The sequence below is a fragment of the Nicotiana tabacum genome, chromosome 22, assembly GCF_000715075.1.
Source record: "Nicotiana tabacum cultivar K326 chromosome 22, ASM71507v2, whole genome shotgun sequence".
Classification (NCBI taxonomy): domain Eukaryota; kingdom Viridiplantae; phylum Streptophyta; class Magnoliopsida; order Solanales; family Solanaceae; genus Nicotiana; species Nicotiana tabacum.
In genome coordinates this window covers 25869853-25940375 of record NC_134101.1, presented here as the reverse complement: position 1 = coordinate 25940375, position 70523 = coordinate 25869853, and the positions used below count along the sequence as shown (strand labels likewise).

The window sequence follows — 70523 nt, the reverse complement described above, 5'->3', positions numbered from 1 at the left end:
TGTCGAATTTGCATTTTATATGATAATTTGGTGTTATTATCACTTGTATTTTTATGGGAATTCTGTGTGTTGTTGATTTGATAACTTTCTTGGAACTAAATTCATTATAGAAATTCTTATCTGCAAATAATTATTAAATAAGCCTAAAAAGAGGCGTTAATATATTTATCAAAATTTTGGATTAAAGAAGGTGTTGTCCTATGCTGAGTTACTTTTCCATCTCTGTTGTTGTTTTGAGGTTTTATATACGTTGTGCGGAGCCTTGGGCTATTTGTTGAGAAATTTATTGATTTTGCTATATCTTTGGAATTGGTTGTGGTTGTGGTCATTGGGCAAATTGTGATATGAATTGTTGTATTGTGTTATCGTTTAAACACTCTCCTTGATGTTATTTATGCTTCCTACCTTGCTTGTTAATGATATACATGTGCTTGGTAAGCAAGAGTGTAAAGCACGAAGGGTGATGTCGTACCATTGAGAGTGTAAAGCACAAAGGGTGATGTCGTACTATTGAGAGTGTAAAGCACGAAAGGTGATGTCGTGCCATTTCATTTATATTATCAGATGAGGATGAGAGTAAAAGCACAAAGGGTGATGCCGTGCCATTATTTTTATATTATCAAATATTCATGGCACGAAAGGTGTTTCCGTACAGGCGAGGACGAGAGACACACATTATATTGTGATATCTTTTTTTTGTGTAAATATTCATGCCTTTATCTTGAGATGTTATTGCGCACCTATGTTTTCTATGTGACTTGTAGTTGTTGTTGCTTCATGTGTGCCTCTCACTTTATTTCTTTTATTGTTATTGGCATTTTCCCCACCTAGTTGGTACTGTTATATGTAAGCACGGTGAGAAAGAGATAAATGCACGAAGGGTGTTGCCGTGCCAATTGATTTGATCTACATATATACATTAGGTGAGAATGAGACAAGTGCACGAAAGTATTGTCGTGCCATTTGATGTGATATATTGAATATATTTCTCACACCAGAAAAGTTAAATGAGGTGTCACATAGTGACTTTTATTTGAAAGAATTATATTTGAAAGATATTTATTTGAAGGAATTATATTTGAAAGAAATTTATTTAAAAGAATTATATTTGAAGATATTTATTTGAAGGAATTCTAGTTGAAAGTGATTAATTTGAATGAATTATATTTGAAAGATATTTATTTGAAGGGAGTATATTTAAAATATATTTATTGGAAAGTATTATATCTTGCGGATTATTATTTGAAAAGCATATAGGGGAAAGATTTATATTTGAAGGACTTGATTAATTTGTTGTACTTGTACTCATTATTTGTTGATCAATATTAATGGTGTTCTTGTTCCCTGCTGTGTATATCACTAGTTGATTAGTGTTGCCATCATTGTTATTTGTTTCCTATTATTTTTGTGTACTAAATTGCACAAGTTATTAGACTAGTGAGTGTCTTGACTGTACCTCGTCACTACTCCTCTGAGGTTAGTCTTGATACTTACTGGGTACCGACTGTGGTGTACTCATACTATACTTCTGCATATTTTTGTGCAGAGCCAGGTATTGGAGATCCTAGACTCGGACAAAGTTAGAGTGTGATCGCAAAGATTCAAGGTAGAGATGCTTGGTAGTCGCACTCCCTTGGAGTATTTCTATTTTATTATACTGTTAATTTCTTATTCGAATAGTACTGTATAATCGACCCTCGAGATAATTTCATGCATTTAGTTAGAGTTCGTGACTAAGTATTATCAGTCTTGGGAAGTTGTATTAAATTATATGTAAAAAAGACTTGAATTGTGAATATAATCGACTTACTTAGTCTTAGAGACTAAGTGCCATCACGATGCATGTGGTGGGATTTTGGGTCAGGACACTCGAGACGTGCTAAATTTGCCGATTTCAACAGTCGCATCAGAGAGCGCATTTAGCCAAGCAAGGCAGCAACTAGGAGAAACCCGTCATTTATTGGGCAGCAACGCTTTTGAAATTTTAGTGTGCATCAGTAGATTGGATAAGATCAGAACGGTGAAATCAAGGGCGCGAAGAGGTAGATGAAGCGGAGGACCAAAAAATTGGAGATATAATAGTTTATGGTTCCGATTCAAGCAATGCCGTAAATCAAGAACCTCATGTTGACATGGATGAACTTACAAAAATAATGCAAAGCATGTGATGTACTCTTTCTTATTTTTTATAATTGTTGTAACTTTTAATTTGCAAGTTCAAAAATAAAAAAATTAAAATAGAACTTGCAAATTAATTTGAAGTATTATTTATTATTCAATGAAAATATAAAACGAAAGCCTTCGCAGTTTGATCATTACATATTGCCTATTGGTCTTATTAAATAATTTTTTGTAGCCACTTACTTTCAAATTTCAATTTTAAAATTTTAAAATTCAAATTTCAAATTTAAAACTTTTAAATTTAAACTTCAAAGTTTAAAGTTTAATTCTAAGCCTTAAAAGTTTGCAAACACTTAAGTATCAATAACATTGAATAAGAAAAACAAAATATACTTTTAAAAAAAATTAGCCCGGCCCGGTCCGGACCCATTAAGCTCGAACCCGGACGGGCCCACCAAAACCCGAAAAATCCCAGCCCGAAACCCCAGCCCACTAACCAGCCCGAAACGATAACCGGACAGGCTATTTTTTTCGTGTCCAGCCTGGAACAGCCCGCCTGATTAATACCTATATGACATACTACTTACTTGATTCATATCCATTGTCATTTTATTGTTATTATATTGTCAAATATTTTACTATGTCTTTTATTATTTCTAGTAGGGCCTGACCTGACCTCGTCACTACTCTACCGAGGTTAGGCTTGACACTTATTGGGTACCGTTGTGGTGTACTCATACGACGCTTATGCACATATTTTTGTGTAGATCCAGGTACTTCCTACCAGCTCAGATATCAGTGAGTTACTTGTGTACAGAGATTTCGAGGTATATCTGCCAGAGTCCGCAGACTCCGGAGTCCCCTTCTATCCTTATTATGTTGCTTCTTTATTTTCTTTACACTCTGATATATAGAGACAATGAGGAAAAATTCTTAGAAGCTTGTGACTTATTCCCACCGGGTTTTATGAGTTGTAATTATGTGAAATTACAGATTTATTTATTTCAGATTTTTATTGTTATTCCGTATTGATAGGCTTACCCAGTCTTAGAGACTAGGTGCCATCACGACATCCTACGGAAGGAATTTGGGGCCGTGACAATATCTTTACACTATTTTTTAGATACAACAATAAAGAAACACCTTCGAACTCGTAATGTACACGAAATCAATTTTATAGTTCAGTTAAACACTTGGTATTGGAAATATATGGACAAAATAGGTAAAGAATATTGAAACATATATAATTTTAGGATATGGAAGAACTAGTAGTAAACATAAAAGACTATAAAACGAAATTTTGGAGCATGAAAATAAACCCTTTTTAATTTTATTTTAACGTCATTAGTTAAATGTGAGAGTTTTTTTCCCCTTCTAAATTTCGAAAAGAAAACAAGTGTTTTTTTTCTTAAACAAACATATCTATATATTAATACTAATTCAAGAATTAATATGGCTCGTGAAAGTTTTATTTTTTTTTAGCTATAAAGGAAAGGAGCACAATGATAGAGTAGTGATAGGAAGGTCATTAGACACAAGAACTATAACGACCCGGTCGGTCGTTTTGAGTATTATAACTCTGTTCCCCCATTTACTGCTCAAGGTATACTTTACAGTTATTTTATGACTTACCGGGTTAGTTGGTTCAGATCCGGAAGGATTTCAGAGTGAATTGAGATATTTAGTCTCATAATTTCCAACTTAAGTTGGAAAAGTTGACTAGGTATTGACTTACGTGAAAACGACCTCAGATTCGAATTCTGATGATTCAAATAGCTCTGTATGGTGATTTTTCACTTAGGAGCGTATCCGAAAAATTATTTGGAGGCCTGTAGTGGAATTAGGCTTGAAATGACGAAAGTCGAATTTTTGAGAAGTTTGACTGGGGGTTGACTTTTTGATATTGGGGTCGGAATCTGAAAAAGGGAATAGGTCGTGTGCAAAATTTGAGGTCAATCAGACTTAATTTGATAGGTTTCGACATTGAATATAGAAGTTGGAATTTCTTAGTTTCCTTAAGCTTGAATTGATGTATGATTCGTGGTTCTAGCATTGTTTGACGTGATTTGAAGTATCGACCAAGTTCGTATGATGTTTTAGGACTTGTTGGTATGATTTGACGGATCCCGAGGGGCTTGGATGTATTTTTAGATCATTGGTTGAGAGACTAGTAAAGTTAAAAAATTAGGGAGTTTGACCATGGTCAATATTGGGTCAAGACGATCTCTTTTCAGTGTTTTAAGTGCGCGAACAAGTCCGTAACATATTTTATGATTGAAATTCATATATGGTTTGTGTCCGGGAGGTTCCGGATGAGTTTCATGGTGGTTTCGGATCATTTCAGAGAAGTTTAAGTTTGCTGGTTTATGGTGAGGTATTGTTCATTCGCAATTGCGAACTATTTATCGCAATTGCGAAAACACTATTCATTCGCAACTGCGAACCATTTATCGAAATTGCGAAAATATTGTTCATTCGCAATTGCGAACAATTTGTCGCAATTGCGAACACTATTCATTGGAGGTACTGTTCATTCGCAAATGCAAAGTTTTTGTCAGCAAATGCGAACCTGGACAGAATGTTTACCGAACACTGTTCATTCCCATTTTACATTTTTACCAATTTGGAGCTCGGATAGAGGCAATTTTTGGGAGATTTTCAGAGAAAATAACGGGATAAGTGTTCTTAACTCAATATTGATTAAATTACCCGAATCCATGGTTGTTTTTAACATTTAATGAGTGAATTAAGTTGAAAAATTTAGAAAACCCTCTTGGTTTAATTTGAAGATTTGAGGGTTGAGTTGAGAAGGGATTTTGGTAAAATTGGTATGGTTAGACTCGTGGTTGAATGAATTTTCGGAATTTGTAACTTTTGTCGTGTTCCGAGACGTGAGCCCCATGGGCGATTTTTGAGTTAAATTTCAGATTTTATTGGAAAATTAGTATTTTCTTATGGAATTAATTCCAATAAATTGAATTGACTGAAATGAATTAATTGTGACAAGATACGGGGCTTTATGAGAGAAATTCTTGAGGCAAGGGCATAGCGGAGTGACAATTACACTGTTCAAGGTAAGTAACAGTTCTAAATTTGGTCCTGAGGGTGGAAACCACGGATTATGTGTTTTGTGATTGGTTTTGATGTGACGCGCATGCTAGGTGACAGGCGTGTGGGCGTGCACCGTAGGAATTGTGACTTGGTCAAATTTTATGGAATTGTGTAGTTGAATAATCTGTTGATACCTGTACATTCTCTATGTGCTAGAGAAAATTGAGCCGAGACTCGTATTAAAAATCATGCTTCGACATATGCTGTTAGTATTGGTACCCACTGGGGTCATTTCTGTGGTTGAATTATATGTTCAAATTGTAATTTCACACTCAGTCATGTTTATTTACTTCATATCATATTTCAGTCTCTGTTGCTATTTATTAATACATCATATTATCATTTTTAGCTGATTATCATGATTTCTGAGAGCCCGAGAGACTGGAGAGGTTGATGACCGAGTGAGGCCGATGGCCTAATTGTGAGGATATTTATGGGATCGGGTTGCACGTCGCAGCATATTTCATTGATTTATGCCATGATTGGCTTGATATAGCGCTTGAGCTGAAGGAGCCCCTCCGGAGTCTGTACACACCCCTAGTGAGCGCATGTACCTACTGAGTGCGAGTGTCGAGTGCCGAGTGATGAGTGACTGTGAGGAATGAGTGACTGTGAGGAAAGAGTGACTGTGAGGTTTGAGTGAATGGGAGGATTGAGTGACTGTTATTCTGAGAGGATGCATTGATTTCATTATTTTTTGCATTTCAGCTGTCATATATCACTTTTTTGGAAATTTTGGAAAAATATTATTTTCTGTTTCAATCAAATTTGATATGAAATTACTGTGAAATTTTAAATGTTGAACGTGAGAGCATGCCTACCCTTTTATGTGGGAAAGCACTGTATTTGGACTTAGCTGAGAAGCTCGTTACTACTTTCAGTTCCTTATTTATTATTGTTACTTACTGAGTTGGTTGTACTCATACTACACCCTGTACTTCGTGTGCAGATCCAGGTGACCCTGGACACAATGGGTGTTGATTCTTTCACACAGTTGATTTTTCGGAGATTCAGAGGTAGATGTTATGTTTCGCAGACCTTGTCTCTCCTTCCATATCCTTTTGTTTATTGTATTTGGTCTCTGATTATTATAGACCAGGTTTCCCAGACTTCTAATGTATAGATACTCATGTACTGAGTGACACCGGTTTTTGGGAGTGTATTTATATCCAGTATTTGGGGGATTTTCTCTTAAACTTAATTATTATATTTTTCGTATTTAAAACAAATTGCCGGTTATTGATGTTGTCGGCTTGCCTAGTATTGAGATAGTCGCCATCATGACGGGTGAGATTTTGGATTGTGACAAGTTGGTATCAGAGCCTAGGTTACATAGGTTTCAGGAGTCATGAGCAGGTTTAGTAGAGTCTTGCGGATCGGTACGGAGACGTCTGTACTTATCTTCGAGAGGCTGTCTAACCCTTAGGAAAATTTCACTTTCCTGTATTCTGTCGTGCGAATTGTTGATTTCGGAAACTAAATTTTTATTATTCTATTCTCTAAGAAATGGTGAGGACACGTACTACCGGATCGGACGGTCAGCCACCAGTGCCACCAGTTAGGGCCGCGAGAGATCGGGGCCGTGGTAGAGGCTGGGGCTGAGGTAGAGGTAGAGGTGTAACTCGTACAGCAGATGGAGAAGCACCCGTAGCACCACCAGTTACTCCAACTCAGGAGCAGATTCCAGATATATAGCTGGGCCGACAGGACCAGCTCAGGCACCAGTTGTGCCCATTGTGATTCCATGCCTTTAGGAGGCTTTGGCCCAGATATCGACAGTTTGTACTGGCCTTGCTCAAGTGGTTTCGGCTCATGCCGCACCTGCCACTTCTCAGGCCAGGGGAGGTACTCATACCCCTGTTGCCCGTACTTTAGATCAGGTAGTACATGGACTTCAGATACCAGGGGAACTACCAGTCCAGCCAATTGCAGCTGCTCAGGCCCCGGTAGCCTCCGTTATGGCAGATGATGAGCAAAGAAGACTTGAGAGATTTGGGAGGCTTCGACCTCCATCATTTTGCGATGCCGAGTCCGGGGATGCTCAGGGTTTTCTGGATAAGTGTCAGTGGATACTTCGGACATCGGGTATTTTGGAGACCAGTAGGGTCTCGTTCACTACTTTTCAGTTTTCTGGAGCTGCCTTCAGACGGTGGGAGGCTTATGAGAGGCGTAGGTCAGTTGGTGCAATACCACTTACATAGCAGGAGTTCTCCGTTCTCTTTTTGGAGAAGTTCGTGCCTCATTATCGCAGAGAGGAGCTGCACAGACAGTTTGAGTAGTTACGTCAGGATGGCATGTTTGTGATGCAGTATGAGATGAGATTTTCTAAGTTGGCTTGTCATGCAGTTTGGTTGGTTCCCGCTGATAGGGAGAGGATTAGGAGGTTCATTGATGGCCTCACATATCATCTATGGTTATTATTGACTCGGGAGAGAGTATCTGGTGCTACTTTTGATGAGGTAGTTGACATTGCTTGGTAGATAGAGATGGTCCGTAGTCAGGAACGTGGAGAGAGAGAGGCCAAGAGGCCTCGTGGTCCAGGTGATTTCAGTGGTGTTCCTTCAAGGGGGTTAGTTTAACTGCGGGAGGGGTCGTCCTTACAAACACGCTTAGACGGGTTGTCCAGTTCATCATGGTGCATCATCCGGCCATGGTTCATATAGTTCTCATCAGGGCCAGTCATCTCTCAGTGCCCTCCCAGCCCAGGGTTCGTCTCGTGCCCCTTTAGTATAGGGTTCATTTGCACCAGGTGCTTCCAGCAGTTATTCTGGTTCTCGGGGCCCGATTTAGTCTGCACCATCACAGTACCGGGGAGTTGCTTTGAGTGCGGGGAATTTGGGCATATATGGAGGCAGTGTCCTCATCGCTCGGGAGGTCCAGTGCAGCAGAGGAGTCACACTACGACTTCGGCACCAGTTACTTCACCACTCGTCCAACCAGCTCGGGGTGGGGGGTCAGTCAGCTAGGGGTCGCCCAAGACGGAGAGGCCGATCAGATGGAGGTCAGGCCCGATTCTATGCATTTCCTGCCATGCCAGATATCGTTGCCTCTGATGCAGTGATCACAGGTGTTGTCTCAGTGTGCCACCGGGAAGCTTTTATATTATTTGACCCTGGTTCTACTTATTCGTATGTATCATCGTACTTTACTCACTATTTGGATATGACCCGTGAGTCCTTAGTTTCACTTGTTCATGTATCTACGCCGGTGGGCGATACTATTACTGTTGACCGTGTGTATCGGTCTTGTGTGGTAACTATTGGGGGACTCGAGACTAAAGTTGATCTCTTATTACTCAGTATGGTTGATTTCGATGTAATCCTGGGTATGGATTGGTTGTCTCCATGTCATGCTATTCTGGACTGTCATGTAAAAACTGTGACGTTGGCGATACCGGGGTTGCTGAAGGTAGAATGGAGAGGTTCTCTAGATCATGTTCCCAACAGGGTAATTTCTTATTTGAAAGCCCAGCGTATGGTTGGGAATGGATGTTTGTCATATTTGGCTTTTATGAGAGATGTTGATGCAGATACTCCTACTATTGATTCAGTACCGGTAGTGAGAGACTTTTCGGATGTATTTCCTGCAGACCTACCGGGTATGCCGCCTGACAGATATATTGATTTTAGTATTGACTTGGTAGAGGGCACTCAACCCATTTATATTCCTCTGTATCGTATGGCACCAGCTGAGTTAAAAGAATTGAAAGAGCAACTTCAGGAACTTCTTGATAAGGGGTTTATTAGGCCTAGTGTGTTGCCTTGGGGTGCACCATTTCTGTTTGTGAAAAAGAAAGATGGTACTATGCGGATGTGCATCGATTACAGGCAACTGAACAAAGTTACAATCAAGAATAAATATCCTTTGTCGTGTATTGATGACTTATTTGACCAGCTTCAGGGAGCGAGGGTGTTCTCCAAAATTGATTTGAGATCTGAGTATCACCAGTTGAAAATTCGGGATTTGGATATTCTAAAGACGGTGTTCAGGACTCGTTATGACCACTATGAATTTCTTGTGATGTATTTTGGGCTAACCAATGCCCCAACAACATTTATGCACTTGATGAATAGTGTATTTCAGTCATATCTTGATTTATTTATCGTAGTATTTATTAATGATATCCTGGTGTACTCACGTAGCCAGGAGGAGCATGCACAACACTCGGGTATAGTATTACAGAGACTGAGAGATGAGAGGCTTTATGCCAAATTCTCTAAGTGTGAGTTCTGGCTTAGTTCGATGGCATTCTTCAGACATATAGTGTCCAGTGAAGGAATTAAGGTGGATCCGAAGAAAATAGAGGTAGTTTATAGTTGGCTCAGGCCATCTTCAACTACTGAGATTCAGAGTTTTCTCGGCTTGGCCGATTATTATCGTCGCTTTGTGGAGGATTTCTCATCTATTGCATCGCCTTTGACCAAATTGACCCAGAAAGGTGCTCCGTTTAGGTGGTCGAATGAGTTGAAGAGAGCTTTTGGAAGCTCAAGACATCTTTCACTACAACCCTAGTATTGGTGTTGCCTACAGATTCAGAGTCTTATACTGTGTATTATGACACATCGCGTATTGGTCTCGGTGCAGTGCTGATGCAAGACGGTAGGGTGATTGCCTATGCGTCCAGACAGTTAAAGGTACATGAGAAGAATTATCCAGTCCACGGCCTTGAGTTAGCAGCTATTGTTCATGCCTTGAAAATTTGGCGGCATTGCTTGTACGGTGTCCATTGTGAGGTGTATACCGATCACCAGAATCTACAACATCTGTTTAAACAGAATGATCTTAATTTGCGGTAGCAGAGGTGGTTAGAGTTGCTTAAGAATTATGATATCACCATTCTCTATCATCCCAGAAAGGCCAATATAGTGGCCGATGTCTTGATTCGTAAGGCGGAGAGTTTGGGCAGCTTAGAATACTTACCGATAGCAGAGAGGCCTTTAGCCTTGGATGTTCAGGACTTGGCTAATCAGTTTGTTAAATTGGATGTTTCAGAGCTGAATCGAGTTTTAGCTTATGTGGTTTATCGGTCTTCTTTATATGATCGCATCAGAGAGCGCGGGTATGATGATCCCCATCTGCTTGTCTTTAAGGACACGGTTCAGCACAGTGGTGCCAAGGAAGTCACTATTAGAGATGACGGTGTATTACGGATGCAGGGCAGGCTATGTGTACCTAATGTAGATGGTTTACGTGAGTTGATTCTCCAGGCTCATAGTTTGCGGTACTCCATTCATCCAGGTGCCGCGAAGATGTATCAGGATTTGAGGCAGCACTACTGGTGGAGGCGAATGAATAAAGATATAGTTGAGTTTGTAGCCCGGTGTTTAAATTGTCAACGGGTGAAGTACGAGCATCAGAGACTGGGCGGATTTCTTCAAAGACTTGAAATTCTTGAGTGGAAGTGGGAGCGTATTACCATGGACTTCGTTGTTGGGCTCCCACGGATTTTGAGGAAGTTTGATGTTGTTTGGGTGATTGTAGATCGGTTGACCAAGTCCACACATTTTATTCCAGTTGTCACTACTTATTCTTCGGAGCGGTTGGCTGAGATTTATATCCGCGAGATTATTCGCTTACACGGTGTGCCAGTGTCCATCATTTCAGATCGGGGCACGCAGTTTACATCACAGTTTTGGAGAGCAGTGCAGTAAGAATTGGGCACACAGGTTCAGTTGAGTACAACATTTCACCCTCAGATGGACGGACAGTCTGAGCACACTATTCAGATATTTGAGGATATGCCAAGTGCTTGTGTTATTGAATTTTGGGGGGTTCTTGGGATCAATTTCTGCCACTCGCGGAGTTTGCATACAATAATAGCTACCAATCGAGCATTCATATGGCTATGTATGAGGATTTATATTGGAGATGGTGTCGGTCTCCGGTGGGTTGGTTTGAGCCAGGTGAGGCTAGGCTATTGGGTACTGACTTGGTTCATGATGCTTTAGAGACGGTTAAATTGATTCATGAGCGGCTTCGTATGACGCAATATAGATAGAAGAGTTATGCTGACCGAAAATCCGTGATGTTGCTTACATGGTTGGGTAAAAGGTTCTACTCAAGATTTCACCCATGAAGGGTGTGTTGAGGTTTGGAAAGAAGGGCAAGTTGAGCCCTCGGTATATTGGGCCTTTTGAGATACTTAAGAAGGTTGGAGATGTCGCTTATGAACTTGCTTTGCCACCTAGTCTATCAGGTGTTCATCCACTGTTCCATGTATCTATGCTCCGAAAGTGTGTCGGGGATCTGTCTCATATTTTGGATTTCAGTACAGTATAACTGGACGGTAATTTGACTTATGATGTGGAGTCGGTGGCTATTTTACACCGACAGGTTCGAAAGATGAGGTCAAAAAACATAGCATAAGTGAAGGTACAGTGGAAGGGCCAGCCAGTCGGAGAAGCTACCTGGATATTAAGCGGGAGATGCGGAGCAAATATCCATACCTATTTGAGACTCCATGTATGATTCTAAACTCAATCGAGGACGAATGTTTGTTTAAGAGGGGGAGAATGTAACGATCCGGTCGGTCGTTTTGAGTATTATAACCCCGTTCCCCCATTTACTACTCAAGTTATGCTTTACAATTATTTTATGACTTACCGGGTTAGTTGGTTCGGGTCCGGAAGGATTTCGGAGTGAATTGAGACATTTAGTCTTATAATTGAAAACTTAAGATAAAAAAGTTGACCGGATATTGACTTATATGTAAACGACCTTGGATTCAAATTCTGATGATTTCAATAGCTCTGTGTGGTGATTTTGGACTTAGGAGTGTGTCCGAAAAATTATTTGGAGGTCCGTAGTGGAATTAGGCTTGAAATGACGAAAGTCGAATTTTTGGAAAGTTTGACCGGGGGCTTGACTTTTTGATATTGGGGTCGGAATCCGATTCTGGAAATTGGAATAGGTTCGTTATGTCATTTATGACTTGTGTGCGAAATTTGAGGTCAATCGGACTTGATTTGATAGGTTTCAGCATTGAATGTAGAAATTGGAATTTCTTAGTTTCCTTAAGCTTGAATTGATATATGATTCGTGTTTCTAGCGTTGTTTGACGTGATTTGAATTTTCGACTAAGTTCGCATGATATTTTAGGACTTGTTGGTATAATTTGACGGGTCCCGAGGGGCTTGGGTGTATTTTTGGATCATTGGTTGAGAGACTAGTAAAGTTAAGAAATTAGGGAGTATGACCATGGTCAATATCGGGTCAAGACAACATGTTTTTAGTATTTTAAGTGCGCGAGCAGGTCCGTAGCAAGTTTTATGATTGAAATTCATATATGGTTTGTGTCCGGGAGGTTACGGATGAGTTTCAGGGTGATTTTGGATCATTTCAAAGAAGTTTGAGTTTGCTGGTTTCTGGTGAGGTACTGTTCATTAGCAATTGCGAACCATTTATCGAAATTGCGAAAACATTGTTCATTCGCAATTGCGAATAATTTGTCGCAATTACGAACATTGTTCATGGGAGGTACTGTGCATTCGCAAATACGAGGTTTTTTCCGCAAATGCGAACCTGGACAGAATGTTTACCGAACATTGTTCATTCTCATTTTCCATTTTTACCGATTTGGAGCTCGGATAGAGGCGAATTTTGGGAGATTTTTAGAAAAAACAACGGGGTAAGTATTCTTAACTCAATATTGGTTAAATTACCCGAATCCATGATTGTTTTTAACATTTAATGGGTGAATTAAGTTGGAAAATTTAGAAAATCCACGTGGTTTAATTTGAAGATTTGATGGGCGAGTTGATGTCGGATTTTAGTAAAATTAGTATGGTTAGACTCGTGGTTAAATGGGTTTTCAGATTTTGTAACTTTTGTCGGGTTTTGAGATGTGGGCCCCACAGGCGATTTTTGAGTTAATTTTCAAATTTTATTGGAAAATTAGTATTTTCTTATGGAATTAATTCCAATAAATTGTATTGACTGAAATGAATTAATTGTGACTAGATACGAGGCTTTCTGAGAGAAATTCTTAAGGCAAGGGCATAACAGAGTGAGAATTACAATGTTCAAGGTAAGTAACAGTTCTAAATTTGGTCCTGAGGGTAGAAACCCCGGATTATGTGTTGTGTGATTGGTTTTGAGGTGACGCACATGCTAGGTGATGGGCGTGTGGGCGTGCACCATAGGAACTGTGACTTGGTCAAATTCCATGAAACTGTGTAGTTAAATAATCTGTTGATACCAGTACATTCTCTATGTGTTAGAGAAAATTGAGTCGAGACTCGTATTAAAAATCATGCTTAGACATATGCTGTTAGTATTGGTACCCATCGGGGTCATTTTTGTGGTTGAATTATATGTTCAAATTGTAATTTCATACTCGGTCATGTTTATTCACTTCATATCATATATCAGTCTCTGTTGCTATTTATTAATACATCATATTATTATATTTGAGCTGATTATCATGATTTCTGAGAGCCCGAGAGACTGGAGAGGTTGATGACTGAGTGAGGCCGAGGGCCTAATTGTGAGTATATTTATGGGATCGGGCTGCACGCCGCAGCATATTTCATTGATTTATGCCATGATTGACTTGATATAGCGCTTGGGCTGAAGGAGCCCCTCCGGAGTCTGTACACACCCCCCAGTGAACGCATGTACCTACTGAGTGCGAGTGCCGAGTGCTGAGTGACTGTGAGGAAAGAGTGACTGTGAGGTTTGAGTGAATGGGAGGATTGAGTGACTGTTATTCTGAGATGATGCATTGATTTCATTATTTGTTGTATTTCAGCTATCATATATCACTATTTTGGAAATTTTGAAAAAATATTATTTTCTGTTTCAATCAAATTTGATATGAAATTACTGTGAAATTTTAAATGTTGAACTTGAGAGCATGCCTACCCTTTTATGTGGGAAAGTACTGTATTTGGACTTAGCTGAGAAGCTCGTCACTACTTTCAGTTCCTTATTTATTATTGTTACTTACTGAGTTGGTTGTACTCATACTATACCCTGCACTTCGTGTGCAGATCCAGGTGATCCCGGACACAGTGAGTGTTTATTCTTTTACACAGTTGATTTTTTGGAGATTCAGAGGTTACTGCTATATTTCGCAGACCTTGTCTCTCCTTCCCTATCCTTTTGTTTATTGTATTTGGTCTCCGATTATTACAGACCAAGTTTCCCATACTTGTAATGTATAGATGCTCATATACTGAGTGACACTGGTTTTTGGGAGTGTATTTATATCCAGTATTTGTGGGATTTTCTCTTAAACTTACTTATTATGTTTTTCGTATTTAAAAGAAGTTGTGGGTTATTAATGTTGTCGGCTTGCCTAGTATTAAGATAGGCGTCATCATGACGGGTAAAATTTTGCGTTGTGACAAGAACACAACATTGTAGTGTAAGAAAAAGAAAAATATTTTATATACATTCAATGTTTACACGAAATCATTATTAAATCATATTTAGGTGATATATCAAAGTAGAAATATAATTAGTCAATACTTAGTCATGCTTAACATTATGGAGATTAAGAACATGTATGATGGGGCTAAGACTCGGGTTAGGACAGTATGAGGCGACTCTAAGCATTTTTCGGTTGTAATGGGTTACACTAAGGTTCTGTGCTCATTCCGTTCTTATTCGCCCTAGTGATGGACGCGTTAACACACCATATTCAAGGGGAGGTGCCATGGTGCATGCTATTCGCCGATGATATAGTTCTGATTGATGAGTCGCGAGCCGTTATTAACGAGAGGCTAGAGGTTTGGAGATATGCTCTTGAGTCTAAGGGTTTCAAGTTGAGCAGGACGAAGACGGAATACCTGGAGCATAAGTTCAGCGTTGAACCGGGAGAAGTAGGCGTGGATGTGAGGCTTAAATCACAGGTCGTCCCGAGTAGAGGCAACTTCAAGTACCTTGGTTCGGTTATTTAGGGGGAGGGGAGATCGACGAGGATGTCACACACCGTATTTGGGTAGGATGGATGAAGTGGAGGTTAGCATCTGGAGTCCTGTGTGACAAGAGAGTGCCACTGATACTCAAAGGTAAGTTATATAAAGCGGTGGTTAGACCGGCCATGATGTATGGGGCTGAGTGTTGGCCCGTTAAGAACTCACATATCCAGAAGATGAAAGTAGCAGAAATGAGGATGTTGAGGTGGATGTGCGGGCACACTAGGATAGATAATATTAGGAATGATGATATTCGGGAGAAGGTGCACGTGGCTCACATTGATGAGAAGATGCGAGAATCGAGGCTTAGATGGTTCGGACATGTTCAGAGGAGAAGCCCAGATTCTCCGGTACGGAGGTGTGAGCGGCTGGTTGTGGAGGGCACGAGAAGAGGTAGAGGGCGGCCTAAGAAGTATTGGGGAGAGGTGATCAGGTAGGATATGGCGAGGCTTCAGATTTCCGAGGACATGACACTTGATATGAAGATGTGGAGGTCGAGTATTAGGGTTGTAGGTTAGGAAGTAGTTGAGTCTTGCCTTACTTCGTACCATTGTGGGACTAGCCATATATGGTTTTTGTATAAGATAGCTAGTGGCAATGTTGTGTCTTACTATTTCGCTTTTCAGTGCAGGACCTATTTACTAGCTATCGCTTTTGCTTTGCATCTTCTTCTGGATGTCATGGTATTCCTATTTTCCTATGATTGATGTGGTGATACTAATAGTGTCTCCTTTTGTCCTTTTGTCTTTTTGTTTTTTTGAACTGAGGGTCTTTCGGAAACAACATCTCTACTCCTTCGGAGTAGGGGTAAGGTCTACGTACACACTACCCTCCTCAGACCCCATTAGTGAAATTTTACTGGGTTATTGTTGTTGTTAGTCATGCTTAATTATTACTATAGATGTACGTAAAAAACGGAAAGAAATGAAGGTGTTCCGTGTGTATCATTTTAAAAATTTATATCAAATTCGTGAATACATATGTATAATAAAAAGGGTCCTCGTGTAGTTGAAAAACCGATACTAAGTTAAAAGAATCCGTATGTATTATCCTATATTTTTACATGTTCAAATTGTAACTTTAGTTTGCCTAGCTGTCTTAATTAAAATTGTGACTTTGGTTTACCTTCTGGATATAAAATGAATCAAAAGACGAGGAAAAAAGAAGCAAATCAAACTTTAAAAAAAAGAATAATTTTTTAATTGTCAGCCTTTGATATAGCCAGGTAAGGCAGACTTATTGAGATGTCCCTATGATTACAGTAACCGCATATGTAAACTGTATCTCCCTATCCTTAAAGTAGGTGTTCTCTCTCTCTTATCAGACAATGACCTGGAATATAGATATTAATACTTCTGTCACATAGATAGAAGAAACTAAAATATATTGAAAAACCATCTCCCAACACACACACACACACACACACGAGCAAAAACCGTCCCCCCTCTCTATTTTTGAGTTGAAACGAAGTCATAATCTGAAGAAATAGAGCAACCCCTCTTCAAAGTTCACAACTTTTCACTTCCAAAATTCAAGAAAAACAAAATAAAACATTTTTAGAGCAGTTACATTTTCATAAATTGTTACGACAAGTTTCAGATTCTTGTTTGTTTTGCAAGTGTTTCACTTTCTTTCCCAAGATTCTCTCAGATCCCTTGGATTTAATGGACTTGTGATCTTTTTATGGCTGTTTAGGTAAGTTTATACTAGCATTCAGTAGCAAACTGCATTTGTTGTGCTTTGTATTTAAGTATATGATTATATATGTTGGTACATTATGAGCATCTTGTGGGGATTAGCATTTTGAAAATGGGTTCTGGGTTTTTGGGGTTTGGATTTGCAGCATTGAATCTTGAAATGAGAAAAAGATTGGATCTTTTTAACTGGGTTTTGAGATCTAGTAGAGTAGTGTGTCGGTCTGCTGATTTTGTCGTCTTCTGGTACTGTACTTGGATTTGGTTTTTGAGTTCTTTGTAATTTGGGATTGACTCATTGTTGATGAATAGTTTTGATTTTTAGGGTGCTTTTACCTTGTTTAATTCTCAGTTCAGTAGAAATGGTATTTGACTTGCTTACTGAGAGAGCCAGTAAAAAGAAAAGCCTGAGTTTTTTATTTGTGTGTTGTTAGTCTCTCTGAAGACCAAAGTGGTTGGAATAACACAAGGTATTCTTTGTAATATATGAGAGATTGTAGGGTTGTGAGACTTGAATTTTCAAAGTTGATTTTTTTTGTAGTTGTAGCATTGCTTTAGTAATCTTTTATATACAATTTGCTGTCTGCGGGATTGGTTGTATTATGGAGATGAGACTGTATGTCTTGAAAGCCTGCTATTGGGGGTTTAATTATACTTTAAAAACCTTTGATTTCTGCTTGTGTAATCTCCATTCACGAGGCATTTTCTGTTTGTGGTTTTGACTTGTAGAATTGTGGTTGCAAATTTGAAACATTATAGAGCATGATGGATGTTGTCAATAACATAGCTGTTTCTGGAAACGGGTTGGGCTTTGGAAATGGAGTTCACCAACTTCCTGAAGTTGTTGCTGGCATCCCAAACGGGATGCCTCATGCAAGTTCCAGTACTGAAGAACTAGAGAGGAGTTTCCAGAGTACAGCGGTATTGAATGATAGTGAAACAGTTGACTCTTCTGTCCAAGAGGTCAGTCGTGAAGCTATGACAACTGCAGAAAGCAATGCTGGTGTCAGTTCCGAGGTAAGGGGTTTGTTCCGTTCTTTTTAAACTTACTCAGGACATTTTGACACCACAGTTAGGTAATCACTTGTTTACTTACAGGAACATGAAGCAAAAGAATCTGATGAGGCGAAGAACAGTAAAGAGCGAAAGGCTCCAGGAAGGGCAAGGAACACTAAGAATTCAAGCCCTAAAAATGGCGCAGCCAAGAAAAGTAAAGATGGAAAAGATGCATCAAATGGTACCCTTGCTTCCAAATCGCGTCCGAAACAGCCATCTTCCACTGATGCAAAGAGTAAATCATTCAGTGACAAGAAAACTACTGAGTACTATTCAAAACCTACATTGGCTCATCTAAATGTTAATCGTGCTAAGGTAAACGTTTTAGGTCTAATTTATGGTCTACAGTTATAGACATACAGTCCAGAGTAACCACAATCTGAATTTCAATATTGCAGCTTCATCTGCTTCTGTTTATTGTTATCAATATCATATTCCTTTTTTGCTGTCTTCTAGCAGCAACCAGGCCATGCTGAAGTAGCATCAGCTTCTCCAAGTGCTGCCCACTCTGAAGGCCTTAAGTATGTCCTATTGCTCATTTGCTCTTGTAGTTCCGTACTTGTTGCATGGAGCCGAAACATTTTTGAAAGATGCCAAAGACGCTTGTTGCTTATTTATGGATAACTTTTTCCCCAGTAAGGTTGTGAACTATAATTTCGTTACTGCAGGGAAGCAACAAAACTGAAGCCTTTGAAGAAAGTGCCCCCTAATAAAGCTGATGGAAGTGCGGAATTATCTTCGTATCCTAAATGAGTTTATACTTTTTCTTTCTCTTTACTCCTTTGCTATGGAGTTCTTTTTATATTAGCGTCAAAGGATTGAAAAATCTTTCAGTTTATCCTTAATTACTTCATAGTAGTCCTACTGGTGCATCAGATGCCAAAACTCGCAAAGTAGGTAGTCTTCCAACCTACGATATCAATTTCAAGTGTGATGAAAGAGCTGAGAAAAGGAAAGAGGTTAGCTCTCTGCTTGCGTCGCTGAAGCTTATAATATATGCTTGATTGTCTTTCACCGTGAAGTCAACTAAAGAAAAATTAATTTGTGGCATTTGGACAGTTTTACTCCAAGCTTGAAGAAAAAATTCACGCAAAGGAAGTTGAGAAGAGTAATCTGCAAGCCAAGACTAAGGTGTTGTGACTTTTTCTGCTTCTGAATCTTGTAGGCGTATAACATTTCTTGTTATAGGGTTATCTTGTAGCATTTTCCATTTATTTTCTTTCGTTTCTCTAACAGGAAACTCAGGAAGCTGAGATCAAAATGTTAAGGAAGAGCTTAAAATTTAAAGCAACTCCCATGCCAAGCTTTTATCAAGAACCTGCTCCTCCAAAGGTGGAATTAAAGAAGGTAATTTTGTATTATGTTGTATGTCACGATGCCGAGAAATACTTATTCAATGATTTTATACATAGTATGTCGAATATCTAATGGTTCTTTAGCTCAAAATGATTTTGTTGCTGTTCCCTTTGAGCTCCATATAGTTGATATTTGGGTTCGTGTAATAATATTTTGATAAATTTCATTTGCTTTATCCTGAAAATGTGTTATGATACACATATTTTAAAAAGTAATATGTTTGGTATCAGGTAATGTGGAGCACTGCTTTTCTTGTGAAGCTCTAAAATTTAGTAAAAGAGCTAGGTTCAAGTTCACCTTTAGCTGATCTTTTGAAAATTTTCAACTTGACATTTAAACTGCATGCTCTTTCAAATTTGATGAATTACACAAAGGATATAGCTTGGCGGAGTTGAGAGTTCAGTTACTTGACTTTTAGACCACAAATGGCACATTTCTCTTGATACATTTATGTGATGATTGACTTTATTGGGATAGAGCCATTGGAACTTCATCACCATTTCTATTGATATCATAAGTGCTTAGTATGATCAAGAAAAAAGAAGTGGTTATTGATGCATGATATTTAGTGAACTGTGAAGAGCACACCCGTGGTTGTTGACATTACGTCTGATTCAGTAAATCTTAGACTAGATAAATTTTCTTTTTGCGGCCAATTACTTAATTTTTCTTGGAAAACACTCGCCTTTTGTGCTATAAACTCTACTACACGCATTCTTAATCACCAAAACAACCGTAAGTTGGAGTGCCTCCATCTATTTAACTTAAGATTAGGAAATTTCAAAGAAGAGTCAAATAGGCAAGCCTATGGTGAAAGCTAGCTTTCTTAAGTTGGTGGTATAAGAAGATTTAGGAGCTCCCTACACTATTCAGTTGGCAAAGAAATGGAGTTGGGCAACTAGATAGTACCACAGAAATGCTTCTATTGGGTGTCAAAGATTTTCTCTTTCTGCAATGTTAAGCAAAAGTTTTGTGGCATTTCTGCAATGTTAGCTGACCTAACTTGTTTGAAATTGAGTAGTTGTTGTCATTGTTCTGTTGTGATGTTAAGCAAAATTTATCTGTACTGAAGGGAAACTCAAGTATATGCATCTGACCCTATTAGTTGTGTGCATGTAAATTTTATATCTATACATATGTAAATATACCAAGTTCTGTTACATGCACTTGTTTAGGGTTATGTATCCAGTTGTGTTGTCAGTGCAGTTTTTTGCCAATACTAAGTGTATTTTGATAAACCGTATGAATACCCTTACAAATGTCAGTACGTCAAGATAAATGAAGGATTCATGACAAGGTTATGTATCCAGTTGTGTTGTCAGTGTATTTTTTTGCCAATACTAAGTGTATTTTGATAAACCGTATGAATACCCTTACAAATGTCAGTACGTCAAGTTAAATGAAGGATAATTATATGACATATTATTCCGGTTAGAATTGGCTGTAATGACATTTATCTGTTTCTTAGTCACTATGCTTTTTAGAAGCTCTATTAGTCTGGATATTCATAAAAGATCAGAAAATCCAACTCATCTTTTTTTATAAGGATTCAACTCCAGGGATCTTACTGTGAAGATACTAAAAGATCATTGTTACCTCTGATAGAAAAGAAAGAAGTTATTCGGTGTAGCTATCAGATTACCCGAGTTGACAAAACTAAAAGATGCAATATCCCAAGCAGGATTTTAGTTTGCACATCACGGAGATGTAGTGTGGCCGTGTGGGTATTCACAAGGTTGATTTGGACAACAGAGTGAATGCTAGGGCCTCATTGCTGTGATAATCTCAAGTACCATCAAGTCTTCTAGGCTTATCTAGCTTAACCCGAGTTTGCTGCCTTACTTTTGCTAGTCATGCTAGGATGATAGACTCCAGTCATTCTTTTTTTTTCTCTTTTGTTTGAAATATTAACTCTAAGACATGTCATGCTTTCAGCTAAAGAAATTTCCTAATATTTGCTTTATTCTTTTCTAACTAGTTTTGTATATGTACACTTGATGTTTCTCTAACACCTTCTGTCACTATCTTATGATGTTAGATTCCACCAACAAGAGCTAAATCCCCCAAACTTGGGAGGAGAAAGAGCTCTCCCACCAAAGAAGGAAACAACGAGAGTGTCATGCGCCCAAGTAGGTTAAGCTTGGACGAAAATGCATCTCAAAATGATCCCGTCAAAGGGCATTCTCCGCTCAATTTTAAGAAGCCTCAAAGGAAGTCACTTCCAAAGCTGCCATCTGAGAAAACCAACTTATTCAATGAAACAAGAAAGCCTTCTATTCGCAAATCTAGCTTATCCAAGAAATCAACTGAAGCTGCATCTCTGCCGAATGCTTTACCCAAAGAGATGAGTGAAGTTGCTTCTCAACCAGACAACCAACTCGAGCAAACTACTGAACGCGAAACAGATGTTCAAGAGTGTGAGGTTGTATCAACTGTTGAATCAAGCCAGCCAGAGACTGTAGTTGAAGCTCAAATAGAGCCTAATCAGATGGAGGAACACGTTTCAGTCGAGCACTAAAAGCAACAAGTTGAGTATATATATTGATGGAGCAATCTTCATTCCTTCTTTGCTTAAAGTATTGCAAAAGGTATGAATAAGATTTGGTTTATCTGAGAAATGAATGCACTGAATATTTTACTAGGCAACGTCGCCAGTTTGTCTATAGTCAGCAGCAAGGTCGAGTTTCTAGTGTTGTCTTCTTTCAAGATTGTGGTCATTAGAATTGCAGGTTGCTTGCAGCATTATAAGGTTACAGTTTGAGCAATTACTTTAAGCTAATTATCGTCAGATAAGCTTTTCTGTTACCTAATGTTGAGTAGCCAGAAATCCTTAAGAATTTTGTCTGTTCTAGTAGTCGATTATCCAAGTACTTTTCAGTTGTATAAACCTTGGCACAGTTTGGTCATGTATTGACTGTTGAAACTGCTCTCTTGAGCCAAATGGTTGTTGTTGTTTATTGATGCGTATTTATAAATTACATATACCTTACATGATGTTTTAGCTCTGTTTAGGTATTATGAAATTTTACTACATCTACCTTTTTTTTCTCCCTTGCAGTGTTGTTAAAGGCGCGCTTAGGCCTTAAAGCGAGTCTCAAAACATGTTGAGCGTTTTACATCGCTTAGTGGGCGCTTTAGCCTTGCCATCAAGGTTCTAAGGCATACTTTTCTTTGCTACTTAAAGTAATCTTGAAGAGTCAAACTTAAACAATTGATATTTCACTTTATTGTAAAACAAAACATTCAATTTCTTTATCCATATATTTGTTATTTGTACTTATAATTATTAGTCTTGGACTACACATATATTTGTATTTTTTCTCCATTTGCGTCTTTCTTCATTAAAGCCCACGCTTTATTTCCGCTTTGCGCTTAAAAGCCCCGATGTACCTTAGAGTTTTTTTACGCTTTTCGCTTTTGATAAACTGCCCTTGCTAAACTTGGTGGATAGAGTTATCGACTACCTGTGTTGATGGGAGGTAGCAGATATTTAGTAGAATAGTTGAGATATGCACAAGCCGGATATCTCGACTATTTAGTAGAATAGTTAGACACCATTTTTATTAAAAGGAAACATATTATTATTTCTTTCCATAGGAACCACAATTGTGGATCTCTTCCTCCTAGAGAATTGGTAAGCTGTCCCTTTTAATCTGTATGGCGGATGTTATCCAAAGAATATCGTTTAATGGGATTGGTTGACATAGATAAAGATGATTGGACTTTATTGAATAGCTCCAGCCTACAGCCTACAACAAGTTGCTTATTGTTGGAGCTATTACTAAATGGCCGGAAATTGGAGCTGTATGCTTATCGACATTCAGTAGTTCAGTATAATCATCTCAATTGTTTTGATGCAATCCTGTCAAAGAAAGGGATATACTAATCTAAAATTGAGTCAATAAGTCAAGTTTTAATGTACTTTTGAAATGGTTTTCAATAATTAAAATTTATGAAACTTATGTTTAGAAAAAGATGTTCTCATAAGTCATAACCTAAGCAAGTACCCACTCGCCTAACCATAATATTCTGCAGATTCAACGTATAAACAGTTCATGTTAATAGGAATATACATAATATTAATATATATGTGAGAAAATGATTTTTCTTTTAAGATTGAACTCATCATATTTAAATCATAGATCCGATCCCAACAACCATATTACTACATCACACGTGGACTTTTATTGGTTTGTAAAAATAAACAAAAAACTAATATCCAATAAAAGGTTAAATTGATGAAGTAATCAATAAATTCAAGGATGGAAAAGGTTATTTCCACATTTGCATTTCCATGCAACTAAATAATAGTTGTAGTCTTGTTTGGCTTGATGAATGTGAGCTATTATAGTAGGGGTGCAAGGTGTGCAATTCAAGCATTCCCCCCCCCCCCCCCCCCACTTTCCTACCTTCACTCCATGGAAAAGGTAAATGCAGGTGAAAATAAAAAGAAACTTTAGAAAACTAAGTTCTCTACATGGAAAAATAGTTTCTATCCTAGTTTTTTATTTAAGAGCCATTAAAAGGAGGAAAAGAAAGTAAAAAAATGTCATATTTTTGGCAATTGCTTTCTTACAAAATTAAGATGATGATATGAAAACTAGTACTCCCTCTTGTTTAAAAAAAAATTTGTCTTAGTTTGATTTGAATTAAATTTAAATAAAGAAGGGAAGACTTTTGAGATATGTGATATTAAATAAGGCATAGCATTTGTGTGAGTATAAATGCTTCATGTTAAGGAAATATTGAAATATGTCAATTTTTTTTTTAACAGACTAATAAAGAAACAGTGTCAATCTCTTTGAATAAACAAAATAAAGAGCGTGTCAGAATAACCAGGCCTATAAATAAATAAAAAATAGAATAAGTTAAATTATTAGGCACTTGCCGGTGAAGCCTAGCGGTCACTGACATAATTGAAAATATTAGAAATCAGGATTCAAATATTAGAAAATACTAACTAATACGTAATGATAAGAGTGGATTGCTCTCGTGGTAAGCACCCTTCACTTCCAACTAAGAGGTTGTGAGTTCGAGTCACCCCGAGAGCAAGGTGGGGAGTTGAGGGTCTATCGGAAACGGCCTCTCTACCCAGTGGCGAAGCTAGAAAATATTTCAAGGGTGTTCAAACTTGAACAAGAAAAATAAAAATTGTGGAGAGTGAAGCTCAAACCCGCGACCATGAGGCCCTCTTGACCACCCTTTGCCACTGAGCTATGATTCTTCATTGTTTTAAGGGTGTTCAATATGTATTATATGCATGTAAATCCAAAATTTTACCTATATACACAGTGTTAATTTTCCGGTATTTTCCGACGAAGGGTGGTCAACTACACTGTAGCTTCGCCCCTGTCTCTACCCCAATACTGACCTGTAATAAGAAGAAGAAGAAGAAGAAGAAGAAAAAGGCCAAAGATCATAATCAAGAATCTACCAACAATAAATACAAGTTTCAGATGATGATCATAACTTGCACGCTTGCTGAATGAAGCCATGATCCTTTATATTTTGCAGACTATTGTTTGAATAAAGAAGAACAAACTGCCTCACCTTTTATTAGCATATATATAAGGCTATCATTTTAATACATTGGGATAGTAGTACATGACTGGTGTCTGGTGACATTTCTGTTAAATATAAAGCTCATTTCTGTGTCACATATAATATATTCTAGTACTGGTTGTTCAGAAATTAAATTCTGTCCCTCCGTCACACTGTGGGTACGTCTTTAAATCATGTATCGTTGTTTGTAATATCATATTATTTTAAATATAATTACTCATGAAAAGTGACATTAATTTGAAAAATAAGACAACTGTCCACAATAGACTAAAAATTTCATACACTAAGTAACAGTGTAAAAAATTTAGTACGTTGACAGTGGATATAAATTAAATACGGTGATAATCTACAGTACCTAATCTTTTGTACGATTGACATGTGATCAAATTTAGTAACTAGGTACTATTTTGTACGATGAAAACCAAGTTGATTTAGAACGAAATGACGAAATTGTCCATGATTTAATGGAATTGAAGTAAAAGACGTATATCACACGGGGTGGCTCAAGCGCGTATGTGATCTAAAACCAAACTTTAATGTGAGGCCTAAATTTTTAAAAGAAAGTTATGATATATAATTTATTTAAGGTCTATTTTTCTAGTTTTTGAGATGCAAATGTTAATAATTTTAATAATCGGTTTCTTCTAATAATTTCTTTCACGTGATAATATAACCAACACATTTAATCTTTCTTGAGACATTTTTAATCATAGGTAAGATTTTATCAATTATAATTTTGAAAAAATTCTTTTCTTTGAGGGAATTGTTATAAAATAAACTCTACTTTTGTACTAAAAGTGTTAAATATTATAAATAAAAATACCTATAAAAATAATATTTTTTTTAAAAATGGGCCTCCAAAATTTGGGGCCTAAGGCACAAGCCTTACTTGTGGTAAGGTTAGAGCCGGCCCAATAATATCGGGCAAATACAAAATGGGGAGAGAGCTAAGCTACTAGATAAGTAGAGGGCGAAGTGCAGCAATAGTCATTTTTAAGTCTGTTATTTAAAATATATCCATAATTTACAATGTATTTAAAGATTAGCCAATTCACCCAAACTTCAGGGCTAAATATCTTGAATTTGGAAATTCATGACTTAGTGTCCTGAATTTTTGAGCTACTAATTTGAAATTCAGGACTAAGTGTCCTAAATTTCTGAACTACTAATTTAAAATTCAGGACATAAGATTCGAACTGAATGGACACAATTTTCGAACTTTAGGACATAATGTCCTGAAGTTTGAGCGAAATTAACTGATCTTTAAATATATTGTAAACTGTGAATATATTTTAAACGGTATGCTTAAAAGTGGTTATCTGGTGTCATTTCCACGTAAGTATATAGATACATTATGTGCACACTGCCAGAAATTATACATCAGATTACCTTTTAAAATTATTCCATTTACTTAATTATAACTAAAAGACATGGAAAGAGAGGCTTGCAAAACTAGAGCTTGGTAAAAATAACATGGCCAAAGTCCACGAACGCAATGATTCAAGAGCTCGAGTTCCCTCATGCAGCTCAGGGCTCAGCTATGGCCGAAACTGATTTATGCGTAATATTGACACAGCTCTTGGAGGGAGGGAGTCGAGGATTTATCGGAAACAGCCTCTCTACCCCAAGGTAGGGGTAAGGTCTGCGTACACACTACCCTCCCCAGACCCCACTAGTGAGATTATACTGGATTGTTGTTGTTGTTGTATTAGCTAATTCTTAAATAATTATCCTTTAGAGTGGCTAACTGATGTCATTTCTACATAATTTCTGCATAAAATAAATATCGACTAATCTCTTAATAGCATTACTAAGAATTGGGTATACGTGCACTTGCGCCATTGATGTCCGATAACAGCAAGAGAAATGCCGCTGATGTTTAGTGCGTGGAGCTTTCTTTATCTTTGTTAAAATATGACGTTGTCAACCCACGTCCTAAATGCATCTTTTTAAGTTATTCTGAATTGTGGAATCGCCTGGACATTCTCTGCTGTCTCAGTTTCCCTATATAATTCCAACTTATTCACTTCTCAACCTGCATCCTTATTTTCATCACTAATGTATTTTGGATCATGAACTTGCATGTTTCTATATTAAAGAAGCACAATCTTCTCCTAACTGCAAGAAAATGGAGAGCATTTCCAGAATAAGAAAGAAGAAAAAGATAAAACATCTGAACTGAGGATGTACTCACAGGCCTCACTAGATGTAACAGTAAAGAACTAATGAGGTACAAGCATCTACAAAAAAAACAATTTATATTTATGAATAGAGATTGAATTCTCTACCCTTCAATGTATCTAAATTAGCCAAGGCTCATTTTGCTTGAATTTTTACCTGCCTAACATCTATAAATCAGTCGAAAAGGTTTTCTTTTTTTGTTGAGATGGTGTCATGTCGAAAAAGGTGCTTTTTGTAACACAAGTTTCATTTTTCTTCTCGACACACAGATCCTGTGATTACACATGGCTGTTTGAATTTGTTTTTGGATTTGGCTTCTTTAAAATTTGCAAAACACAAATCCAGCCAGATGAGAATGATGAATTATGTGGCTGCTTAATCATAAAGCCCCTCCTGTTCCCAGACATCGACAAGAAAGTCTACCATTTCCTGATAATTAAAATGCAGAACAGTCAGCAACTAGCTATGAGGAATGTGGAAACAAAAAACTATTAAGCTAATTTGATAACTAACCGATAGAGGGATTGCTTGAGGGAAACGCTTATTGGTCCCTAGCAAAGTTTCGTAACTTGTATCAAAACTGCAAATTTATGATGGCAGAATAGACTGGTTAAAAATTAATATGTAAAGTTAAATAATAAAGTATAGGGTGTGATAGTTGAAAGCAGTGACACGATACTACTAATTCAAAACCAAATTGTTTCAGGATTGTGTCAAAGGAATAAGAGAACCCCTAGAAAGTAGTTGCCAGCAGAAACTACTAAGTCTAAAGACTTGAAGTTTCAAAACTATGGCTTGCAGGGTCTCATTCATTTTTTTCTTTCCTCGGTTATTTTTTCCTCTTAGTCAAAGAATCTAGACTTCCAAATATGTAAAAAAAACATACCCTAATTTGGGTTCTCGAACTGAAGCACGCTTCTGTGATGTTTTACTTCCACACCACTGTTGCCTTGTTTGATTCCAAAGAAGTAGACCTGCTACAGGCAATGTTTAATTCAGTGATACATAAAGAAAATATAGAGAGTATTAAACTTATTAAACTGAGCAAAGATTAACGGAACAGCACAAGAACATGCTTTAGAAGCTTAGTTATGCTCTCCCCAGTCTATGCCTCAAATAATGGAATTTCTGCAAAGCCCATAAGCCATTTTTTTGGCCGATAAGTAAATTAGTCATTTCTAGAAAAATGAAAGCTAATTAAGATTTAAGATCCCCTCCCCTTTTAAAATTAAAAGAAATACCAAAAACAAAAAAACACATTGAGCTGATTTCTCGTGCATCAAGTGTTTACAACATTTTGGGTCAACCAATAGAAAAAAGGTGAAGAAATATGAACATTTGCAAGAAAACCCCAATACAATGGCAGTTTGAGGGGGAGTCTTGGAGCAACGGTAAAGTTGTCTCTGTGTGACCTATAGGTCACGGTTCGAGCCGTGGAAGCAATATGTTGTCCACATCACATCCATGGGGTGCGGCCCTTCCCCGGACCCTGCGAGAATGCAGGATGCTTTGTGCATCGGGCTGCCCTTTCCATTGAGGCAGTTTGGCATGACAAACAGAAATTGAGGCAGTTGGGGTCGCTAGGTGGGTCAAAGTTCAGGAGTTCCCCTTAAAAGCAAGTCAAGTCAAGAAATGTATCAGATATTTTTTTAACTTTTTCAGTAGCAATACCAGGAAAGTACCCTGCCAGGGGTTATCTACTCTTCCAAATTGTCATCATGATTTTTTGCCTCTGCATTAGCGTGCAATAGTGAGACGTGATTGATTCCCATGCAGGATTAGTTGCTACTGGTAAACAATTAGGGGAATTCGTATCAAAACAAAAGGAGATAAAAAGATGCACTTGCCATGATTTACAAATTCTGAAGTGTTGTTCGTGGTGCCAGAGTTACTGTGAGGATCAAGGGCTGGATTTGAAGTGCTAATTGATGAGATGCTTCTCAGGGAAGGAAATGTGCTATTCTCCATCTCACCCGCACTACTGCTCCAAAAGTCGTCTCTTAAATTAGCTTTCCTCAACCGTTGGCTCGGAACTTTCAGTCTCTTGGATGGCCTATCCGCTGAAACAACATGGGGAGATTTCATACAGCATCCAAGACAACTTCTGCTCTGTTTCAATCGGGTTTATAACCATTGAAATTGATTAGTGGAGTAAAAAACTTTGATAACTTAGCTCCAACTAAATTCAACATTCTAAGTTTGGAACCCATTTCAGAACTACCAAGTGCTCAGGGAAACATAAACTGTGTCAAAGCATGGCCCATGCATTGTTCTGCAACCTTTTAGAAAGGACACCTGAAATGCCGTGGCGATTACATAAAGCAACTGACTATAGTTGATTCAGCTATAAATCCATGGACAACCTAGTAAGGCCTTAATAGGGGCATGTTACAAATGTAAGCTGCAGATGGGCATGAACAAACCATCGGCTATCATTAATCAAGTCACCAAAGAGTAGTGGCATACACAAATCAAAATACGGGAATCTATGGTCCCACAAACAATCACAAGCATTGAAAATTTCAAAATCCAGGTATCAAGAACAACAAAGGATCTAAGAAAACTGATAACTAAATGCATTTACAAATTACAAAGTTAATAGGAGTAGTTATTAAATTCTAGGTATTGATCTCAAAAGTGATTACTTATAGTTTCAGCACAAATCCTGCACCAAATATAAGACATAGGACAAAAGTAAACTCTTACATTACAAGAGTTTTTTCTTCAACTTTTCCATCACCAAACCAATAAGGACTCGAAAATATTCTCCAAAATACCAAAATTATGAATCCATGAATAACACCTATTATACATGGCTAGATGAAAGCTTTTCACGCTGTAGCTCAACAAGATAATTTTTTTAATAAGTAGCTAAACAGAAAATTACATGCAGAATGTGTCCTTCAAGCAAGAAACACCTTAACATAACAGGCAAAGCATGAAAATAAAGGAACCTGATAAAGGAACCAGCTCATTTCTGTTTTATGCACTTGCTTAGCCTCTAAGCAAGTAAAAGATTCCAAATCACCAAATAAAAGCCAAGAGCTGCAATTTACATAGGTTTGCTTAGCCTTGTCTCATTTTCTTTAATTTCAAGAATAACAAAACTTTCCCTATTTATTTCCCGAAGAATACAGATCATCCGCGCCTAAAGGCAGATCCAGGATTTTAATTCAATGAGAACATAATATATTCATTACTACCTCATGACCGTAGTGACAACTTACAATCTTAGCAAAATATTCACATAAACTTTCACACACCTCATATATATGGTTCAAGCTGAAGGCAGTAGTATGGCCACATGTGCCATACTACTACATCCCTATCCGCAGGAGGAGCAAATACAAAATAACAACTACTAATACTACGCCTCAATCCCAAAATCAAGTTGGGGTCGCATTTTGCTCCAATTAAGTTTATCTCAGGCCAATATTATACAGCAATAAAGATAGAAATAGAAAATGAAGACAGAAAACACCCCGGAGTGGCGGAGTGTTAGATTCAATAAATTATAGTTCAGAAAGACACATAGGGAAAGAATCGAGTTACTCACCCCATGCAAGCCAAGATACGGGATATCCAAGATGCAACTGATCTACAAAGTTGCATTTACAAGCAATAATCCAGCAAAATAAACAAATAGGTTTTTCTCAAAGCTTATATCAACCTTTGGACCTCCAATATGGAAAGAAAACACATCCCCTACCTGCAGTAGAAGCTCAAAATAAGTGCAAAAATCAAAACTTTCCCTAATCAAATCAGTTAAGGTCGACTATATGAATCCCTTGTATTCATTCTGCTCTAATCAGATCAACTTTATTGGATAAATCCTCTATATCCTACGCAACATATAAGTCTCTGAAACTGCCGACAATGCAGAAAACTAAAAAGCAACAAAAGTTGTCTCTTTTTTTCTTTATTATTAAGTCATGTTAATTTCTTTGAAATAAAGAAGGGAGTGAATTTTTGGAATCAAACCTGTGGAAAATTGCCAGACAGGTTATGGGATGTGATTTTCTTGCCCGTTCTGCAAGTCTTGATCTATGGGTCAATAAATAAACGCTGAAAAACGAAAGAAAAGTGAAATTCTTGATGGGTTTTTTCTCCTCCCTCTCTTTCTCTGTCCCTTGTTTCCTAGATTTGTAGATATATTAATTATCAGTCAAAAATTGGAGACACGGAAACAGTGAAGAGAAGGGAACAGTCGTGCTGAGCTGCTGGTGTGGCCAATGGTGCCGGGTAAAGGTATGGGTTGTGGGCCTGGTGTTCTTTTGTTATAACTTATAACATACGTGCTAGCTTGTAAACAACCGAGCGCCTGTAGCTCAGTGGATAGAGCGTCTGTTTCCTAAGCAGAAAGTCGTAGGTTCGACCCCTACCTGGCGCGTCGTTTTAGATTTTATTCTTCTTATTCTTCTTATCCTTTTGCTTCTGCTCTTTACTCTTCCCATTGCTTGCTCGTTTAACTTCTAACAAGTAGTCCATCTCTTCATTTTTCCTCCTATTTTTGTAGGAAATACTTAATAAGCAACAGAATGATAGCTAACTTTTATTAGAAGCTAATACAAATTTGATAGGGAATAGCTTTAATATACACAAATTATCATCAACAACTTGTTGGAGTGTTTGTATAGTAGAATGAGGAAATGATCAAAATGGTCCTTAATGTATGGAGGCTGCTTTATCTTGGTCCTTGTTGTATTATCTTTAACAGATATGGTCCTTAATGTATATCAAAAGATAACATATTTGATCTTTAGCCCTAAACCTAACAGATTTGTCAAAAGGGTTGTTAAATTTAACCTAGGAGCCCAATGTGCAGCTCACTTGCAATCATCTAAAAAGCGGGAAAACCTAGGGGCACCGCAGCTCACTTGGCTAATGACTTGGAGATTGAGGATCAAGTTGATTGGACTTTTATGTCGGACAAGCAAAAAGGTCTTATTGAAGCTTTTAATGAAGTTTTACCATCTATTAGTCGTAGATTTTTTGTGAGACATCTTCGGAATAATTTTAAGAGGGCTAGCTTTAGTGGTATCTCGCTAAAACATGCGCTTTGGACTGTTGCTGGTGCTACAACAGTGAGAATCTTTGATGCTCGCATGGAAGACATTGCTAAATTAGATGCCAAAGCTGCTACATGGTTGAAAGAAAAAGCACCAACTGAATAGTCCAAATCACATTTATCTCCTAATGCTAAGTGTGATATTTTGTTAAATAATATGTGTGAATCTTTCAATAGCATGATACTTGATGCTCGAGACAAGCCAATCATTACTTTGTTAAAGAAGCTGAGATATCTTCTTATGGCTAGATTACAAGCTAACAGGGATAAAGGTGATAGATGGAACTGTGGTGATATTTGCCCTCGGATCAGGAGTAGTTTGCACAAAAATGAGAAAGTTGTTGCTGCTTTTATTCCTAAAAAATCGAATGAGTGGAACTATGAAATTTTCGGAGGAAGTGTTAGCGATATTTGGGCCGTGAACCTTGCGGGCAGAAAATGTAGTTGTTGGAAATGGACAATCACAGAAATCCCTTACAAACATGCAATTTCAGCAATTTGGGATAAAAATGATGAGGTTATTAATTATGTGGACGACTGCTATAAGGTGAAAACGTATAAAAGAATTTATGCACCGGCTATTCTTCCGATTAATGATTCACAACTGTGGACTAAATCAGACAAGGTTCGTCACTTGCCTCCAAGGTTTTTAAGACAAAACAAGAAAGGAAGAAAGCAAAAATTGAGAAGAGAGGAACAAGATGAAGTAGGATCAAGTAGAACTAAGATGAAGAAGAAGCAGACATCTATTGTCTGTGGTCTATGTCACAAGCCTGACCATAATAGGAGAACTTGCAAGTTTAACTATGTGCAGCTAGAAGTAGGAGTTTTTGAGCCAACTTGTTGGATGCCTGCTACTTCATTTGTTCTGCCGGTAAATATTATGATTTGTTTTTAAACTTCTCCCAAATTAGGAAGATCTATAGTGTTTCCACACTTCCCCTCCAACGTGACTCGAACTCAGGACCTAACGGTCATGGGTGGAGGTGCATTTACCAACTGAGCAAGCCTCACTTGTCCGGTAAATATTTTAATTTGATAGTAGAATTAGCTCGGTTTCTTAAAAAAAATTAAGATTCTTTCTTTTACAGGTTAGAAGAGCAGAAATTGTCTAAGATGATAATGTTACTTCATCCGACATGAATTTTTAACATGGTAATTTTTTTTTCCAGTTTGATTACACTTAAGCTAATAAATTAGTTTTGTTGTCATATCTAAGCTAATGGTGTTGTCATATCTAAGCTAATGGGTTCTATGCATATTTCAGATGATGGTCGATATGTTGCTGATCTTTTTGTTGATGGAGTAGTAACTGACTTGAAGTGAAGATATTTTTGTTGGTTTTGGTGTTGGTAGTAGCTGATTTGAAGCCTAAATCTTACAACTAGACTTCAATTATTGTATTTTGCTTTTCTAATGTAATTTTGTAAAATTATGTCCACAAACAACAAGATATGAACCAGCTACTATTCCATTAGTTTAAATTTAATATAAGCACCAATTACTAATCCAATTGCAGCAAACTACACTTCTTAATGTTGAAGGCAAAAGCACTATGTTCAATATTTTTCCGCTCATATAAAGTAGCAATATTTCGATGACAATTTCTTTGGAATTGAGGTATAAAGTTGCGCTACATTGATAGGTAAAGCTTCATGTCTTTTTTTCTTTGACTAATCTTGTTGCACGATGCTTTAGAATTTTCTTTTAACAGAAATCGATTTGGCATAAAATAATCCAATTTTATGTTTCGACTTTTGAGTTAAATGAAAAAAGAATAAACAAGAAAGAGATTAATGAAACAAATAATTTACAGTTAGCCCTATTAAATATGACTTCGATTAGAGCTTATGTATCGTCCATTAGTATCAGTTTTCCTCAACAATGATATCGAAAGGCGTAAAAAATTCCTTCTATTAGGACTTGCTTTCACCTTCGCGTCAGAGCAACTTTAAGAATTAGGAATTCAGAAAATAGAGAAGAGAGAAGCTCCTACTTGTTGCCGACAATTTGCTTTGTTTCTTAATATTGTCAACAAATAACTTTTTTCGTAGACATTATTTATGACAGAGAGGAAAGGAAGAGACGCAACCTCTTCATTTAGGGAGATCTTATGCACAAAAGCTCCTTGCTCCTCTGTTTTAAGATGAAGAAAGGGAAAGCGTTTGTCTTTAATTGCACGTGAGCTGCATATGGGGCCCTAGGTTAAATTTAACAATTCTTTTTGACAAATCTATTAGGTTTAGGGCAAAAGACCAAATATATTATCTTTTATATACATTAAGGACCATATCTGTTAAGGGTAAAACAGTAAGTACTAAGATAAAGCAGCCTCCATACATTAAGGACCATTTCGATCATTTCCTCATCACAAATTTCCTTACTAAGACACAAAGTAGTTGTATTGATACATGTTCGTCTCATATATTAATGCTCTTGAAAAGCTCATTTTTATCTTATTGAACCATAGTTTCTACACAGTATCTACCAGATACCGCAAATAAATATGAGCTTCCAAGGTATACTAGCCAATATAGTAGTATTTTATACTTTCCAAGAAAATGTATATCAGACGAGTTCAGTTAAACGATCGAGTTCGAAATCAATCATTACATCAAAGAAATCATATCATCAGAGGATACATGCTCAACCATTACTAAAAGCATGTTTTATTTTGTTGTTTCTGAATCATGAGTTTACTAGCTTTCTAAGCTCGTTTGTTTTTATGGTGTGATTGAGTTCGTATACAAAAAGTATTTGTTAGTATTTATTTCTTGAATATTTTAGAGCTATATCCAAATAAATTATCCTTTATTAGGACCAGCAAAATAGATAAAAAAAACAAGTAATCATCCATATTATCCACTATAATAAGGGTTAGATAATAAACACTTTAAAGACGGATCAAATACGAATATTATCCATTTTTTAAATGGGTGACCACTAGATATCCAACGGGTAATACACTCAAAAGCTCCCCAAAAGCATTTTCGCCTCGTTAAAATCCCATTTTACCCTAATTCCCACACTTTCTCTCACACTCAGTTGCCTCCCCCCTCCCCCCCAACACACACACGAATTTTACCATAATTCCAGAACTTTCTCTCACTTCAATTTACTCTAACTTTCAAATTGCTCAAAAGAAAGAGTTTGATTCACCGGTTTTGCTCTAGTTGTATGTTGATAGTTTATGAATTATTCTAAAGAGCTGAGACATAGATAATTCCAAGTTTTAAGCTCCTTTTATAAATATTACTTTATAAAATAAAAAAAAGACTTGCTATAAATATGTGAACCATTACAAACTGTTGGGAAGTATTTTAATTGCAAACACAACTTTATAACTTTTCTTGGTGAAATCTTGGATCCTTTTTGTTCCAGTGGAGTCCCCATTCAATGATAGAAATATTCTTCCAAATTAGCGTGCCTAAGTACTGGATGGTGCCTTAACGGAACAGATGTTGGCAAATAGAAGCAAATTCATATTAGAGGTTGAGGCTAATGTGAAGTCATGAACGGATGATACGGTCATTTTATTCGTCGTTTAACCCGTTTTTTATTCGTATTAAATATGGTTCAGATCGAATATTTTATTATTTTTGCATTATCCGTTTTCAACCCGAACCATATCCGACTGACCCGACCATTTGCCACTCTATCCTTTCTTTAGGGTACTGTCTTGCACCAGAAAATAAAACTTGTTTACAACTTAAGGATTTTACTATGTAGAACTAGGAATCTTAATAATAGCTGGAAAATGCCTCTCGTATAGGGGAAGTGTTATAAGAAAAAATAAATTATGGTGGATGTCTACTCTTCTTCATTATCTTCATAACTCACACTACTATAATATTTATGAAATTATGATTGTAACTCCATAACTTCCTCCATGATCTTCCTCTAAAATGCTTAATGACATATTTTACAATAGTGATTCTTCACTTTACATGCCTATATAAAGGCCTTAGTAATAGATAAGAAAAGACACACAATTGAAGAAGAAGATCATTCTCTCTAACTCTATTTCTTATTCATGTTTTACTAAGTTGCTTTTATTTCATAACACGTTATCAGCACGAATCTCTAACCAATTTGAAATTATTCGATTCAGTGAAGTCTAATTTTTTTTTCCTAAATAAGTTGAGCTAATTTTCTTTCCAATTTAGCTTGCAAGGAAACCAAAAGGTATATGCTACTGATTAGCTAATTGTTGTTCACGAAACTCCTTTATGGGAGAAGGTATGAATTTGCAGTAATCCTTTTGTAATGCTTCAAGGTATTGCTCTCTGTCTATTTATATTTTTTCTAAGTTGCCTTAGGAATCGCATGCCAAAATATTTACCCATTATTATGTCTACGATGACTAATGTGTATATCAATTCAATTATATATTTTTTTATGTCACTTTAATGTTGGTAGTCTAACCACATCAATCTCTAGTCTGTTTGATTTTCTTTATATTTACATATCAAGAATCATGTGAATACTATGCATACACAACACAAACAAACAGTGTAGACACAATGTTATCACATGACTTAAAATATTGGTGTGACGGAACATTACTTTTGCTAATCTATTACATGTCCTAACATCGTTTCTGTTTCATATTTCAAAGTTACTATTGAAACTTTAATATTTTGATATTTTTTCTAGTGTACTTTTGGCATTGGTATAATACTATGATTTAAATTTGTAGTACTTTTAAGCATTATGTTGCATACAATGATCCTAATTTTAGAATACGAGTAAATACAACAAACGAGTCTTGCAACTGTTGGTAGATTTGCAACATATAATATGACCATTAAAAGTGGAAATACTACTTTAAATCTTTCTATACTACAACAGAATATGTCTATGCCTACCATCAAAAGTGATAATATTTTTATGGCTTGCTATGGTTACTTATTGAATATAAGTTACAAAAATATTTTATGTATTATATATTTTGGAATTGCTCATGAAGTAGCAATATTTTGAAAGAGATTGTGAGACATTGGGTTCTTTGTGTAAGATGATAATAAGATGTTGGGTTCAAGTCCCAAAATATTATGTCTTCACACGACTTTATATGAGTAAGACATTGGGTTCGTATCCCAATGCATCATATCAATAATATAATGATAGATGAGGCAAACTAATATCCTTTTAATAAAATATCATGAAGTTAGTTCCACTGGATCTGCTCTATTCCCTGAAGTTAATGTGGTAACGGAAGATCAAAAGTCTGAGAAAAGACTAAATAATTATTATAGTTGTATAAATTTATATGGGCGTGGCAAAGAGACGAAATAATACTCATCATGGCGGTAGTCAATAAAATTAAGAGAGTAACAAAGGTTCTCAAAGTAACCATTCAAAAGATGAAGGTAGTATTTGCCATTGATATGATAAGTCATAAGATACGTCCAAATAATTATGGTCCATTCTTTAAAGAGAATGCGACTTCGGATAAGCATTGTGAATGCGGACTCGTTCCTGAAAGTGAATGTGGTATATATGATACAAATTATACAGAAGAATATGCTTATGCATGGTTGAATAGATACTACAATTTACCTATAAGGGAGGTATGACAGAAAGAAATATAATGAGTATTACTGTGTGGTTACATAAATAAGATAATGAGTATTACTGTGTGGTTACATAAATATGTCAACAAAATAAAATTTGCCATGCCTTATAGGAAGTTATTAAAGGCAATATTAAAGCAAGAGTTGAAGTTGCTTAATGATGATTTTGACTATGACAATTATTATGATATGATTTTCTCTGTGAAGGAGATATTCATTATATGGATGGTGTGACAAAAGATCTTGTAGTACAAAAGCAATTGAGAGCTCTAAAAGAACTAATTTGTTACTACCCGGATGAATAAAATTGTTCATGACATTGATATTATAGTAAGTCTCAAAAGAAACATTATGAGTTTCAAATGTATTAGCCAAAATGGTTAGCATATTGAGACTATAAATAAAAGAAAAATTGAATATCTTTATATTACTATAATCATATCGGGTAAATATGAAAGGTTACCTAACTTTTCTTATGTTTGCACTACACAAGTGTATGCATGGTGATGCAATCACATGTCATAAGTAAACTAGAGCTTTAATGAAATAAATATTAGTTGGCATGACCGGTTGGCTATCCCGGTTCAATTATGATGCGAAAAATTAATTGAGAATTACATTGACATATATTGAAGAAATAAAAGATACTTCAAGAATTCTCTTGTGCTGCTTATTCTCGTGATATACTAGTTAAGGTTGGGATTGAATCCCTTGATTTCTGGAGCAAATAAAAGATAATAAATATATGAGCTCAGTCAATTGCCATGTGGATCGTTTATTATTATGTGATTTTAATAGATGCATATATTCTATGGTCACATGTGCATTTGTTCAACTTGTAGTTTGACTCTTGCAAGGTTACTTGCTCAAATTTTTAGAGCAATGTTCCAAAATATAAATTATGATGATTCATCTTGATAATACTGGTTTAAATCCAAGTTGGTTTAGCAGAAATTGTATGCTTTCAATTATAGCTAAATCATTGGGTATGAGAACAAAACTCCCAAAATGAAATTTGGTATGCGATGTATTATTTAATATACAACAACACTTGTACGCATCTAGCCAAGTTATAAAAAGTTCTTCCTATCACAATCGGTTCATGATGAGGAACCAACTAATTTCATCTAGAAATATGGATGTGCTATATGATTTAATTATGCCGTCAGAATGCACAAAGATAGGTTCCCAAAGAAGGTTGGGAAATGTGTTTGTAAGCCCAACATTAAGAGGATTAAAAAGGCAATTGAAAAATTGATACGTGGAATGAATTATTATGAATACATATAGATCATCGCACAAAAAAATAGAACTTGAAGTTCAAGTGATAATTTATTTGCAAATTATTGCGAGACGCATTTTCTGACCCAAAAATAAATGTTATATTTCAGCTGCTAATGCTCCAAATAGAATAACGTCTCTGATTGATATATTTTATGCCACGCATAAAGCGTAATTGACTAACCGATTCCAAAGATAAAACTCCTTGAAGAAGGAGATGAGCAAATGTTCAAGATGGTCATAATAAGGAGGCAAGTGCTCTAAAAGAGCACCACGACATAACACTTTATAAGACCTCATGAGAGAGGCTCGTGTACCTGAAAATAACGAGATAAAGAGATCTCAATAAGTTATGTCTTTATTGGGTAACAATAGAGCCGATATAAAATGACCGTCGACGATGATGTTAATATAATATAGCGCTCAATGTTATTAATATTGACGAGGATCTTGAGCTCAAACCTGTCAGGGAATGTAGACAGGTAAATGATTGGCCAAAATAAAAAAATATACGCAATCAAGATTGATTTCACCTGAAAAATGTGAAGTTAGACGGATAGTCCAACACCTGAAAGTATAAAGCAGTGGAGGTATAAATGTGTTATTGTGCGAAAAAATCAAGTTGATAGACATAAAGATGACTTGTGTCACAAGAAAATTTGTAAATATCCTAGTATTGATTATATAGAGACATGTTCTTATGTGGTAGATGTAGTCATTTCATGTTTTAATTTGGCAATACATGAAAAACTTGATATGCGTATAATGAAAATAATTGAATGATTTAAATTGTTCTGAAGCATATTAAGGCTTCGAAGAAATTTAATAAATAAATCATCAAAAATCCTTATACGGATTGAAACAATCAAGACGCATATGGTATAATCGCCTGAGTGAGTACCTGTTGAAAGAAGGGTACAAGAATGTTTCAATTTGTCCTTGTGTCTTTATAAAAAGGTCTGAATCTGAATTTGTTATAATCACCGTGTATGTTGATGATTTAAATATTATTGGAAATCCTGGGGGAGCTTCCTAAAGCAGTGGACTGTTTAAGAACGAATTTGAAATGAAAGATCTTGGAAAGACAAAATTTTGTATTGGTTTGCGAATTGAGTATATGAAAGATGGAATTTTTATCCATCAATCAACATACACTGAAAAACTTTTAAAGCGTTTCTATATGAATAAAGCACATCCATTGAGTACCCCGATGGTTGTGATATTACTCGATATAAATAAAGATCCATTCCGACCTCATAAAAATGATGAAGAGCTTCTTGGTCCTGAAGTACCATATTTTGGTGCAATTGGTATACTAATGTATCTTGCTAACACTACAAAGCCCGATATAACTTTTTCAGTTAATATCATAGCAGGATATAACTCTGCTCCTACTATGAGACATTGGAATGGAATCAAACACATATTACGATATCTAAAAGGGATTACCGATATGGACTTATTTTATGGCAATGATTGCAATTTCAATCTTATTGGTTATGCCGATACTGGGTATTTATCTGTCCCACACAAGGCTCAATCTCAAACATGCTATGTGTTGACATGTGGAGGCACAACCATATCTTGGCGATCGACTAAGCAACCAATCGTGGCTACTTCATCTAATCATGTTGAGATAATTGTTATTCATGAAGCAAGTCGAGAATGTGTATGGTTAAGGTCTATAATACATCTTACTCGAGAAAAATATGGGTTGAAGTATGACAAATTACCCACAATTTTGTATGAAGACAATACAGCATGCATAGCCTAATTAAAAGGAGGATTCATAAAAGGAGATATGACAAAGACATGTCACCAAAATTATTTTTCACACATGATCTTCAAAAGAATAGTGATATCAATGTGCAACAGGTCCGTTCAAGTGCTAATATGGCTTATTTGTTCACCAATTCTCTAGCGACGTAAACCTTTAAGAAACTAGTGTACAAGATTTGAATGCGAAAGCTCAAGGATGTGAATTGATACTCTCATAAGGGGGAGTTAATATACGTTGTACTATTTTTCCCTTACAAGTTTTGTCCCACTGAGTTTTTCTTGTAAGTTTTTTAATGAGGCAACCAAAAGGCGCATTTCTAAATATGTGTACTATTTTTCCTTCACTAGAATTTTTTCCCATAAGTTTTTATTTTCTAATAAGGTTTTAACGAGACACATTATATATGGACATCCAAGGGGGAATGTTATAAGAAAAATTAAATTATGGTGGATGTCTACTATTCTCCATTATCTCCCTAACTCACACTATTCTAATACTTATGGAATTATAATTGTAACTCCATAACTTCTTTCATGATCTTCCTCTCAAATGCTTAATGACATGTTCAATGACATATTTTACAATAGTGATTCTTCACTTTTCATGTCTTTATAAATGCCTTGTAATAGATAGAAAAAGACACAATTAAAAAAAAAATCTCTTCATTCACTCTATCTCTATCTCTATTTTTTGTTCATATTTTACTAAATTGCTTTTATTTCGTAACATTATCTTTATTTTGTCCTTTCCCTCCCTCAAAGTGTCAAAGTAATAAAAGTTGTTGGAAAAACCAAAACAAAAATGCACCACTAGTACACTACCGACTTAGTACAAACCCGTATTTTTTGAAATAACGCAAGGACAAAATAGTAAAAAAGCCAGTATGCCCTCGCTAATAACCTGTACCCGTCCCCTCCAATTCAAACGCTCTCTCAACACTCGTTTTGTTCTAACATTTTTCTCTGCAGACGCAACAAACCCTAACCCTAATTCGCCGCAAGAACTCAGCTTTTCCGGTAGTCTCCAGCTGGTAAGCAGTTCCCTGTGAAAGTTTTATCTTATTTTCTTCGTTTTGTGCAATATAGTTTGGAAATTCACTGTTATTGATTTACTGAGCTGAATAGTTTTGTTAGATTTTGAAATAATTTGTTTTAAAAGATCTGTGATTTACTTACATATAGAGTTAAGTAGCAAAAAATGGGAGAGAACAAGGAGAACGATGCTTACGAGGAAGAGCTTCTCGACTACGAAGAAGATGATGAGAAGGCCCCCGATTTAGTCAACGGAAAAGTTAACGGCGAGTCCGCCAAGAAGTGAGCTTTATACTTCATTCTCTATGTTCTGTTACTTTTTTCTAATGTCTCTTTGAACATGTGAACTTACTATGTGTGTGTGTAAAGTAAGTTGTGCGCCTCAGCCTATGCCTCTTTGTAGAGTTCTTTTTCATATTTTTACTATGTAATCCTGTACCCATATGCATGAAGATAATCAATTCAATTGTTGCGGTCTCATCTCTATTATGGATTGAAAGTGAGAATTTTTATTTTTTATCTTTATGTGCTTTAAAGTTAGAAAGTGAGATATAAATATGTATTTCTTATTCTTTTTAATATAGTTTGAGTTTGGAAGACCGGTGCCCTCTCTTATGTAGTCATGTCTATATAGTGAGAAATGAGAATTTTTTAAATATGTCTGCATGTTTATTTGATAAATGATTTAGTTTGCGATGATGTCTGGTTAATACTCCTCATCTTACGCCTGAGATATTTGATTCTTGCATTAAGTCTGAAATGTTGTTGTCATGCTTTGTCAATACAGGGGTTATGTTGGAATTCACAGCTCCGGATTCAGAGACTTTCTTTTAAAGCCAGAGCTACTGAGGGCTATTGTGGATTCAGGGTTTGAGCATCCCTCTGAAGGCAAGTCATCTCTTATCTCTGCATTTGATTCTGCAATTTGCTGTTTTATGGGGTGTTTTATTTTCTTTTTTTGGGGATATTTTAATTACCAATAAGAAATATAAAATTTGTTGTTCTATCGGGTGTCATGCTTGCCATCATCTTGTTCAATGAGTGATGTTCAAACATTTAATAAAGATTTTTGAGCTGTCTGAAGGCAATCTTCATTTTATTATGCTGTTTTAGGGGTGTCAAATGGAAGTATTGAACTTTATTTGTGTATTTCAGTACGGATTGATAAAATATTTCATGATCCAACATACAAATTGTGTAGGTCATGATGGGTGGGTCAATTTGGGCTAAACAACCAGGTATAGCACAAGCCACCCCAAGTCAAACTATTAGTTTGTTTTGTTTTTCTGATAATTTGTGTAATTAGCAAACGAAAAAAGCTCTATTCTTTATAGCGTAGAGAAGAAAATACATATCCAATTCAATCAAAAAATGGCTTAATAAAGGGAAACTTGGTGAAATTGAATAGAGAGTAAATTACACCTAAAAACCCAGAACAAACTTAATTTTTTATTTTGATGTCCTAGGACCTTCCCCAAGAACCAACTGCAGCCTTTGGAACTCGGGGATAATGGGCATGTCACTAATACTATTCTCCACTTAAATATTAGGTTTAGTTTGTATGGCACATGGTTCAAACTTGTGACCTAAGTCACAAGTCCTTCAACCTTTGCCACTTGAACTAAGCCCTGGGGATCCTAAAAAACTTATGCTATTTATAGAGAAAAGAGAGTGAAGTTATAGAGTGATATGTACCCACCATTAAGGAGCAGTGTTTTTGAGAGCGAGAAGCGCAAAAAAGCGATGGGGGCTCGCCTCGCTTCAAAAACGAAGCGCAAAGCGAAGCGCACGTTTCATTGAAGTGAAGCGCAATTCTTAAAAAACATAATGTAAACCTTGCAAAGACACAATATAAATAATCAAAAAGTTCAATTTATATATAGGAACAAAACTTAAAAAATATAATGTAAACCTTGCAAAGACACAATATAAATAATCAAAAAGTTCAATTTAAAAACATAAAAGTAGGTACCACTACCACCAATTCCTCCATAAACCATAGGACAAGCAAAATCACATAAAAATTAACTTTATAAAAATTAACTTTATAAACTGAAATACACATAAAAATTAATAAATAAAGGCTAAAATACTAATCAAATAAACTGAAAATATATATATATATATATATATATATAAATATATATATAAATATAAATATATATAAATAAATTGAAATACACATACAAATTCATAAATAAAGGCTAAAGTACTAAATAAAAAGAATAAAAGGAAAAAAAAAATCGTGCCTGCCCTAGCTGTGAGCAGACGCCTGGACGGGAACAAGAAGAAGAAAGAAGAAAGAAAAAAAGGAGAAGAAGAAAGGAGAAGCCCCCAGGGCCTAGCTCAAGTGGCAAAGGGTGGTGGATTTGTGTCTTAGGTCACAGGTTCAAGCCCCCACACCATGCAAAGCAAAGTCTGGTATTTAAGTGGAGAAGGGTAGAGGGGCGGGCCCATTATCCACCGAGTTTCGAAGGCTGCGGTTGGTCCAAAGGATCGGCCCAGACGGATTTCTCGGTCATCAAAAAAAAAAGGAGAAGGAGAGGGAGAAGAAATAAAGAAGAAAAATTACCTGGAGGATTGGAGGTCTCTGGCGACTTGAACCCTAGCAGCACTCAACAACAATTGATTTTGGGAAGAAGAGAGAAATGGTTTTCACTTTGGTCTTTAGAGGTCTGTTTTGTATAATAAAAAAACAGACACAAACTTTTTCTTTTAAAAAAACTGACCCCTCTGAACAGAAGCTAGCGATTCTGCGCTTCTCGCTTCAAGGTCGCTTCGCGCTTTTTCGACTGAAGCGAGCGCTTTGTGTGGTCGAGTCGCCTCAGGCATGGAAAAGCGAGCAGCCATCGCATTGCTTCTCGCTTAAAGCGATCGCTTGTCGCTTTTTAAAACACTGTTAAGGAGGCATCAGGTAGAAATATGTCTCTTTAAAGAGAGAGATAGTTGGTGAACTAAATTGAAAGAGAATAATTTCCAAGCCAAGCCAAGCCAAAGAAGTTTTCTTTTTAAGGAGAGTGTAAAGGGAGATATTCATAAAGAACTAACCAATAAGATACTTCTGTATTTTGTGGCCAAATTTGGGTTTTGTCTGAATTGTGGCCCATCAGTGAATATATCCCTATCCCAACACGTCCAAGTTTGGATGGGTTAAACTAGTTACATTTTCATTGGCTAAGTTTGACAACCCTTTGAATTCATTTTGATCTCTGCGCTCTGGTTTCTTCACTCTTTAATTAAACATGAAACAGAGAAAATGTATCATCATATCAACTGTTTTAAGATCTTCTAGTCCCAAAAACCATACAAGGGGATCCATCTGTATTTCAAAGTATAAATGTTTTCATGTTTGCTTTCAAAACATCTTTGGCTCCTCTCATTCCAAATCACCCTCCTAACACAAGCAGGAATAGTCTCCCATATCTCCCTCTTCCCCTTCCCAGTGCCCTGCTGTGTATTGATGATAATGGTGTAATGCGGAATAATTTTTTGGATTCATATCGCCAATCGGAATTAGGTTCTGTTGTTTGATTGATTGAATCCTTTAAAAAGTCCATCTTCTCCAATAATTTGAATTTATTATCGGGTTTACCTTCAAGTTTATGCACTAGTTGTAGGTGAAAAGTTCTATGGGCCACTTTCTTTGAGTTTTGTAATCATAAGCTCATGGTGTTATATATAGCATCTGACTGTGAAACAAATTGTACTTTAGTGTTCTGAAACGTGGTCAAGGCGTTTCTTTTAGGGCAATATTTTTGTGTTTTTGCAATGTACGCTGATTCAAGCTCCCCTTTCTCTCTTTGATTATTCATTCATTGTTTTGGGCAAAACCTCACCCTGTTTGCTTACTGTGTAGTTCTTGACAATCTATTTCTCTATCTATTTTCAGGTAAATTATTACTATCACTACTATTTTGGAGAAGTGTACAGTGGTAAACTTTTTTAAACTGAAACTGAGGCCTTCTTGGCTCCACTCTATTTGGTTCTCTTCATCAGTGCAACATGAGTGTATTCCACAAGCTATTCTGGGTATGGATGTTATTTGTCAAGCCAAATCTGGAATGGGCAAAACGGCTGTTTTTGTTCTTTCGACTCTGCAACAAGTTGAACCTGTTGCTGGTCAGGTTGCTGCCTTGGTTCTATGTCATACAAGGGAATTAGCTTATCAGGTATGTAATGAAATCTACAGTTCTGTTTCAAAATCAACTTTTTTTTTTCCTTCCATTTATTTAAGTAACCCTCTTTCGTGTGGGACTCTTTGGCTGTCTGCAGATCTGTCATGAATTCGAACGGTTCAGCACATATTTGCCCGATATCAAGGTTGCTGTTTTCTATGGTGGTGTAAACATCAAACTTCACAAGGAGCTTCTGAAGAATGAATGCCCTCACATTGTTGTTGGAACTCCTGGGAGAGTACTTTCATTGGCTAGAGATAAGGACCTATCTCTGAGGAATGTGAGGCATTTTGTTCTGGATGAATGCGATAAGATGCTTGAATCACTTGGTATGTCTTGGCTTACTATTCTGCTTTCATGAATCTAGTTGCCCATTTCCACGATATTCTCTTTTTGTATTGATATGATACATGTACTTTGTCCTTATCAAGAAAAAAATGATACATGTACTTTGTTTGCAGACATGAGGAGAGATGTGCAGGAAATTTTCAAGATGACTCCCCATGACAAGCAAGTAATGATGTTTTCAGCAACACTCAGCAAGGAGATCCGCCCAGTTTGCAAAAAATTTATGCAAGATGTAATGTCCTCTGCCAGCTCTACTTGAAATTCTAAGTTTTCTGTTTTCCATAATATCAGATTTCTCCAGGCACTTGGTAGTGAATTTATTTGGTCAGCCAGAGGGCACGTGTACAAAGAAAATGGGTTGCACTGAGCTTGTAGTTCCTTTGTCTTCTTCCAATTGTGCTTGTGTCAGAAGTTCCTAGATAATTTTTAAAAAAGCCTGGAGTGTTGGGGGAAGGTATTGACTAGAATGGGATAATCTGGGTGGAATCGGTGCTTGCACTGTTGCGGGAAAGATTCTTGTTAGTGCAGTTGTAAACAATATTGAGCAACAATGAGACATAGTTGTTCTGATTTTACATCTCCAAGGAGAAAATGCACAGATGGACTTCCAATTCTTCTTCATCCATCGTTCGTTTCATTCTGGATGTCATTAGCTTCACGAAGCTCCTAACATGCTTTACTATGACATTTGTTCCTTTCAGCCTATGGAAATTTATGTTGACGATGAGGCCAAGTTGACCCTTCATGGACTTGTACAGGTACATCTTGGGTGCATGCATATGATGCCATGAATTTCTTTACGTCCGAGTTAGCTTTCTTATCTTGTTTCTATTCGATAACAGCACTACATTAAATTGAGCGAAACCGAGAAAAACCGGAAACTAAATGATCTGCTGGACGCCTTGGACTTCAACCAAGTTGTTATATTTGTCAAGAGTGTAAGTAGGGCTGCACAGCTGGATAAATTACTAGTGGAGTGTAATTTTCCATCTATCTGCATCCACTCTGGCATGACTCAGGAAGAAAGGTCTGTTACTATTGTTGAAATGCTGTTCTTCTTTTGTACTTGTTTATTCTAGTTAAACGTTAAATATGGAACAGTATACATTTTTTGTTTTATAAATTTGCGCATAGTGCAATAAAATAGTGGTAGCAGTCTTTTAGCACTAGCATGCTGCAGGTTTATCGTTTATTAAATATTGCATTACTTGTAAAAACGTAAAAATAAAGTAGTGGTAGCCACTTGTCACCCAAAAAAGCGGGTAACGATAGCCAGATAATCAGTTAGAATCTCTTTCTAACATCTTTTTATGATTTAGACGATGAGATAGGATGTCTTTTGATGTATCTGCTATTTTGTCTTCTTCGTTTTCTTCCCTGTTGACATAGTTAAAGCTTGCAGGCATCTTCTCTCTAATTTCCTGACGACTTTATTGCATGTCAGTTGTTTGGAATAGGAATGGTGTGAAATTTATAAGACGCTATTCTTGATGTTTTGTTAAACTCTTTGTAATTGTGACTGCGATTCTTTGACATTTCTGCGTTTGAATGGATAGATTGACTCGCTACAAGGGTTTCAAGGAGGGTCACAAGAGAATTCTCGTCGCAACTGATCTGGTTGGTAGGGGCATTGACATCGAAAGGGTCAACATTGTTATTAACTATGACATGCCGGATTCTGCAGACACTTATCTTCACAGAGTAGGTCCTACTTTCTTTGGAGTCTGTACTTTCAACTTTTGACATCTAATTATGCTTGTAGTGTTAATTCCTTTATGTTTGAAAACATTGATAGGTGGGTAGAGCTGGTAGGTTTGGAACTAAAGGCCTTGCCATCACATTTGTGTCTTCTGCATCAGATTCTGATGTTCTAAATCAGGTTTGTAGACTGTTGAATATTTTATCTTGTTATGATTTCTTTTTGTCCATATGATTCTAAGTTGCTTGTGCTTCACTATTGTAGGTTCAAGAAAGGTTTGAAGTAGACATAAAAGAGCTTCCTGAGCAGATTGATACTTCTACATACAGTATGCCCTTGTTCTCTTGGTGTTTGATTTATTGCTCCCTTTAAGTATTCTTGGTGTTTATGTGCTTTTTTTGGTGTATGCAGTGCCATCTTAGTGATCTCGAGAGCTTCCAGCAAATATCAAGTCATTTCGGCTAAAAGATGGGGGGAACTGACAGGTGTTTTGCTATTGTTCATCGACCATGTTGACTTTTGGACCAGTTATTTGAAGAATTGGTGGCCTCCTACTATATGCTTTGGCACTGCTGAGCTGCTGTACCCTTGTTGAACTACTCTTTTCTTGTCAGTTAAGAGAAGCACTACAATGTGTCTGTTTTTATTTTTTTAAGCGCTATAACTTTCTCCCAATGAATTTTATTATGCTTAGTTGCTGAATCATATTAATGTTAGCTGGTACTTCAACATGCATAATATTTGGTTAATTTGTGTTTCTGGAGCTATTTTCCTGATGGTTCTACACTGCTGGGATCATGTTGTGAAGACCTGGTCGGTTATAATCCTGTGCAATTGCAGAAATTGTGGTGATACGATAGGGAAATTTTGTTACTATCTTTAAGGGGTTAGGACTTAGGAGTGGAGGTACTCAATTTGGCATGATGAATTATTCCCATGGATAGCACTCGTGATATGTGGTAAGATGTATAAGCATATACGGATTAAATAATTAAACAGTAGATAAGACAGCTGTTTACAACACTCACAGTAAAACAAAACATAATTCTAGCTAAAAATACAAAAGCAATTTGAGCAATGAGTCGACAAGTCAAGGTTAGATCTACGAAATCATATCTTATCTTTTAAATATTGTTTTGGATGGAAATTGAACTCCTACTCAGTGGAAGAGTGTAAAACCTGTACCTACATGATGTAGGATGAAGTTATGATTCAATCCGATACTATGATGAAGTTCATACAAGATTAGCATTGCTCATAGCTAGAATTAGACTCAAAAAGTCAAAATACATTAACTTTTCCCCCTAAGGATCCAGATTCATCTACACAAGAAAAGGGGAAACGATTAAAACTAGGGAAAAATTCAAAACTAATCAAAATTTAGTCACTTTTTATGTAATGATAAATTTGAACGAAAACACTGTTCAAAATTCGAAAAATACTTCAACATAATATACTGGAACTTCAGTATATTATACCAGAGTTCTAGCATAAGTATACTTGAACTCCAGTATAGTATACTGGACTTCCAACACAATATACTGGAGTTCAAGTATAATATACCGGTCCAACATAATATGCTGGAAGTTCATACACAAGTGCTCCAATCTCCAGTATATTATGCTGGAACTTTCCCTGTGTTGGAGTTCCAGCGTAATATGCTGAAATTTCATACACATGTGCACCGATCTCCAGTATATTATGCTGGAATTTTTCGTGTTGCAGCAAAATAGTGATTATTTTTCAATGACTTTACAAACGCTGGCTATTTTTGAATGACCAATCCGAAAACTGGCTAGCTCGTGCTGTTTTTACTTAGAACTATAACTCTGTCAATTTTCATTAAACCATACACCACTATTTTCCACATCTTCTACATAAAATCTGAATCCTTCACTTTTTCTCCTCCCCTAAACCCTACACAGTCCAAACTCTCTGTATAACTCGCACCACTCTCATCTACTTAAGATTTTGTCTTCACGGTAATAAATTTATTTAATGGACTCGTTCCATCTCGACCAACCCCTTTTCAATATTCTTCTCCTTTTTTTGTTCATAAAAGGTATCAACTGATTTTTCTATCTGAGTTGTACTTTTAAACTGTCATTGCTACCTTTTCTTTCCGAGATAAAGATCACCTAGTGTATAATATTAATTTTACCAGAAGAAATAAATTAATAACTTATACGAGGTATACTATGGTCCCCATTCCTAGTAAATATCGAAGTACTAGTTCAAAAAACACGTGTAACTTTTTAAAAATATAAAAGACTTTTACAGACTCAATTTAATAATGTAATCTAGAATACACCTATCTTGGTAATTGTTTTTAAGTATCCTAAATCCTAATTGTATTAAATTATATTTACCGTAATTAGAATTGAACTCAAAAAGCAAAACAAGACTTCTACATAAAATCTAAGTCCTTTCTTCACTTTTTTTCCCATCTTCTCAAATTCTATACACAGCCAAATTTCTCTGTTAACTCTCACTACCCTCCTCTTCTCCACCACCGCCATTTCCTCCGCCGTCAACCGCCACCATGACAGGTAAAGGTGGCGCCACCCTCTCCGGCGGAATAATGAAGAAGATAATTATTTCCTACTCCTACTTAGGAATCTGGATCGTCCTCTCTTCCGCAGTAATTGTATACAACAAATATATTCTTGACAAAAAACTCTACAACTGGCCTTTCCCTATTTCCCTTACAATGATTCACATGGCCTTTTGTTCATCACTAGCTTTCTTCCTCGTACGTATCCTTAACTTTGTCGAACCTGTCACCTTGTCCCGCCACGTGTACTTTACATGCGTACTCCCCATTGGTGCACTCTACTCTCTTTCCTTATGGCTCTCAAATTCTGCTTACATTTACCTCTCTGTTTCCTTCATTCAAATGCTTAAAGCCCTAATGCCAGTTGCTGTTTACACCATTGGAATATTGTTTAAAAAGGACACTTTCAAGAATTCAACTATGTGTAACATGCTTGCTATTTCAGTTGGTGTTGCTATTGCTGCTTATGGTGAAGCAAAATATGATTCTTGGGGTGTTTTACTTCAGTTGCTAGCTGTTTTGGTTGAAGCAACTAGGTTGGTTATGGTCCAAATCTTGTTGAATTCTAGGGGAATTAGTTTTAACCCTATAGCTACTTTATACTATGTTGCTCCTAGTTGTTTGGTTTTCTTGTCAATTCCTTGGATATTTGTGGAGCTTCCAATTTTGAGAGCAAGTAATTCTTTCAAATTTGATTTTGTGATTTTTGGTAGTAATTCATTATGTGCATTTGCATTGAACTTGGCTGTATTCTTGGTAGTGGGAAAGACTTCAGCTTTGACTATGAATATTGGTGGGGTGGTTAAAGATTGGCTGCTTATTGCATTTTCTTGGTCAGTGATTAAGGATACTGTAACTCCAGTGAACTTGATTGGGTATGGATTGGCATTCTTGGGAGTTGCATATTATAATCATCAGAAATTGCAAGCATTGAAAGCAAATGAAGTAGAGAAGAGGTCTCAGCAAGAAGATGAGGAAAGTGGGATATTGTTGACTGAGAGAGAACAGAGTGGATCAGGGAAGAAGGGTGATTCACAAGACTAAATTTGAAGTTTTGGTTGATGAAATTGGGAATATTGACAAAAGGGCATGAGTGATTAACTTTATATTAGTGGCAGGAAAACAAGGTTTGAATAGGTGTTTTTTTAGATGGCTTTTGCTCTTGGATGAAATAGGATGATATGTTACTTTTTTTTTTGTTGTTGGATAAATTAGTTTTTTTCTTTCTTTCATATTTAAGATTTTTGGGATATTCAAAGCTCTTAGCAGCTTTGAATGCAAATTAAATTCATATATTATGGTTAGTGTTGATATTATAGATACATCAATAGCTGTTTCTATATTCTGCTACAAGATTTTCATTTTTCCTCTTCCTCCCTTCTGTATGTGAGCTAGCTATTTTTGCTATCTGACTCTGTAGCTGCAAAGCCAAGTAACTATGCAGTGTTTGAGTGGAACCTCTAGGGGAAATAGCACTTAAATTCAACAAGTTATTTCCCTTTTCTCTTTAGATTAGGTACAATTAAGGTAGCAGACCTCTGTAAAGGCAGGTGAGAACATTTTTTTAGTCTTTGGTTAATCAAACCTTACTAGCCCGACTAATTTAGACATGATATTTGCTAAGCATTTTTCGGTTTTGTCAGAGAGTTAAGAGAACTTCTACTATTAGAGATATTATTTTTTTGTTGATATTTTTATTTTTATATAATATCGTATTGAGACAGATTTAAATGAAGCGATATGAATGATGAATGAAGCGACATGAATGATGAATGAAGCCAGATCCCAATTTGCTTGAGATTGAGGCGTTCTTTTTGTGGTAAAATGTATTGTGTCACACCTGGATGTCCCAAGTGATATACAGATTTAGCTTGCTTTGTTCTGCAAATTTCTAATTTCAATTTGTTACCCGAGGTGGTCTTCTCTCTAGTGGATTTAGTTCATATTGATGCCATTTGCACTTTCAGATCTGTTCTTGCAACCTATTGAGATAGTTTTCTGCTGCACGTTAAAAGTTTGAAGGAAACACACTTTTAACGCAATTGAAGTGATAATTCTTGCAATAAAGTTACTTTTTAAGCCACAAATGTTGCCAATTACTATTTGCGAACCATTGAAGTAACAGGGCATTTTGAATTCTAAAAAATATTTTCCCTGGATTGGAAGAGTGAATAATCGAGTAAGCAACAGTATGCGCTTTTAACAAAATATGTCTCTGCATCCTTATTTTAATTTTAAAGAAAGGATTACATTTTACTAAAGTTATAGTAAATGACAAGCTAATTAAAATTTTGCTGCATTGAACGTGGAAAAAGAAATGTATATGTCAGCCTTTGGGGCCTTTTTTCATTATTCCTATCTGTAGAACGTGGACAAAGAAATCTTATTTGTAGGATTGAACACATTTTGTTTGATCATGATCTTAAATCATTTCCAATGCATATTAAAAGAATGTACAGCTTTGATAGTCATTTACTAAATTTACCTCGTCAAACAAACTAGAATGCCGTTAGGTCATTTCATATCGTCAATCTAAGCAAAATGGGTGTTCACAGAAAATTGAGGACCAAGTTCCTGAATTTTCCTCTGTTGCGATTTAGGAATCAAAAGCATTTTGAAAATACAACATCTCACAACACAGAGCATCTTTTTAAGGGGCAGCCCAATGACAAAGCTCCCGCTTTAGGAGGGGGTCCCAACAACAGTCTCATGCAGTCTTACTTTATATTTCTGTAAGAGGCTGTTTTCATGGCTTGAAACAATGACATCCTGATCACACAACACGAACTCTTATTGTTGCGCCAAGCTCCCCTTTCTCAAAGCATCTTTATGAATTAAGATAAATTTATTACGTATACTTCAAATATTGTTATGGGCATTTTTTTGTTTATCAATTGTACAAGGCTCATGCATTCATCACCTTTGCTCAGGATTGATGTCACGCCACAAGTCAAAGACAACGTTTAAGGAAGGCAACCATGCCATGGTTAGCAACATCCTACGTGTTCCACCCAAGCAATGCCTCCACAGAGAGACAAAGATACAATGAAACTCACAGGTGAATCCAAGCCAAGATAATGTCCCACAGGTTCTCTGGATTTTAGACGTCCCAGAATATATATCTTCTTTCATAGCATCATACTTTTAGTTCCATCGTTTATGCAAGGTTCATGCATATTGGATAAGCTGCTCAGCTATCAATGCTCACGGCAAAGAAACTCCTGCCTTAGCATGACTGAATGATCACAACGTCATGCACATTAAGCTACCAGAAGTCTTTACATGAGCAAACCCCATCTATGAAGCGGTGAAATCGGTTCCTGTCCCTGACCAATATTTCTCGCTTGCAAGTCTTCGAGATGAATTTAGTTGCAGAGTGGCAATCTTCACAGACTCGTAAATTTTTCACAATTCGGATAGGAGTTCCAGGAGGTGTCTTCATAAGGGCAAATGCAATAGCAAGCTTTTCGCTATGCCTATTTAAAGCACCCTCTTTATCTTCTTCATCAATATCAAGTAGCACTTCTGATGTTGAAGCAATATATCCAGCTCTTCTAATATCCTTGCCAATATCATCCACCATCTGAAAAATAATCTTGTACTCACTATGACTTTTATCTCCTGCCACAAATTCATAGATTTCATTGTACAGCTCAATCATAGTGCTCCCTGGAACCTTTCTCATTCCCTTTTTCACCATAACTTCCCTAATCATGGTCTTCTTCTCCCAAGAAAACATTTTTGCATAAATGTTAGAAAGTAGTACGTAATTAGAGTCATGCGTAGGCTCATGTTTTATCAACTCTTTTGTTATTTTTTCACCAAGCTTCAGTTCACCATGAGCACGACAAGCAGTAATAAGTGTTCTCCAAATTACTGGGTTTGGTTTAATGGGCATTCTCTGAACAAAATCCAATGCTTCTTGAACAAGTCCAGCTCTGCATAACAGATCAACCATGCATCCATAGTGTTCTATCTTTGGTGAAATCCCGAATTCCTTTGTCATCGAATAAAAGTATCCCTTGCCTTGCTCAACTAAACCCGAATGGCTACAGGCAGTAAGTAACCCAATAAAGGAAACATCATCAGGTACAACCCCATCTTTCTTCATCTCCTCAAATAATGAAACAGCTTCAGTTCCCCGGCCATGCATCGCCATACCATCTATAACCGAAGTCCAAGAAACAATATTCCTTTGACTCATGCTCCTGAACAAACTCAGAGCTTTATCAACATCGCCGCATTTAGCAAACATGTCAATTAAAGCATTCCAAAGAACAGCACTCTTCAGAATGTTCTCCCTCTCGATATATGCCTCGAGCCACTTCCCTAGCTCGAGTGCACCCAAGTCCGTACACGCAGACAACAAGCAAACCATCGTAACTTCATCGGGTGCTACCCCAGCAACCTGCATTTCTCTAAACAACTCTACAGCCTCACAAGACAAACCCCATCTCACATAACCACCTATCATAGCACTCCACCCTACTGAATCCCATTTAGGCATTTCATCAAACATATTCCGCCCGTTCTCAACTCCACCATCACAACAACAATACATATGAACCATAGTATTCAAAACATGAGAATCATCATCAAACCCAAGTTTCAACACTGACCCATGAACAATTTGGCCTAATTTCAACTCACCAATACCAGCACAAGCCTTAAGAACAAAAGGGTACGTAAACTTATTAGGCCAAATACCATAACTTAACATTTTACAATACAAATATAAAGCATTGTGCTTTAGATCACTAGTTGAAGCATAACTTCTGATAAAGGTATTAAAAAGAAAGGCATCAAAGAAAAGGGGTTTAACATACGGGGAAAAGATGAATGATGAAGCGTAGGTAATGGCGTTGAGGTCAGAGGAAATGGAGGTGAATTTAGTGAGGACAAGTGGGTTATTTTGTAGGCCTAATTTGAAGATATGGGATTGGAGTTGAAGGAGTTTGGGTAGAGAATTGCAGATTTGGAGGAGAGATAAGCAGTTTTGCTCCGCTGCTCGTTTCCTGCTGATGGGGTTGTGAAGTGAACAGAATAGCTTTGTTTTGGAGGGCAAATGATTCATCTAGTTAGATGCCATCAATGGCGAGAAACGCTAATATATGATTTTAATTGTCCAAAACGGTATACTACTCGATCAGCTCTTCTTTGCAATTTGCATATATTGTGTGTATTTGTGCAATATAGCAAGTTTGTCTTTCTCTGATATGAACGCTGTTATTTTTATCATTCTTTCAAAAATTCAAAATTTATACTCCAAAAGTTAGTAAAGAGAGAGAACAAATAAATTAGTAAGAATATAAGATATAGTTAACTGAAGGAAATAAATCAAGAATACAAGATATATAAACGATACTTTCGAATAATTATTACAAGGTTTAGTTTTGGAATAAAACTCTAACTGACGTAATTATTTGGTCTCCAATAGGCTTTCTTGCATCACTTCGTTAAAACAATTAATGTATAATGTATTACTAATACAAACGTGAAATGAAACAATAAAGAAGTATATTGCAACGAAAAAAGAGAGAATTCTATTAATTTTGAGATGAATTACAGCTGGGTAAAACCCCTCTATTTATAGGGGAAAAATAACTTAGCCACAAAGTAACACACTCTCTAAAAGATAGACATTTACTCTAAGAACAATTCTATTCATAATACTCCCCCTCGAATGTCTATTCAACATGTAATGTACCTCGTTAAAACCTTTAAAAAAAAAAAAATCTAGTGAGAAAAAAATTCTAGTGAAGGAAAAAGAGTACACATGTTTAGAAATACGCCTTTTGGTTGCCTCGTTAAAAACCTAGCAAGGAAAACCCAATGAGACAAAACCTTGTAAGGAAAAAAGAGTACAACGTGTATTCACTCCCCCTGATGAGGGCATCAATTCACATCTTTGAGCCTTCACATCCCAATCTTGTACACTAGCTTCTTGAAGGTTGACGTCGGTAGAGATTTGGTGAACAAATCAGCCATATTATCACTTGAACGAATCTGTTGCACACTGATATCACCATTCTTTTGAAGATCATGTATGAAAAATAACTTTGGTGAAATGTGCTTTGTCCTATTTCCTTTTATGAATCCTCCCTTCAATTGGGCTATGTATGATACATTGTCTTCATACAAAATCGTGGGTAGTTTGTCATACTTCAAACCACATTTTTCTCGAATAAGATGTATTATAGAGCTTAACCATACACATTCTCGACTTGCTTCATGAATAGCAATTATCTCAGCATGATTAGATGAAATAGCCACAATTGATTTCTTAGTCGATTGCCAAGATATGACAATGCCTCCACATGTAAACACATAGCCTGTTTGAGAACGAGCTTTGTGCGGGTCAGATAAATACTCAGCATAGGCATAACCAATAAGATCGGGACAGCAATCATTGCCATAAAGTAAGCCCATATCGGTAGTCCCTTTTAGATACCACAATATGTGTTTGATTCCATTGCACCTCCTTGTAGGGGCAGAGTTATATCTTGCTAAGGCATTAACTGAAAAAGTTACGTCAGGCCTTGTAGTATTAGCAAGATATATTAGTGCACCAATTGCACTAAGATATGGTACTCAAGGACCAAGTAGCTCTTCATTATTTTTTTGAGGCCGGAACGGATCCTTATTCACATCAAGTGATCGAACAACCATCGGAGTACTTACTGGATGTGCTTCATCCATGTAAAGCCGTTTCAATACCTTTTCTGTGTAGGCAAATTGATGAACAAAAATTCCGTTTGCCAAATATTCAATTTGCAAACCGAGTCATAGTTTTGTCTTTCCGAGATCTTTCATCTCGAATTCCTTCTTTAAATAATCAATTGCCTTTTGGAGTTCTATATGAGTTCCAATAAGATTTATGTCATCAACATATACAGCAAATACAATAAATTCCGATGTTATTTTCTTTATAAAAACACATGAACAAATGAAATTATTTATATAACATTCCTTTAATAAATACTCACTAAGACAGTTATACCACATTCTTCCTTATTACTTTAGACCATACAAAGATCTTTACAATTTGATTGAAAATATTTTCCGGGACTTTGAATTATGTGCGTCATGCATTTTAAATCCTTTGGGAACTTTCATGTATATCTTATTATCAAGTGATCCATAAAGGTAGGTTGTAACCACATCCATTAAATGCATGTCAAGTTTTTCATGGACATCAGAATTAATGAGATAACAAAATGTTATTGCATCCATAACGGGTGAATATGTGTTTTCATAATCGACACCAGACCTTTGTAAAAATTATTATGCAACAAGGCGTGCCTTATATCTTTGTACCTCATTTTTCTCATTTCTCCTACATATAAAGACCCATTTATATCCAACAAGCTTAATACCATTAGGTGTTTGGACTACATGCCCAAAAATTTCATGTTTCACAAGTGAATCCAACTCTGATTGGATTGCTTCTTGCCATTTTGGCCAATCACATCTTTGTCGACATTCTCCAACAGATCGAGGTTCAAGATCCTCACTATCTTGCATAGTTCTAGATGAAACATTATATGCAAAGACATAATCCACCATTATATCTGTCACACCTCGTTTTTTACGAGGGGGTAGAGGTAGGGAGTTTTTTCAATTAAAGTAACATTATTCGAAATGGGATTATTTGTTTCAGTCAGAGTCGCCACTTGGAATAATTTATGGTGTCCCAAGTCACCGGTTTATTTAAAATCCCAAATCGAGGAAATTTGATTCTATTTTTGTGGTTTGCGAACACAGAAGATCGGGTAAGAAATTCTGTTAACCTAGGAGAAGGTGTGAGGCACTCCCGAGTTCCGTGGTTTTAGCACGGTCACTCAACTATTAATGATTGGTATAATTATCTAATTTAATACAAACCTATTGTGCATTTTTAACTTTTAACCGCTTATAATTATTTATGAAACTTATTTGAACAAGTCGCGATGTCGCACACTCATTTGTTTTTGTACATATTGCGTCACGTGAGACGCACCCGCGATTTATAACATGCTTATTTTTATTATTATTCGAAGTTGAAGTCAACTCGCGTGAAACGCTCACTTGAGTTGGGGTTTACATATCGTGACTATGCCACGAGAACCGTACCCATAGTCACAATGATTTATTAATCGCGCCTAAAGCAAGCTACGAATGTTTATGAGTCTATCTTCCTAAACTAATTTGAGATTATTGTGAAGGCCATAGGTTATAGAATTTATTTGTGGATGACATGTCTTAATTACTAATGGATCATTTAGTACTTGATAACCAAAAAGGCTCTTTCAATTCATCTTATAATCTATAGAATATGCACCAAGTGATAGTAATATATTAATTAATCCAATCGTTCTTATCATTAAAAAGTAATTCCTAAAGCTCAATCATTTCATGTGAATGTCCAACTCATCTTTCAAGATATTAGTGTATGGCCCAATTATGAAATAATTCATTTACCAATTATCTTTGAGCCCATATTCTTAGCACTAACAATCATTCCAAAATAACGACACCGGTGAAGCAAAACTCACGTCTTAACACCAAAAGAATTAACCAAGAACTTCAAGGCATGCTAATTAACTAAAACTAAAAACAGTAAGCAATTAGACTAAAATATCCTTAAAAAATAACAAGTGAAACAGTAAACCAATCGCGAATCAATCTTTAAGCAAAACAGGAAAAAAATATTCAAACTTATAGCAAACATAATATGAATTGGAATTCGAAAACTGAAGAACAAGAAATGGACCTTTCAATAGCTAAATATTCTTCGGTACAACATGAACAAAGCTCTGATGGATTTTTGTACGAACTAACCACAACCGGAAACGGTATCGAGAACCTCGACGGAGCTTCTAACCTCGACTGAAACTCTTTTGTTTTAGTGTTTGGGTAAGTTTCAGCTGGTGGTTCATGGAGGAAGATGAGTTGTTAGGTGTTGGTTTTTTGCTGGAATTTTAGGTTGGATTTTCGAAAGAAAGACGAAGAAAGAATGACACAAGTAGAAATTCCCTTATCCTATAAGAAGAAAATAAATTTCTCTCAATTCCCTCCTCCCTTTTTTTTTCTCCTCTCCCTCCTCTTTTTTTTCATCACTTTTCTCTTCTATTTATGGAAAAAAAATTCGGATTTTTCAGATTTTTTATTTTTATTTTTTATTTTTATTTTTTAATTAAAAAGAATTTCCACTTCCCATTTTTCTTATTTTAAAAAAAAAATAATTCTCCACTTTCATTTACTTTTATTTTTTAATTTTTCACTTTTTTTTACTTTTAATATATTTAAAATCCCACTTTTTTACTTTTTTTTATTTTTCACTTATTTTATTTTTCTTTTTTTATTTTCCACTTACTTTTACTTTTATTTTTTTTAATTTTCCACATTCTTTTACTTTTTTTATTAAACAATTTCTACCTACTTTTACTTTTACTTTTTAATTTTATATTTCTACTTTTCCTATTTTTAATTCCCATCCGATTTTTTTAAAATAATAATTAATTTTTATTTATTTTCGGTTTTTAATTCATTTTATTTAAAAATAAAGACAAAAATAATAATAAAAATAATACTAATAGTAATAATTGACCTTTTAAATTATTAATAATTTATATATATATATATATATATATATATATATATATATATATATATATATATATATATATAAGTGTAACAAAGCTAAAAAATATATATTAAATTCTGAAAATATTACATAGTAGAAGTTGATAAAAATTCAAATATAGTCAAAAATTAGGTGCTCACAGCTGCCCCTCTTTGCTTGGAAACATGAAGCGTTTTCAGGCAAAGACTAGGTGAGCCACGTGACTAATTTTTTACCAAACCATTATTCAAAAGGAAAAGAAATAAAAGATAGGGTGTAACCGAGTCCTGATTTTGGACAGCCTACATATCCCGGGTTTTAGGGGAATCAGGTCGCGTGTAGTTCAAGAAGAATGGTGGAATGATGAGTTGAGGAGTCGAGTGAGGTTCCGTCGAGGCTCCGGTCCGCGGTCCTGCTATTATATAAAAAAGAAACTAAACAAGCCTATCAATTATGAGTTACAAGATTCCTATCTATGAGTATTCAGAAACTTGATCTTGAGTCTTGACTGGTTCTTCATGCACACTCTGATCTAAACCTTGATGCTCGCTAGCTGTAGGTTCTAGTTCATTTTTCTATAGCTTCTTCTAATCAAAACGGGACTCCAATGCTCGTGGCTTCAGTCATGTCTTAGCATTCCACATCTTTTCAATTGCTTTTTCATTTTGGATTCACTTATTTTTTTCTTTTCTTTTATTCTAAATTGAGACTTCTTCTTTTGGTCATCTCGATCCCTGTGCCTCGAGGTAAAACCTACTCAGACACCAAAACAAATAATCGAACAAAAATTTTCTGCCCCAGTTTTCACTAGGAAAATTTCGTGAGTTATTGTAACAAAATTCTAAACTACTTCTTTATTGAAAGCAATAAAAGGTCGGGAGTGGTGTACCCTGGAAATGTCATGTTTTTTTTTTGGATTGTGTTCTTTTATTGTCAAAAGGATGTCTCAACTAAGGATTGGTATACCTTATGTTGGGAAAATGTGGCCAGGGAATGGGATACCCTATATTGGCAAAGATATCGGGGAATGGTGTACCCTGCATTTAAGATCAAATCAACTAGGGAGTGGAGACCCTGTGTTGAAAAAAGTGACTAGGTAGTGGAGACCCTATGTCAAAAATAAAATCAACTAGGGAGTAGAGACCCTATGTTGGAAAAGATGACTAGGGAGTGGAGACCCTATGTCTACAATAACATCAACTAGGGAGTGGAGACCCTATATTGTAAAAGCGACTAGGGAGTGGAGACCCTATGTCTAAAAACATCAACTAGGGAGTGTAGACCCTATGTTGGAAAAGAAACTAGGGAGTGGAGACCCTATGTCTAAAAATCATCAACTAGGGAGTGGAGACCCTATGTTGGAAAAACGACTAGGGAGTGGAGACCCTACGTCTAAAAATATCAACTAAGTAGTGGAGACCCTATGTTGGAAAAGGCGACTAGGGAGTGGAGACCCTATGTCTAAAAATAAAATCAACTAGGGAGTGGAGACCCTATGTTGGAAAAGCGACTAGGGAGTGGAGACCCTATGTCTAAAAATCATCAACTAGGAAGTGGAGACCCTATGTTGGAAAACGCAGCTTGGGATTGGAGACCCTATGTCTAAAATAACTTCAACTAGGGAGTGGAGACCCTATGTTGGAAAAGCGACTAGGGAGTGAAGACCCTATGTCTAAAAACATCAACTAGGGAGTGGAGACCCTATGTTGGAAAAGAGACTAGGGAGTGGGGACCCTATGTCTAAAATAAAATCAACTAGGGAGTGGAGACCCTATGTTGGAAAACGACTAGGGAGTGGAGACCTTATGTCTAAAAATATCAACTAGGGAGTGGAGACCCTATGTTGGAAAAGCAGACTAGGGAGTGGAGACCCTATGATTAAAAATCATCAACTAGGGATTGGAGACCCTATGTTGGAAAACACAGCTAGGGATTGGAGACCCTATACTGCCATGATTTTTTTTCTTTCTTTTTAATTTCATATTTTTTTTTTAAGATAATGAGTAAAATGCGGGAAAGAGTTTGGAGAAGACTTCCCTTTTGCAGTAGTTGCTGCAAAACTATTTCTAGCCTTTGCGTAATTTCGTTTTGGTTGCACCTGCTTCTTTCAAGGTTGCTTTTGGATTGTACCTGTTTCCCTATTTTTTTTTTCAAACAAAGAACAATTTGTCAGTTTGAAACGGTGGTTGGTTTTGTGGCCTTGATTGTTTTAGTCACTTGGTCTTGGTCCTTTCAGTTGCAACTGGTTATTTCCTAAATATCGATTGCATTTCTAACCTCGAAGAACCTCTGGTTTTTTCGAACTTTGCCATAATGGTTAGTCACGTGGGACTTAACCTTTTCAACTTTTATTTTGCCCTTGTGTGCATTTGACTTTGAATTTTCTTTTTCAACAGTTTTTGATTTCGAAACATCGGCCAACATGGCCAGTTGGAGTCAACTTGATGCCCTTGCCGAGATTGGGTGCCTTTTCTTTTGCATATTGGCTTGTATCAAGTGAGAACCCTGTAAATCAGTCCTGCCTTCCCTTCTTTGTCTTAGTTTCAGAACAGAGTTAAACCGAAAAGGATTCAAAGAAAAGCAAATAATGGAATGGACAAATGAATTTAGACAAGAGGTATCCCTTTCGGGGAAAAGAAAGAAGGACTTATCTGGAGTGTATACAGACTTCAATGAACATGACATGCCTCTTGGACTAGATGCCTGATCTGTGTGAACCGTCAGACTCTCAGAAATTCATCACAACTTTCGCCTCGAAACCGAGAGACCTTTCCCAAGACTGTGTCGGTGCCAGTGACTGTGAGGATCCTCTTTTCGATCAGTGGCGCCCTTTGCGAGTTTTCACTAATTGACCTCTCTCATTTCTCTTCTCACAATCGCCTTATAGTGCTCTTTGCGAGTTTTCACTAACAAGACTCTCTCATTTTCAATTTCTCTCTTTACCATCCCCTTACGGTGCACGTGAGGTTTTCACCAATAAGACTCTCTCATTTTATTTCTCTCATTTTGTTGTATCAGATCCGAGTAACTGTATCCTCCCATTTTGAATCTCTTTGCCGATTGATCAAAAGGACTTGAAAAGGATTTGACTAAAAAGGATTTGGATTGAATTACAACTTTGGAACCTTTCAAACAAAACCATCGCCAAACCATTATAACATCTGCCCCAGTTTCACTTTTGAGGGAATTTGGGTTTTTGTTTTGGTGTGACTGAATCCCAGAGAGAGGCTGCCTACATATCATTTCGGAATCAAGTCAAACGTAGTTCAAGGAATTTTTGTTTTAATCTTTTTTTTTTTCTCCTTTTCTGTAGTAACTTCCAGGTTCCAAAGAGGGTGATCAAAGAAAAAAAAAAGGGTCAAACATAATACCTCTTGACCGCATCTGCATTGACAGCTGTTTCGGGGTCATTTCCTTCAATGTCTCCCAAGTACAATGCTCCTTTCGGCAATAATTTTCTTATAATGTACGGACCTTTCCAATTTGGAGTAAATTTTCCTTTTGCTTCCTCATGATGCGAGAGAATACGTCTCAGAACGAGTTGCCCCACTTCGAATTTCCTTGGTCACACTTTCTTGTTGTAGGCACGGGCCATTCTTTGTTGGTACAACTGCCCGTGGAAAACTGCGGCCATTTGCTTTTCATCAATCATAGTTAATTTTTCCAATCGGGCCTTGATCCATTCATCATCCTCGATCTCGGCTTCAACAATGATCCGAAGAGAGGGAATTTCAACTTCTACAGGTATTACGACTTCAGTTCCATAAACCAATAAGTAAGGCGTAGCCCCAACTGATGTGCGCACGGTTGTGCGATATCCCAATAATGCGAAAGGCAGCTTTTCATGCCACTGTCTAGAACTTTGAATCATTTTCTTGAGGATCTTCTTGATATTCTTGTTTGCAGCTTCAACAATGCCATTAGCTTTGGGCCGATAAGGGGTAGAATTACGATGCGTAATCTTAAATTGTTCGCATACCTCCCTCATCAAGTGGTTGTTCAGATTCGCAGCATTGTTTGTAATGATAGTTTTAGGAATACCAAAATGACAAATAATGTTGGAATGCACGAAGTCCACCACCGCTTTCTTGGTGACAGCTTTGAAAGTGACTGCTTCAACCCACTTTGTGAAATAATCAATGGCAACCAAGATGAATCTGTGCCCATTTGAAGCTTTCGGCTCGATTGGCCCAATGACATCCATACCCCATGCAACGAACGGCCAAGGTGATGACATAGGATATAACTCTGAAGGCGGTGCATGAATCCGGTCACCGTGTATCTGACACTGATGACACTTCCAGACAAAACTGAAGCAATCTTTTTCCATGGTCATCCAGTAATAACCTGCCCGAAGGATTTTCTTTGCAAGGACATATCCGTTCATGTGAGGTCCACATACTCTCGAATGCACTTCGTTCATGATCTTTTCAGCTTCTAGGGCATCTACACACCTCAAGAGATTCAGATCTGGAGTTCTTTTGTACAAGATTTCTCCGCTCAAGAAGAAACTGCTGGCAAGCCTTCTAATGGTTCTCTTTTGGTCTCCACTAGCCTGTTCAGGATATTTCTTTATTTTTATAAACCTTTTGATATCATGATACCATGGCTGAACATCTAGTTCTATTTCAATTGTATTACAATAACCATGCCTCTCTCGAATTTGGATTTCCAGCGGGTCAATATGGACATTGCCCGGATACGGCAGCATTGAGGCCAAAGTAGCTAATGCATCAGCTAACTCGTTGTGGAATCGAGGAATATACCTGAACTCGACGGACATGAATCATTTGCTAAGATCTTCCACATGTTGCCTATATGGGATAAGCTTGATATCTCGAGTTTCCCATTCACCTTGGGCTTGCCGAATGATCAAATCTGAATCTCCCATGATTAATAATTCATCCACATCCAGATCAACTGCCATATTCATGCCCATAATGCAGGCTTCATACTCAGCAGTGTTGTTGGTACAGAAGAACCGAAGCCGGGCTGTGGTCGGATAGTGCTGACCGGTGGGTGAAACCAAAATTGCCCCAATCCCGACACCTTTTGCATTTATAGCTCCATCAAAGAACATTTTCCAAGCGTTGGTGTCTTCTGGAATTACTTCAACTGAATTTACTTCCTCGTCCGGAAAGTAAGTACTTAGGGGTTGGTATTCATCATCAACCGGGTTCTCAGCTAGATGATCCGCCAAGGCTTGAGCTTTCATCGTTGTACGAGTGACATAGACAATGTCGAACTCAATGAGTAGGATTTGCCATTTTACTAACCTTCCCGTGGGCATTGGTTTATGGAATATGTACTTCAGAGGATCCATTCTAGTTATGAGATATGTGGTGTAGGCCAAAATATAATGTCTGAGCTTCTGGGCAACCCAAGTTAGGGCACAACAAGTTCTTTCCAATAAAGTATACTTGGCTTCATAAATGGTAAACTTCTTGCTCAAGTAGTATATGGCCTTCTCTCTCTTCCCGGTCACATCATGTTGCCCCAGGACACAGCCAAAGGAATTTTCCAAGACTGTCAGATACAAGAACAAAGGTCTTCCTGGCTCAGGTGGAACCAACACTGGCGGATTTGACAGATATTCTTTGATCTTATCAAAAGCCTCTTGACATTCAATCTCCCTAGCAGACTCACGACCTCTTTCTTGGTTCTAGGAGGTGGCAAATCCCGAATAGACTTTATCTTTGTCGGATCTAACTTAATACCCCTCCGGCTAACTATAAACCCCAGAAGTTTCCTAGATGGAACTCCGAATGCACATTTGGCTGGATTCAATTTCAAATCATACCTGCGCAGACGCTCAAAGAACTTTCTCAAATCTTGCACATGGCCTTCTTGTGTTCTGGATTTAATGATCACATCATCCATATACACCTCAATTTCCCGGTGCATCATGTCATGGAAGATGGCAGTCATGGCTCTCATGTAAGTTGCCCCGACATTTTTCAAACCGAATGGCATGACTTTGTAACAATAAGTGCCCCACGGTGTGGTGAAAGCTGTCTTTTCTGCGTCGTCCTCATCCATCAGAACCTGGTGATTCCCAGCATAACAATCCACAGAAGACTGTATCTCATGTTTGGCACAGTTGTCAACAAGAATATGAATTTTTGGCAGTGGAAAAGTGTCCTTGGGACTTGCTTTGTTCAAATCCCGATAATCAACACACACTCGGGTTTTCCCATCTTTCTTCGGCACTGGGACCACATTAGCCAACCAAGTGGTGTATCGGACCACCCGAATCACACCAGCTTTTAATTGTTTGGAGACTTCTTCTTTGATCTTATCACTGATTTCCATTTTAAACTTTCTTTGCTTTTGTTGTACGGGTTGGTAACCGGGATAAGTTGGCAATTTATGTACTACCAAATCAACGCTCAAACCTGGCATATCATCATAGGACCATGCAAACACCTCCTTGAATTCAAACAAAAGTTGGATCAATGCATACCTAGTTCTTTCATCGGCGTGAATGCTTATCATGGTTTCTCGGACCTCTTCTGGACTGCCCAAATTAACTGGCTCGGTTTCATTTAAGTTTCGCTTAGGCTTATTCTCAAATTGTTCCAATTCTCGATTTATTTCTCTAAAAGCCTCATCTTCATCATATTCTGGATCTTGATTCATTATTTCACAGTTATACAGCGTTTTAGGATCTGGGCATGAGGTCCGCAAGCATGTCATGTTATTTAAGTCCGCATTATTAGAACTGGAAAGGAAAAGATAAGAAAAATAGCAAAATTAGAATAAAGAAAAAGGAAACATTCATTGATGATGAAATATTGATTTCATTTCATTGAATTGAAGATAAGAAGGTTTACATCGAAATCAAAAGACAATAAAATAAAAACATTCGAGTTATACCCTGAAATAACTCGTAATGTAGAAAAGATGGCAAGACTGGACTACCGGGATTCCCGTTTGACAGGGAATGGGGTAGCTTTCCAATTCTGAAGCTTGGCATTTGGTCCCATGTATAACACCTCAGCAGTTCTCGTTCCTTCCCCCAGCTGGACCATGTGGGACTCATACAACATTCGTTTTATGGCTTCACAAATATCCTCAATCTCTTCAACCGTGAAGGCCTCTTCTTCTTCTTCTTCTTCTACATATTTGGGATCAATAAATGACTTGGTGAGATGCGGAATGGGCTGAGGCAGGACCCACCCATTTTTATTGAGCTCATCAGCCCATTTTCTATCGGCCTCTGTAGCTCGGAAACCTACGCCGAAGAACTTCTCATTGGCAGTTGACGTAACGGGATCTATGATGCCTTGTAGATATACCCCGAGCCCCTTTCCGGGCTTGTACCCATGTTTAATCATTTCAGTGGCGACCATGATCGAGGTATTAGATAAGCAAGGTTGAGGGAACGGGGCCCCTTCTTCGCATTGATCAGTGATCACAATTTCAAAGGCTTGGTAGACAATGTGCTCACTTCCTTCTCTAGCTTCGAGACATGGGACTGAAGGGTCCCTGTAAATGGACTGTTCATCCTCCCCGTGGACAACAATTTCTTGGTTTTCATGTTCAAATTTGACCATTTGATGAAGAGTGGAGGGCACAGCTCCTGCAGCGTGAATCCATGGTCTTCCTAGGAGAAAATTATATGACGTATCCATGTCCAGAACCTGGAAAGTTACTTCGAAATCCACAGGGCCAATGGTCAAAATCAAATCAATTTCCCCTATTGTGTCTCGTTTGACACCATCAAAAGCGCGCACACATACATTATTTGGTCAAATTCTTTATGTTCCAATTTTCATCCTCTGGAGCATTGAGAGAGGGCAAATGTCGACCCCAGACCCACCATATAGCATGACTCTCTTCATATAATAACCTTCGCATTTGACAGTCAAGTGAAGGGCTTTGTTGTGAGCGGCTCCCTCTTGGGGAAAATCATCACGGCTGAAGGAAATCCTATTAACTTCAAAGAATTGTTCAGCTATTCTTTTCAGTTGTTCAACTGAAGTTTCAACCGGGACATATGCCTCGTTCAATGTTTTCAGGAGTACCTTCTGATGTTCATTTGAGCTAATAAAAAGAGATAAAAGTGAAACCTGGGAAGGAGTCTTCCTGAGCTGGTCAATTATTGCATATTCCGAAGTTTTCATTTTTCGGAAAAACTCTTCTGCTTCCTCAGAACTCACAGGCTTCTTAGGCGGAAACCGTTTATCCTTGCTCAGTTTTAACATCTTTTGCTCTTCTGGGTTGTGGTACTTCCTAGGTTGGTTCATTTTGTTCACCTCTCCCATAATCTCTTTCCCTTTGTAAGTAATCACTCTTTTGCTATAATTCCAGGGGACTGCAGTGGGGTCTCTCATAGGGCTCTGTGGTGCGCGGCTAATAACAACGGGCTCATTCAGCCTTGGTGAAATTACCGCCCCCCGCACCACATAAGTCCCTTTTGGCACATACAAATTTGGCACATTTAGCGTGACTTTCCGCTGCTCAAATCTTTTGGGAGTGTTCAACATGAGCTATTCTTTCCTTGGGGCCCTAGGAACATAGAGAATTGCGTCCTTAGCAGGTGCTACCCCAGTATTTGTTTTTGCAATTTGAGGAGTTAGAGTGATTTTCTTCTCATTTCTGGCTTGTTTCACCGTCCGCTTTAGGTCTTGCCTCTGAATCGATAATGGCGATGATAGCTTTCAAAGCTGGATAAAACTCTTTATCATCATAAATCATTCCAATGACCGGCCCATTGTTGTGAGTCGGTAATGGATTGTTAGTCACATTGGGGACTTCCTCGTCCCTCAGCACCACTCGTTTTTGTTCTATAAAATTCTCAATGGCTCTCTTGAGAGTCCAACAATCCTCCGTATCATGACCCTCTGCCCCTGAATGATAGGCACACCTAGTACCGGGCCGGTATGATGGAGATTCTGGATTTTGCCGGTTTGGAGGCACAAGTTACAATAGACCCATCTGGACTAATTTTGGAAACAAGCTAGAGTAGGACTCACCAATAGGGGTGAAGTCGTTTCTCCTCGGATGCTCACGAGGGCGTGTATTATGTTGGTAATTGTTTTGTGGGGGATGGGGGTTATATGGATCTTGGTAAGGATGGTTATTTCTGGGAGGTGGAGCTCGATTTTGGTTGTAGTGTTGTTGTGGCCGTGTATAAGGTTGTGCATTCATCACCGCATAGGGAGGCGGTGCCACGGCATATGCTGCATCTTAATGGGGGTAGTAGTGTTGTGGGGTTCTGGAAGGCAGGTAAGAATGATCGCGGGATCAATGGGGGCCTCTCAAACCTGAAGTCATCATGGCTCTTTCTTCCCTCTTCTTTCGATTTGCTAAACCTCCCGAGCCGTTTTGGATGGCTTGGGAGGTGGCTCTCAAAGCAGATTGACTTATGATTCGGCCAGTTTTCAAGCCATTTTCTACCATTTCTCCGATTTTTATGGCCTCTGTAAAAGGTTTGCCCATTGCAGACATCATGTTCTGAAAGTAATCGGCCTCTTGGGCTTGCAAGAAAACATTGACCATTTCTGCCTCATCCATAGGCGGTTTCACTCTGGATGCTTGCTCACGCCACTTGATAGCATATTCACAGAAGCTTTCCGCGGTTTTCTTCTTGAAATTGGTCAGAGAATTCCTATCTGGAGCTATATCAATATTGTATTGAAATTGCCTAACGAAATCTCGGGCCAAGTCATCCCATATATGCCAATGAGAGATGTCCTGATCTATGTACCATTCTGACGCAATTCCCGTCAAGCTCTCCCCGAAATAGGCCATCAAAAGTTCTTCTTTTCCACCTGCCCCTCTCAGCTGATTGCAATATCTTTTCAAATGAGCGATCGGGTCTCCGTGCCCGTCGTACTTTTCGAATTTTGGCGTTTTAAGACCAATGGGCAAATGAACATGAGGAAACATACACAGATCGGAGTAGGAGACACTCTTTTGGCCACTTAGGCCTTGCATGTTCTTCAGACCTTTTTCGAGGCTTTTCATCTTCCGAACCATCTCTTCTTGCTCAGGGTTTCTCATAGCTCTTTCCTGTTCCATAGGATACTCAAACTGCGGGTGCTGTTGTAAGAGTTTGGGGTAACATGAGCGTTGTCTAGCTGAAATTGCGGGACTTGAAAAGTGAAAGCTGAAGGCTCGAAGCATGGCCTGGGAACTGTTGGTTGTGCCGTAGTATAGACTGGTGGTACGGTGAATAATGTAGAAGGTACCTCTGAAAACGGTGCATGGGGGCGAACCTCAGAAGGCATATCGGTGAAATTGGCCGATATAGTGGGGTACCCAAATGGGATGAATGGGTTTGTTACGGGGATGGGGACATTAGAGATTCCACTCGTCCTGGGAAGCAGTTCAGGAAATCCGGGGATTATACTGGGCGGTTCTTTGCCATTAGACCAAGCGTCCCACATTTCTAACATGCG

At 37.1% G+C, this 70523-nt stretch overlaps 6 protein-coding genes and 1 non-coding gene across 12 annotated transcripts; 5 read left to right on the top strand and 2 right to left on the bottom strand.

The window, feature by feature from the left end:
• Nucleotides 1–16398: 16398 nt before the first annotated feature.
• On the top strand, nt 16399–22583 carry LOC107813635 (uncharacterized). 4 transcript variants are annotated; one of them, XR_012704776.1, is made up of 10 exons: nt 16399–16847; nt 17576–17863; nt 17945–18217; nt 18362–18423; nt 18571–18642; nt 18759–18861; nt 18962–19033; nt 19139–19249; nt 21297–21846; nt 22317–22583. XR_012704776.1 is itself a non-coding variant. In XM_016638915.2 (9 exons), exons 2-9 carry the CDS (start codon nt 17609–17611, stop codon nt 21774–21776), a joined length of 1428 nt encoding a protein of 475 aa, XP_016494401.2. In that variant the 5' UTR covers nt 16399–16847; nt 17576–17608; the 3' UTR covers nt 21777–22247. The 4 variants fall into 4 exon arrangements, 2 of the variants coding, with proteins under 2 accessions (XP_016494401.2, XP_016494400.2); XR_001654397.2 differs by having other exon boundaries at nt 18359–18423; XM_016638915.2 differs by lacking the exon at nt 22317–22583 and having other exon boundaries at nt 21297–22247.
• A 4416-nt stretch (nt 22584–26999) lies between these two features.
• LOC107813636 (uncharacterized) lies at nt 27000–31212 on the bottom strand. Of its 2 annotated transcripts, XM_075244566.1 has the most exons (7): nt 30983–31168; nt 30558–30710; nt 29956–30046; nt 28849–29110; nt 27888–27975; nt 27515–27581; nt 27000–27430 (listed from the first exon to the last, which is right to left on the bottom strand). In XM_075244566.1, exons 2-7 carry the CDS (start codon nt 30611–30613, stop codon nt 27377–27379), a joined length of 618 nt encoding a protein of 205 aa, XP_075100667.1. In that variant the 5' UTR covers nt 30614–30710; nt 30983–31168; the 3' UTR covers nt 27000–27376. The 2 variants fall into 2 exon arrangements, with proteins under 2 accessions (XP_075100667.1, XP_016494402.1); XM_016638916.2 differs by lacking the exon at nt 29956–30046 and having other exon boundaries at nt 28849–29105; nt 30983–31212.
• Nucleotides 31213–31318: 106 nt separating this feature from the next.
• Nucleotides 31319–31391, top strand: TRNAR-CCU (transfer RNA arginine (anticodon CCU)). The gene has a single exon. It is a non-coding gene; the product is annotated as a tRNA-Arg (tRNA).
• Nucleotides 31392–31923: 532 nt separating this feature from the next.
• Nucleotides 31924–33395, top strand: LOC142175758 (uncharacterized). The gene is made up of 3 exons (XM_075242746.1): nt 31924–32147; nt 32247–32943; nt 33312–33395. The coding sequence occupies exons 1-3, from the start codon at nt 31924–31926 to the stop codon at nt 33393–33395; spliced, it is 1005 nt and encodes a 334-aa protein (XP_075098847.1).
• Nucleotides 33396–41611: 8216 nt separating this feature from the next.
• LOC107813637 (DEAD-box ATP-dependent RNA helicase 15) lies at nt 41612–48726 on the top strand. 2 transcript variants are annotated; one of them, XM_016638918.2, is made up of 12 exons: nt 41612–41736; nt 41888–42019; nt 42525–42625; nt 45734–45906; nt 46010–46241; nt 46374–46492; nt 46962–47018; nt 47103–47287; nt 47817–47961; nt 48056–48139; nt 48224–48287; nt 48371–48726. In XM_016638918.2, the coding sequence occupies exons 2-12, from the start codon at nt 41904–41906 to the stop codon at nt 48379–48381; spliced, it is 1287 nt and encodes a 428-aa protein (XP_016494404.1). In that variant the 5' UTR covers nt 41612–41736; nt 41888–41903; the 3' UTR covers nt 48382–48726. The 2 variants fall into 2 exon arrangements, with proteins under 2 accessions (XP_016494404.1, XP_016494405.1); XM_016638919.2 differs by having other exon boundaries at nt 41630–41736; nt 45627–45906.
• A 1626-nt stretch (nt 48727–50352) lies between these two features.
• On the top strand, nt 50353–52054 carry LOC107813634 (putative sugar phosphate/phosphate translocator At4g32390). Its single transcript, XM_016638912.2, has one exon. The coding sequence runs from the start codon at nt 50502–50504 to the stop codon at nt 51555–51557; it is 1056 nt and encodes a 351-aa protein (XP_016494398.1). The 5' UTR covers nt 50353–50501; the 3' UTR covers nt 51558–52054.
• Nucleotides 52055–53062: 1008 nt separating this feature from the next.
• Nucleotides 53063–55759, bottom strand: LOC107813638 (pentatricopeptide repeat-containing protein At4g21065-like). The gene has a single exon (XM_016638920.2). It carries the CDS (start codon nt 55585–55587, stop codon nt 53779–53781), a length of 1809 nt encoding a protein of 602 aa, XP_016494406.2. The 5' UTR covers nt 55588–55759; the 3' UTR covers nt 53063–53778.
• Nucleotides 55760–70523: the final 14764 nt, after the last annotated feature.

What these genes read in the sequence shown, in the direction of transcription:
- LOC107813634 (XM_016638912.2), top strand. Translation starts at nt 50,502, where the DNA reads ATGACAGGTAAAGGTGGCGCCACCCTCTCCGGCGGAATAATGAAGAAG.
- LOC107813635 (XM_016638914.2), top strand. Translation starts at nt 17,609, where the DNA reads ATGATGGATGTTGTCAATAACATAGCTGTTTCTGGAAACGGGTTGGGC. An exon ending in ATGCTGGTGTCAGTTCCGAG is followed by an intron (nt 17,864 to 17,944) that starts GTAAGGGGTTTG and finishes GTTTACTTACAG; the next exon opens with GAACATGAAGCAAAAGAATC. An exon ending in GAGCTGAGAAAAGGAAAGAG is followed by an intron (nt 18,862 to 18,961) that starts GTTAGCTCTCTG and finishes GCATTTGGACAG; the next exon opens with TTTTACTCCAAGCTTGAAGA.
- LOC107813636 (XM_075244566.1), bottom strand. Translation starts at nt 30,613, where the DNA reads ATGCAACTTTGTAGATCAGTTGCATCTTGGATATCCCGTATCTTGGCT. An exon ending in GTTCGAGAACCCAAATTAGG is followed by an intron (nt 27,582 to 27,887) that starts GTATGTTTTTTT and finishes ATAAATTTGCAG; the next exon opens with TTTTGATACAAGTTACGAAA. An exon ending in CTCAAGCAATCCCTCTATCG is followed by an intron (nt 27,431 to 27,514) that starts GTTAGTTATCAA and finishes TTTAATTATCAG; the next exon opens with GAAATGGTAGACTTTCTTGT.
- LOC142175758 (XM_075242746.1), top strand. Translation starts at nt 31,924, where the DNA reads ATGTCGGACAAGCAAAAAGGTCTTATTGAAGCTTTTAATGAAGTTTTA. An exon ending in GATGCCAAAGCTGCTACATG is followed by an intron (nt 32,148 to 32,246) that starts GTTGAAAGAAAA and finishes ATCTTTCAATAG; the next exon opens with CATGATACTTGATGCTCGAG. An exon ending in CTACTTCATTTGTTCTGCCG is followed by an intron (nt 32,944 to 33,311) that starts GTAAATATTATG and finishes GTCATATCTAAG; the next exon opens with CTAATGGGTTCTATGCATAT.
- LOC107813638 (XM_016638920.2), bottom strand. Translation starts at nt 55,587, where the DNA reads ATGAATCATTTGCCCTCCAAAACAAAGCTATTCTGTTCACTTCACAAC.
- LOC107813637 (XM_016638918.2), top strand. Translation starts at nt 41,904, where the DNA reads ATGGGAGAGAACAAGGAGAACGATGCTTACGAGGAAGAGCTTCTCGAC. An exon ending in TAAGATGCTTGAATCACTTG is followed by an intron (nt 46,242 to 46,373) that starts GTATGTCTTGGC and finishes CTTTGTTTGCAG; the next exon opens with ACATGAGGAGAGATGTGCAG. An exon ending in ATTCTGATGTTCTAAATCAG is followed by an intron (nt 48,140 to 48,223) that starts GTTTGTAGACTG and finishes TCACTATTGTAG; the next exon opens with GTTCAAGAAAGGTTTGAAGT.